General features: G+C 36.3%; 3 protein-coding genes and 1 long non-coding RNA gene across 4 annotated transcripts; all 4 read right to left on the reverse strand.

The window, feature by feature from the left end:
• Positions 1–7,289: 7,289 nt before the first annotated feature.
• LOC127788103 (protein trichome birefringence-like 34) lies at positions 7,290–9,102 on the reverse strand. The gene is made up of 5 exons (XM_052316215.1): positions 8,690–9,102; positions 8,421–8,592; positions 8,073–8,272; positions 7,809–7,967; positions 7,290–7,650 (listed from the first exon to the last, which is right to left on the reverse strand). The coding sequence occupies exons 1-5, from the start codon at positions 9,100–9,102 to the stop codon at positions 7,290–7,292; spliced, it is 1,305 nt and encodes a 434-aa protein (XP_052172175.1).
• Positions 9,103–10,303: 1,201 nt separating this feature from the next.
• LOC127788104 (protein trichome birefringence-like 34) lies at positions 10,304–11,979 on the reverse strand. The gene is made up of 5 exons (XM_052316216.1): positions 11,699–11,979; positions 11,419–11,590; positions 11,074–11,273; positions 10,814–10,972; positions 10,304–10,661 (listed from the first exon to the last, which is right to left on the reverse strand). Exons 1-5 carry the CDS (start codon positions 11,977–11,979, stop codon positions 10,304–10,306), a joined length of 1,170 nt encoding a protein of 389 aa, XP_052172176.1.
• A 561-nt stretch (positions 11,980–12,540) lies between these two features.
• On the reverse strand, positions 12,541–17,843 carry LOC127789052 (protein trichome birefringence-like 34). The gene is made up of 5 exons (XM_052317805.1): positions 17,294–17,843; positions 16,851–17,022; positions 15,451–15,647; positions 13,189–13,347; positions 12,541–13,088 (listed from the first exon to the last, which is right to left on the reverse strand). The coding sequence occupies exons 1-5, from the start codon at positions 17,683–17,685 to the stop codon at positions 12,737–12,739; spliced, it is 1,272 nt and encodes a 423-aa protein (XP_052173765.1). The 5' UTR covers positions 17,686–17,843; the 3' UTR covers positions 12,541–12,736.
• A 6,946-nt stretch (positions 17,844–24,789) lies between these two features.
• Positions 24,790–26,311, reverse strand: LOC127789210 (uncharacterized). The gene is made up of 3 exons (XR_008020512.1): positions 26,247–26,311; positions 25,806–25,924; positions 24,790–25,076 (listed from the first exon to the last, which is right to left on the reverse strand). It is a non-coding gene; the product is annotated as an uncharacterized LOC127789210 (long non-coding RNA).
• Positions 26,312–72,089: the final 45,778 nt, after the last annotated feature.

Consider the following 72,089-nt stretch of genomic DNA (forward strand, 5'->3'; position numbering starts at 1 on the left):
GGCCCAAATCTAATTCAAGCCCAAATATATTTTATTTAATATTTGGCCCAAATCTAATTTGGTCCAAATATAATATTTAATATTTGGCCCAAATCTAATTTAGTCCAAATATAATATTTATTTTAATATTTGGCCCAAATCCAATTTAGTCCAAATATAATATTTAATTTAATATTTGGCCCAAATCTAATTTAGTCCAAATATTAACTTAAGCCCAAAAATATTTTATTTCCTATTTGCCACTCCAACAAATAGAAAATCATTAAATTAGAAACTCCTTCCTAATTTAATCAAATGCCATTTTTAGGAAACTCTTTCCATTACGACGACTCCTCGTCATATCGACATCATTACGTCTATCTGTTCTTTTTTCGTGAGAACCTACGACGGCACAACTTCTTGCCGAAGTGTCCCACTTAAACATACGTCCACTCTCCTGGTTTAAGCCAGGGACCGTGCCTATTGCGTATGACTCATTAGGCTTCCGAATATGTTGGCAATGTGTCGGTACGAACACATAAGACAAGATTGGCCTCTAGCAAGGCGTCATGCCTACCCAATTATTCAGAAGGATTCATAATCCGCAAATAACCTTTCACGAGCATGGTTACCGTGTAATACGATCCTCTCGTCAATGCATCTTATGTGATCTCAAGTATGGCGATGTGTTGCTTGATAATGATCACATGAGTTTTCTTCGGTCTTTCGGATATCTTCACTTAATAGAAAGTGAATCAATAACTCCTTATTGATCTCTTTCACCATGGCCATGGATTTAAAGTGAATATCCACCGAATGCGCCTTAGATACATCATCCTCTATCAAGGGATAGACGAGTCCCATCTTGGCTATGCACCCATCTCCATAAGCCTCATGATATACCCAACGATCGCCCACGTGCAGCCTTTGTCTAGGCCCATCGAAACGATGTCAAAGCATACCGGTCTTCTTATGAGATGACCGTGACAACCTCTGGTCCAAGGATTAGTTACACCCATCTCGTATGAGAATTCCATCAACATTTAACCAAAATGGATTCTCATGGCGAGTCATGTCCAGTGACACGTTCTCCAACATTGGTCACCTATGTACTTGTCTAGGCATCCCCATGCCTATGGGTGTGAGACCCCCATTGCTATCACATAGCAAAAACATAGCACATACAAGTCTTACCGCAATTGTCAATGTCCATTCTTGACATTGCTACGACTTGGGACGTTTAATGATGTCTATAAACTGTGATGCATCATCTTACATCTTTATAGATTATTCACAGTATACATCATATGGACTTCTATCTAGTTTCATTCGGTTATTACAATAATAACAAGAAACTAATAGAATGACTTCTTGTGAATTTGAATAACTCCTTATTCAAATAATAACATGATTACAATTGTCAGTGTACAACATGCCCAATCTGATTGGGTCTAGAGCACCTACACTAACAGGTAGGGTAAGTCGTAACTATGAGTGGTATGTTTCCCCGATAAAGGCATGTGTTGTGATATGGGCTTGCTTAGGGAACAGTGATTCCCAGAATAGTAAGCATGGGGATGCGTGATCCCTAGATTTGGCCTTTGGGGGAGAAATTTATTCTGGTTACTGACTTGACCTTCAATTTTGTATGCAGGCAGTTGTACATCCCAATAGTTATGAGCAAATGGCTCTGGTTTGATTATCTTGAATCTTGCCCTGATGGAATATTGGATGATGCGGTAGTAGATACACTCTGGTACACTTGGGAGCATGGGTTCTCAGTAGAAGGGAAATTGTGAGTAGTGTTGTGTCACCTATGATTTGGAGATTTGGGCTAGTACTGAAAGAAGTATCAGAAGTGACAGGAGTCGGGTCAATTACAACTTTCGGAGACGGAGCATGAGGCTCTAGCCTAACAATACCACCATGGGTGTGTGACCTATAACAACGGATCTGAGCCTCAGGACCAAGGCAGAGGACTAGTGATGGGTTTGTGACTAATTACCAGAGCAGCTTGTAGGCTAGCTCGCGGTAAGGGTGTGAGACCCATGAATCAGAGCTACTTAGCGGACTGCGGAGACGATCAGATGTCAAAGTTTGGGCAGCACCGTGGCTGTTATGTTTGGACTAGAATTCAAGTCCCAAGGGACCGAAGTACTGTGATAGGATCCTTAACTGTTTGTAAATGGTTGAAAGCTTTTTCAGATTGGTAATCTATTGTTAGAGTTTCGAGAAGGGATTTTCCAAAATAGTTGTGTCCAGATAAGACTCGTAAAGGGAGTCAATTGGGAATGGGTTAAAAACCCTGACGTCATTTTTTGATGAAATACTTTGATTTCTAAGTCGAATTCAAGAGCCTAAAGCCCGAAGTTGGGGTAACTATGTCAGATAAGACACACCAAGCCAGGTACGTTATCCACCCTGATGTGAGTCTTGAGGAGTGAAATTCTTGGGGAAGATGTTCTAGGGACACCATAATCTTAAGGAATAAGGTGGAATTTCGAGGATGAAATTGATTTTTAAGGGGGGGAGAATGTAATACCCCAGATTTTCAAACTCAAATATGATATAATACCTGAAGTTATTAGGTTCTAATACTGAAGGAAATAAGTCCTTTCAAGGGATTATAAAAGCCTTGAGACAAAGGTTCAGTTTTTGAGCCAATGGTAAAATCGTAAATACTAAAGTTTGGGTAAAAGTGTAATTTACATAAAAATCTTGGGGTATTAGCGTAATTTATCCATTTTCTAGGGACTAAAAAGTGCAATTAAAAATTGCCCAGGGACCAAGTTGCAAGGGCCTAAGTGTAAATTACCCAAAAAAATTGGATCAAGGTGTAGTTCTTGAAACCTGTAGCTAAATCATTCGAATAATGAACTGGGCCAACTAAACAATTTGGGAGTACTGATTGCGGATTCCAAACTTATTCAATATAATTAAGTCATGATTGCGGATCTCAAATAACATTTAAGCCATCGTTGGATCATTTTGAAATTCAAGACTTAGGTTCCAAAAGTCTTCAAACCTTATCCTCAAGGACACATGGCAATCAACCATTGGCCACTTGAAAGATAAGATAAGGTCACATGATGGCTCATAATGACCCCCTGAGGTGGCATTGCGTGATTGGCCAAGGAAAAGCTTACTTAGTCTCCAAGTTTGCAAAAGTCTTCGAACCTTATCTCTAAGGACATGTGGCAAGCATTCATTGGCCACTTGGAGATAGGATTTGAAGTGTTATTATGGGAAATGTGAAAAATGCAATTAACCATGTGGGATGAAGTTGTTAATTAAAGGTGTAATGATGGAAAATGTAGAAAAAGTAATTTACCGTGTGGGATGTAATGATGGGGAATCTTGAAAACCCAATTAAACATGTGGAGGCACAAATCTCTAGGGACACGTGGCATATTTTAATTGGATGCTCATGGATGGAATGATGACACGACACGTGGCGAGATTTGATTCACCGAAGTTTCCTATAAATAAGGGCTTTGGGGTTATTTATTTTGGGCACCAAGCAAGGAGGAAAAGGAAGCGAGTTTGAGAGAGGAAACGTTGTTGAAAAGAAAGGAGAAAGTCGAGGGAGAATGAGCCTTGACAGAATTTTTGGGTCTTTCTAGAAGTTCGTGCCAAGTAGTAAGAAAAACTACAAGAAAACCCCTTCCGCTCGTTGTAAACCGTGCTTCCTAATGTAATCGGTCAAGGTGAGTGATTCCTACGTGTTTTGTGACACTTTGAGCATTTGTTGCTTCACTTATGTGTGGATGTTGGCTTGTATATCATGCCTTTGTGGCTTACATGTCATATTTTCCCTTGGTTATGCATATTTCTTCTGCTTTGTCATATATCATGTTCGTGTTGGAGACTGTGGCTAGTTATTGGGACATCATGGAAGATCTCGTGCTCTAGTGATAAGCTAGGAGTGACTATGATGACCGCGAGGGTGATTACGACACCTTGGCATTGTTACCACAGGGGTGGATTTCATAATGGCATTATTGCATTTGCATGCATGTACTCTCATTTTCTAAGTCACTCACTTAGATGTCATTATCTAACTTGGGTGTTTCATACCCCTGTAACATTCAACGTCCCAGGTATATTAGCATGCTAGGTACCCTGAAGACAAACAGGAGAAAAGGCTATGAGGAGGCCGATGTTTAGTTTAACTTCATGTACTATGGATCCTATGTAACCTTTGGTTTTGTTTGAGCATTATGTACTCCAATTGTATAAACAGGGGTTATGTAAGGCTTGGGTTCACCTTTTATGCTGTTGAGGGTGTGAGTCAGGGTTACTATGTACTATGAACATGGTAAGAGTTGTTTGTTGGAATTTTGGAAGTTTTCGAATGATGCATTGTAAATAGCAGTTAGGATACTCAAGATTGTACGAAGTGTGTGTGAGTGTCCTGGAATTGTCCCTACAGTCATGTGAATTTTTTTTTTTTTAGAGTATTAAAGGTCATATGCATGTCTTGTGCTTGTAAAAGAAATCTAGTGGAAACCCCTTATATTTAGCTTTGGTTAAGCTTTCAAGTTCGATCCAATGCTTCCATTTATAAGGGTTTTCATGACGCCCATAGGTGATGTCTACTTATATTCCATGTTGTTGTGTATTTAGAAAAGTGGGGCATTACACATACCCCCTTTCAAGAACTGACTTAGCTTTTTAAATAGCCTTGTTAGCCATAATGAACACTAAAATAGGAAAAATAGTTACAGAATCTACCTACCCAACCAAATAGGAGAAGAATAGTTTTTCCTGTAATACTAGCGCAACTGAAACAAGACTTATTCAACAGCTAGAAAATAATAAAGTAATAATAAGAAAGAAAAGAACATAACGTATTACTTGCTGAGCTTTGTGGTTCACCTAATATTCTTCACCATTCCAGGTCCTAGCAGGGGAAATTCAGACATTGGGCCTAGTAGTGTCGGTCAATAGAGTGTGTTTGTGGAGCTGCTCAAAATCAAAAGATTTTTGGGAGTTATTCTTATGTTTTGAGATTTTTAGAGTATTTTATATTTTCAATTGAGAGAATTTCCAGTAGTATCAGTTAGATGTATGTCCCTCGAGGACCAGTGATTATTAATTGTTTCAGTTATGTTCCTCATAGTACAAATTTGTGTTATGGTATAGTTTGAGGTGTTTTTTAGTTATGATGTGATCAGTTTAGTAAATTTTTTATGACTCAAGATTTTCAGATTTATGTAAGTATTTATTTTATACCTTTTCTAGTAACACCTCTTCCCCGGTTGCTTTAGGAGAGGGGGTGTTACATTGCATTTGTCATTTTATATGTTTTATGTTTTAAATCACTAAAACCTCATTTGGACTAAAAAGTTGTGAAGTTCTATCAAGTTTTAAAGTAACCCAATTCCCCCCCCCTCCCCCCTATTTTGGGTGTGTGCCATGGCATTTCAAACCTATCACCAACTTAAACAAGCATCTAAATGCATCAAGAGGCTAACATGAAGTACTAAAGAACCGAGTGCCCACTCGGTTGTGGCCAATTGGCCCCAAGAAATCGAATGCCCACTCGATTGTATCTCCCAAGCATCTCACAAGCCACAACCCATTAATTCAAAGACACCACCGAGTGGCCACTTGGTCAACACCAATTGAAGTCCATGTGCAAAGTTTTGATTATTTTATTATCACCTTTGCAATGTCAATCCAAGCTTTGAGACAATTGGAGTTGAAACCAATCAATTAATTAGTTTTATGGAGCTTGGAGATCAATTGAAGTCCAACAAGCCTTGCACATGAAGCCATAATTGAAGCAATGCATTGGATTATTTAATGCTTGTGGCAATTGGAGTGAAGATTGAATTAAAAAAGCAGGAGGTGCACAATAAGGAATCAAGAGGGCACCACTCGTTGCAAACTAAGAGACCTCTCTAATATGGCCAAAAGGCCTCTCAATTCTTATTATGTTCTTTAATCCTTAAATGTTCTTCAAACCTCAGAAGTCTCTCTTGAAGCCAACGGACCCTTTTGGGTCAAAATGAAAAGGCACATGATTAGAGAGAAGAAGTGAATCGAGTGGCCTCTTGGTTTTATGTGGCCTCACGGCCAAAAATGCCCTTCAATCCTGAAAGCCTCCCTCGAAGTCAACAAACCCTCTCTGGATGTTTTTCAATTCGAATATTCCAAGAAGATAAGCAACAAGTTGTTAAGAGACCTAATCCCACAAGGACTTTGGAATAATTGAGATAAAGAACCCTCCATGAGACATTTTACGATAAGCGTTATCCATTAGAGTTGGACATCATCCCCATCAATTCTAGTCTCAGCCAAACTAGGGATAATCATGGTAAGCGCTATCTATAAAGAATCCTAATTTAACTAGGAGGTCCACCTCCTCATTCAGGTACACTCACTCTCATACTGGAATTCTACTTTTATGCTCAAGCACTCAAAGACAGACTTAAGTAATGGAGGGTTTGCGAGGGAACAATCTCTTGTGCCTCTCACCGTTTGTTGGTTTTGGTAGATCGGTCGATTCTAGAAAAAGGGCAATAGATTCTCTAGGGGCAGTCAGTTCTAGAGGGGGCAATTGGTTCTCAAAGACCTTTCAGTTCTTTGGGGTCTCTTAGTTATTTTTGGCCTCCTGTTTATCAGCAAACAACTACTCACCAATATCAGCAAGTCATCATCTCGTAAGACCACTTGATCATTTTGGACCTCCTGATTATTTTGGATCTCCTGAACATCCTTCTCAAAGAACATCAAGAGTACTTTTTTTCCACCTTACAAATCTATTGTTGTATCTTGGCAACAACAGCCTTAATAACTCTAAAATACATAAACTTCATCCTACATTGCAAATTGTTTTGAGGCATAATTAGTTAACTCATTGTGTTGTGATAGATAGTGTGACTACTTCTACTTGCTTAGCGTGCTAACTGCTAAATGGTAGAATGCAATGTGGGGCAAATGTTGTGCTAAGTGTTTTACATTCACTGTTCATATCTTCATTAATTATTCAATGCAAAGATGCAAACCATAAATGTTGTGTTAATTACTATTCTTTTCCAGAATTTATATAATTAAAATGTGAAATGACTGTATTGAGGTTTGAATTGAGAACTGATCCAAACCAAGTTTTATTGGTTGGGTTAGTTCGATTCTACATGGGACATTATATTAAAATGTCGTTTCCCTCCTGTTGAGTTGAAGCATTTTGAATTACAAGATAAGAAACACACAACTGCATGTATGTTTCACTAAATAGAAATACTATAATCATCCCAAACCTTAACTAGGAAAACTGGGCAGGCTTAGGATCTTCGTACTTGTCTTCATTTAGGACTTGACTGCTGAAAAATATAAGCATAAAGCAGCTCATTCCAAACATCAGGGACTCCAGGAATACACCAATGAACACAGTCTGCATAGCTTATGGGATTCGCCAATTGTTCTCTCGATAAACGCCCCCACAGTCTTCGATAGATCGATGTGTGTGCATCTTTTCGATACTCTGAAAGCTGTGTTATGTTAAGTGTTTGAACCTTCAAGCCTCTTCTTGCCATCATGTTGATTGCAGCTTCCACCATTCGCATCATTTTGGGTTCTGTTTCACTTTCATGATGCCCCTCTTCTGTGAATGGCTCTGTTTCATTGTAGCAATTTTCTCCCTTACCCTTTCCCCACCTTTCACCCCTACATTAATTATATATTGCACAGAACAAATTTTACTACAACAGTAATGGATAGTTTGATCTTGTTCATACACACACACACACATCAATGTATACGTTTGTGACATGTTGAGTTTAGAAAGTGAATCCTGAATTTTGGTTGAACTTACTGCACATTACCTTTCGTGTGTAGGCGACATGCTAAGAAAATAAATCTGTGTCTTGGAACGATTTACATGGATCTCCAACCAATCTGACCATGTGGTTAGAACCATTTCAAAAGTGCGTAGCTTCTCGACTTCTTTGTAGATCCTGTTTGGGCTGTCGAATGATCCCCACCTGATCATTCTCCAAGAATTTAAATCAGCATGGATGAGAAAACATTCGCTTGTTTGATTGGAATGATGCAAGTAGAGAGACTCCAAATGGAAATGGTGCACTTACAAGACCTTAAATTTTGGCCTTCTCCACCACATATAAGAATTGAAGACAAGGATATCTGCATTTGTCCAATGCCTGGCATGGCTTTCGATTGCATTGGCTCTCAAGACCTGCTCGTCTGAGAAGTGATGGTGGACAGGATGATCGGAGATTGATTCCACAAGATATGGAGCCCAATAGTGGTCAACTGATGCATTGTATTCCTTCAACATTAATGGAGGACCCCTTTAAAATCAAATAGTGGTTCCTTTGTTATTGTGGAATGAAAGGTAAGGATGGTGCTGCTTAGGAGAATGTTGCTTTTTATTTATCAAAAAAAAAAACAGAAGGATTATGAATATCTTCACTCACATTGATCTTGAAGTTGGTTAACGATCCATTCGGGGTCACGGATTTCAGAGCGGGGGAGATGGATGACTCGAGCAGGCAGACCATTGAAGCCCACTGGTTTCGGATCAATGAGTCCCCCACGAACACTAGCCTCTTGCCCCTTAGCCTCTCCAGCATTGCTATGGCATTAAACCTTATTATGCCATACAAAATTATGCTAAGATGACCAAGAAAGAAAAAAAATCAAATTCATAAACAGAAATGCGTCTATGAGAGAGAGAGAGAGAGACCTGGGAAGTTCACAGCCATTGGGCTGCCACCTCCAATGCTGGTATTTTATATCCATCCGGCCGGATTTTTCACAAGCCACCCCATTGAACAATGAAACGAATGAGCAATGGTTCTCTTTGTACAGAGGATAAGACTTGTTGTCATATACCCATTTGCCCGAAAACAGATTGCAGTTTGATATTGACTTGGCTCGGCTTTTCTGAGTCTTCTGATCATCCACCCATCTTCTGCTTTCTATGGTGAAAGAAGCAACAAGGAGGAGCAAGATCGTGGTTAGAAGCGTGGCTAAAGAATTAAACTTGCCTCGAATTGTCAATGTTGAGCCAGAAATGAGGTTTGGCTTGTGCTTGTCATTTGACATTGCTCTTGCTTCAACTTTGATATTGTGATCAAAAAGCAGTTGCTCAACCATGTGGTTGCCTTACTACTACAACAGACACCCTTCTATTAGGCTACATCTTATCCATCTAAATTTTCATGTAAGAAATTGGAGTAATTTTTTTTACCTTTTTCTTTTGGTGCTCGAAACCGACCTAAATTTTCTTCTTTTATTGGATAACTGTATCCAGTCCAAGTTTCTCTGAAATTTCTTTTGTTGATCTCTATTAGGAGAGATTACTAATGCTACACTTGTAACGCTTGGGAAGGGTTAACAGTTTGTAGTTGAAAGCTTTAATTTAAATTATTTAAAGACTTAATTGAACTTTAATGAGGCTTTTAAACACTTTCAATTAAAAAGTCAAGAAGATGAAATTGAGAAGTAACAAATGAAAATTAAATAACTTATGCCAGAAAAGCAATAATAATAATAATAATAAATGAAGTATGCAAGATTTGCAGGATTTACATCTTTCCACGTCTTGTCTGCAATTGTGAATGACAGGAGCTAGAGATTACTCGTCACTTGATCCACTCTAATTAATTTGCCTTGAAGTGTCGGATTCCTACTCTCAATATTGCATTAAATCAAAATTCTGCTTCCTTAATGCAGCTGAATATTGTAAACCGTTGATCTCATTAAAGACCTGCTAATGAAAATCTTCCCAGGATAGGTCTGTGAACTGTCCTATAAGGACAAAGATGTACCCTGAAGGATCCGGGTAACTAATGAAAAACTGTCCTCAATTGCTGCTGTTAGAGGCAAAGGTCTCTGAGGTCTCTGTTCATAGTGCAATCGAGAACAAGAGATTAATTTGTGACCGAGAACGACAATTCTAATAACGTTGCAGTGATTGACTTCAATTTGAATGCTTGGTTACAATAGTTTAAGCCACTCTTAACTTATCAGCAGAGTTATTTTACAGTTGTGTCATAGCTCACTGGCCTAGAAGTTAAAACAAAAAGAAGAAAAAAGAAAAGTCTCATTACTTCTTGAAGAGGGATTTGATGAACTTGATGCAATTTGTTTGAATGCTTGTTGCAATAGAGTCATTAGTTTTGTTGAAATTTCCTCGCCATTTTAGTATTCTTGGGCACTCAAAGTTCGGTTCTAAAAGGAAATTACCCATATTTTATTAGGTCTTGCAGTTTACAAGCTTTTAAATTCTTCTTTCTTCAAGCAAATCCTGTAGCAGCTCTCTCAATTCAAATTTGTTATTCTTTTATAAAATTGATCATTGTGAAAAATAAAAGATGTAAGCATAGAGGAGCTCGTTCCAAATATCAGGCACTCCCGGAATGCACCAGTTTACACAATCAGCATAGCTACTAGGATTTGCTAACTCTTCGCTTGTCACGCGCTTCCATTGCTTCTTGTAAATTGATGTGTGAGCATCTTTCCGGTACCCTGAAAGCTCGGTTATGTTGAGCAGTTGCACCTTCAGCCCTCTTCTTCCCAATTCATCGATCGCTGCCCCCAATGCCCGAGCCATTTCAAGATCTGATTCACTACTTCCTCGATATCCCTCTCCTGAAATTGGCTCTTTCTCATTGTAACAATTTTTGCCACTAGTCCTGCCCCATTTTTCACCCCTGCAATTCATAACTCACTTAACAAATCCTCCTTCTAATATGGTTTCTAGTAAACTAGTTAATGTGCAACACATGGTTGTTAAAACTATTCGATGAACCATCCAAGTATGTTCTCTTTACAGTTTGTAATCTGATTTTGGAGAGAGACATACCTTTCGTGCGTTTGCGACATGCTCACAAAATATAATTTGGTCCGGGTGCGATTTGCATGAACATCTAACCAATCTAGCCAGGTCTTCAAAGCCATCTCATATGCTCGTACCATATCGACTTCTTGGTAGATTCCAGCAGTGCCATCAGATGATCCCCACCTAATGAATTCAAGAACTGTATAATGACATATTCCATGAAGAGTTTCTGACCTCTAGATCAAAGTTTTGAATGCATTCTTATTGTTCAAATATGTACTTACAAAACCTTAAGTTTCGGCATTCTCCACCAAGCGTACGAGTTGAAGATGAGTATATCTGCATCAGTCCAATACCTGGCATGCTTTTCGATTTCCCGGACCCTCACCTTTTGTTCCGTTGACAAGTGATGGAAAACAGGGTGATCAGAGCTTGATTCCACTAGAAATGGTGCCCAGTATTGCTCAATTGAAGCATTGTATTCCTTCATTGATTAACCAACAGTTTCAGAGTCCACTTTCAAATTACAAGGTTTTGTTATTTTGGACAAATGGAAGGTTACAGTCAACTTCCTTCGAAAATTTTCTTGGTTTTGGATAGCATTTTTGGTGAACAAAATATTGTCTCACCTTGGCATGGAAGATGGCTAAGGAGCCATTGGTAGACACAGACCTGAGGGCAGGAGGGATAGATGACTCGAGCAGGCAGATCATGGAAGCCCACTGGTTCCTGATCACTGAATCCCCGACGAACAGGAGCCTCTTATCCCTTAGGCTCTCCAGCATTGCTATGGCATTAAACCTTGTTACAAATAAACCAGAAAATTTCCTTCAACACATGAAATACAGAGCCAAATATAGACCTTATAATCATCTGCTTTTTGTGTGTGACAAAGAGATCAGAGGATACCTTGGAAGATCACAGCCACGAGGCTGCCATCTCCAGTTTTGGTAGTCCAAATCCTTTCGCCCTGCCTTCTCACAGGCGACGCCGTCAAACTGGAAGAAGCAATGCTGCTCTTTGTACAGAGGATAGGACTTATTATCATATACCCATTGCCCTGAAAACAAGTTGCAGTTTGACAACGAGCCGCCACGGTCTTCTTTTGAATTCTGATCATCTAGGAATCTTCCTCTTTCTCTACTTATGTAAACAATGTAAAGAACCAAGACTGCAACAAAAAGAGGCATTCCTACAGAATGAACTCTCCATTTTAATCTTCTTGTTTTGGTTACTTTCTGATTTGTGCTTGCCATTAATTCAAGGAATTTTGCTTTCGTTTGTTGTTTGGTAGTAAATAAAAGCAATGAAAACTATAAGATTGGACAATTGTAACCAACAGAAAGGGAATGTGTTGTGATTTAATTTGTTTGTTAATTAACGACGATGTCCTTTCAGTTTGAATAATAGAATCGTCATCTTTTCCTTCTAAACTTTCAGGTAAATTTTCATTCATTTTTGGAACTAAATACTCAAATCCAAGTAATATTTCTCAGTCTATTCACACACACATATATACAAGTATAATTGATGGTTCCATTATATTTTTCGTTGCTTTAAGGCTAACCCTTCTGTTTTCCTCCTAGACTAAATAGGTGGAACTAGCATTACAGACGTGTAACGAATAACAAAAATTAATTAAACTTTCAAAGGGGCCTGAAAATGTTGTTTAAATTCAATTAATATTATCTGTGTCATTAAAGTCTCCATTAAGAAGACTTGAATTTGAAATTAATGGTTGAAGTTCCGTTCAATATATAATCAAGACAATGGTGAAACTTCCATTGAACCACCAAAAAATAAATCCATAATCTGCTAAATTGAACACAACAGCCTGATGAGGCTACTACAACTAATAATTACGAATGACTTAAAAAACACTTGACCTAATTCCAAACCTTCTGCATACACACAATATAATCTTATATATACTAAAAACAAATGAATTCAGTTCTGAAGAATGTATGATTGGAGAAGCTCATTCCATACATCTGGGACCCCGGGAAGGCACCAATGGGTACAATCTGCATAGTTTCTAGGGTCCGATAACTGCTTCTTAGTTAAAGGGCGCCATTGCTTCCTGTAAATTGATGGATGGCCGTCTTTCCGGTACTCTGAAAGTTGTGTTATATTCAGCATTTGCATCTTCAAACCCTTTTCTTGCAATTTGGAAACCATGGCCTCTACTGCACGCATCATTCTAGGGTCTGATCCATGGTTCCCTCGAAACCCCTGGATCGATATTGGATTGGTTTCATTTAAGCAAGTCTGATGTCTCTGCATGCCCCATTCTTCGGCCCTTCATGCAGTTAATGTTGAGAATCATCAGTGGCATGCACTAAACAAAATTGTTTTCAAAGATATATTGTAGTAGAAGTTAGGCTACGAGTATAACTTACTGGACGTGAGTGGCTGACATGCTAACGTAGAACAGTTGCATTTTGGTACGGTTGACGTTGATGTCCAACCAGTTTGACAAAGTCTTCAGAGCCATCTTGTAGCACCTCAAGGCCTTGACTTCCTTGTAGGCTTTATTAGGGCTTTCAAATGACCCTTCCCTGATCATATATAGTCCAACAAAATTTTTATTTCAGAGCATATCTTTATATTGACAGGAGAACAATAATATATTCTCATATTATAAAAAAAAAAAAAACACTATAATTTATCCAGGTCTTCAATTTTAGACCCAATTTTTATTTTTTTAGAAAAGTATCATACTTTTATTTAGGATAAATAATATTTGTTGTTGCTCAAACACAACAATAAAATTGTAACGATGGATTGATTTTCAAGTTTCAAGAATTCTGCAAAACAAAAAATAATGAGAGGGCACAAGACATTCTCTGTGCAAACACAAAAGAGATTAGAGAGCTATTTTGCATGATAGAAGTGTGTTACTTAAGAGAAGTGTGCAAACACAAAAGGATTTCTAACTTTTCAAAATTGGCACAGATCCTGTTTATCTCTATCCACCACACAATTTTCAGAAAAGCTATGGGAACTATTTACTGGACAAGCTTGGAGGCTCTGGGAGCCTCAATCGACAAAGTCTCCTGGGCTTTTGGGAGATTCACGGGACTATTGATGTCAAGTCCCTCCTCACTGTTATCTGTTCCCAGCTGCTTAAGATCTCATGTCAATCATTATAAAATTTTTAGATACTTGATTTTTCTATTAATTTTCCACAGACAATACCAATTATTATCACTCAAACACAATGATATAATTTATAATGAGGGATTTGTCTTTAAAGTTCCAAGAATTCTGCAAAACAAAAACAATCAGAAGGTACGTAACATTTCTTATGTAAATATTTTGATACTTAAATTAGATCTTTAGAAGAAAATATAGAGCTACCTAAGAGAACGGATTCTCCTTTATTTATAATTAAAATATGTGAAAACTGATAAGGACTCTTGATTTTTCAGAATTGGCATAGATCTGTTTATCTCTATTCATTACACAATTTTTGAAAAAAATCTTGGAGGTATGTTTGCCCATCTCTATCATAGGAATATCCTACTGTATACTCTCTAAGAGACCTTGCAAACTCTCCCAGAGCGTCTTAGACCTCTATCATGAGAGTCACCTAGGAACCTTTTTATCTAAGAGAGTCTATCGAACCCTTATTTTGTGTCTTTCTTCTCACTTATATTTTGTTCTTAGCTTTTGGGCTTGAATTTTGTGACCTTCATAAATGGGCCTAAGCCCTTATATACATCAATATTGCTAGTCTTTGAACTTTGCGTTCTATAAAAAATTAGTCATTATATTTTAATTTTTGTTACTAATTAGTAAACTTTATTTTTTATTAAAATTTAATTTCTCTTTTGATTTTTCATCAAATTCTGTTAATGAAAACTAGTGTAATATAAATTAATTAATATAACCTCCAAAATCCATTGATTATGTAATTTAGATTAATTTTAACATCAAGAGATATTAGGGTTTATATCAATGTATATCACATCAGTTTTAATTTGTTAACAAAAATTGATCGAAAATCAAGAAAAGAACTACATTTTAACAAAAAGAAAAATCCAATATCTGTAGTGATAAAATCAAAGTAAAATAACTAGTTTATTATAGAATGCAAATTTTAGGGACAATAATGTAATTTACCCTTTTTATTTAATTTTAGTTATGACCTTCCATTTGTCCCTATTAAATATTATTATTGATATGAAATATTATTATTGATATGACCTGCCATATATCCCCTAAAAATTGAACAATGATGTGAAAAATATATCTCCTATTATACTCTTTATTTTATTTTTATTTTTTTTTTGGGGGGGGGGGGTTGTTATTTAGTTTTTTTTTGTGTATTGTTATTCATTTTTTTATCAATTTTTTGGCATTTTATACAATGGCGGAAATAATTTTTGCTACCTATATATCATTCAACTCATCACATATTAACTTGCAATGTCATACTTTAATAGCAATATCTAACAAGAAAAATGATGGTCTATAATTAGAAAACTAAATAAGAATAAGATACTACTATTGAGAAAAAGTAAAATTTTAATATATAAAATTAAAAACAAACTTAAAAACCAATCTATTTTAGTAATTAAGCCAACTAAATAGTGGAAAGAAGAGTTTGGTGGACATAATATTGATTTGTGGTGAGATTATGATGAGAATGCACTTACAAGAGCTTCAATTTTGGGGTTCTCCACCAGAGATAGGAGTTGAATACAAGTATATCAGCATCACCCCAATGCCTAGCATGCTTTTCAATGGATTTAATTCTGACAATTGGGTCCCAGAAAGAATGATTTGATGGATCATCACAGTTTGATTCCACTAACAATGGAGACCAGTAGAAGTCGATCGACACATTGTATTCCTGCATTGCATTAGCCAACAGTCAGCCATTAATTCCATCAGAAGGTGACAATATTGAAGAATATTATGTAATTGGAAATTAATATTATTTCTACACTAATTTTGATATTTTAATATGACATTAATTTAGAAAATTATCAAAAATGTCAAATTTTAGTGTCTAAGTAACATTTTTGATAGTGTTAATTCTTTTTTTTTTCTTTTTTCATGGACTTATAAATAGCTGTTATATTTTGAAAAGAAAAGTATTAACATGCTTGTGTAAACAAAGAGAACACATCTCCACAAGGGATCAAATGTAGGACACAACATGCTCTAATAAAACGCATAGCCAAACTAGCCCTAATTGACATGCTTGCTGGGACTTTTGTCACGAAGAAAGCCCCAAAATACAACATAAGAATCCCAACAGTAATTAAACTAACAAAGCTAAAATAAAACCACTAAATATTTTGGTGCTAAATTTGGTAACTCAAGCAACTTTAGTAACCTATAAATGTTGTAAAGGGCGGAAAACAATAATAATTCTTATTTCATATATAATGAAAGGAAACGTTCACTGGGCATTAATTTTCATTAACTTGTATTTATTTTGGTTCATTGGTAAAGCATTAATATCATATTCAAAAGTATATATAATGAAATTAATTGCTAGCAAAAAGAATATATAGAAATTAATTTGCTCAAGATAAATGCGTTTTTTGTAAATGCATTTTATGACAATTATTATTATTATTATTATTATTATTATTATTATTATTATTATTATTATTATTATTATTTGCAGCCGATTTTCTAAACTCATGCAACGTTTGGAACCCATGTTACAAAAATAAATAACTAATTATATTCTTTATTCATTTCTTGTGAATAAATTAGAAAACTATAGAATTCTAGTCGTCTAAAATGTTCCAAAGGGGCATAATGTAACGCTTTAAGCAAAGAGTGGTACATAGAAATTCTATTCTATATCAATTAATATAGCATTACCCACCTTGCAAAATGTAGTATAAGTTTATATAAGTTATATAAGAACTGTTATTAAAGGATATCACTTATTATTACAATATTTTAATAATATATATATATAATTTTAAAAAAATACTTTACTAAGGTCATTAAAGTATGCAAGTAATTTATTTTTCCATAGAAGGTTGGTTGGTTGGTTAGAAGGAAGGAAGGAAGGAAGAAGTTTTTTACTCACAGTGGCCTTGAAAGTGTACAAAGAGGAATTCAATTTCATGTATTTGAATGGTTGAGGAATTGACGACTCGAGGAGACATATCATTGAGACCCATTGGTTTCTGTTTATGGAATCCCCAACGAACACCAGCCTCTTCCCCCTCAGCCTCTCCAGCAGCGCTTTGGCATTGAACCTATACATATAGACATGCATATATATATATATATATATAATCAAACATGAAACCAATTATATATCCAAATCCCAAAAACACAGTAAACTATTCATCATAGCCTCATGCTTAACCTAAAGTTCATGCACAATAAAATAACATTGCATTTGCTTTGCCTAACCCCAAGAGTTAGCTCTTTAATAAAAACTTGTAATTATCTCCTCACTGTCAGAGTTTAAATTTGCTTAGTGCATATGTATCGGACAGAGAGAGAGAGAGAGAGAGAGAGGACCTTGGGAGATCACAGCCATGGGGCTGCCACCTCCAATGCTGATAACTCAAGTCCTTCCGGCCATACTTCTCGCAAGCCAAATCATCAAACATGAAGCGGCACTCTCGGTCTTTATACAGAGGATAGGAAAGATTATCAAAAACCCAGTGGCCGGAAAACAAATCGCAGGTTGGCGACGGAGGCGGAGGTGGCGGCATTGCCGGCAATGAAACAGGAGCCACATGGTGGCTCTTGTTCGTCGTCCGATGGTTCACAACCGTTGCGGGGCCACCTGTGGGGTGGTGATAAACGGCGAGGGTTACGAGGACGGCGCCGAGAACTATGAGGAGGCTCTGAAACGTCCATCTGATCAGGCGAGAACCTGCGCGAACCATTTGGCTTCTCTTTGCCATTGATTCCCTCTCTCTCTCTCTCTCTCTCTCTCTCTGTTCTCTGCCCTTTGGTTTTATGTGTTGCGCCCTCCCGGCTTCTCTTCTCTTCCCTTCTTATGAACTCTCTCTCTCTCTCTCTCTCTCTCACACACACACACACACACACACAATGAATTCATTCAAATTGGTTGACCATTCTTACTCTCTCACACAAACACAATGAATTCATTCATATATGTAATTGGTTAACCTGTCTTCCATCACCGAGTAGTTTTTGGTTTGTTGGGAGAAAATTTGTAGTAAAAATCAGAACAATAGAACAATAATTATAAAAAAAGTTTTATTAATTAATAGTCATCAATTGGATTATTAAAGAAGGGCGAGAAAATGGGATTTTTCTTCAATCTTCCTCTTGTTTCGGTTCATTAAATTAAATCCCACCTATGTAATATTAGAGAAATAAAAAGTCAAAAGACAACCAGCAGTAGTTAGCCACTATAAGCTATGATAGAACTTTGTTGGATTTCTCTGTTCAAATTAATAACCAACTGCTTCGATAGATTTATTGAATTTGGAAAGGAGAACCCATTAGGTTCCTTCATCAAAGTCTAAAGAGAATTACAAATCTTCATTGGCTTGAAAATTGAAGGGTTCGTCATTGAACTCCATTCTTAGGTTCAATTTGTAAAGACGTTCTCTACAAATCGAACACTATCTAGCTAGGTTGGACTAATCATGAAAATAATATAATCTTTTTCACAAGTTTATAATTTTATTAAATTCTTTTAATTTTGTCAATTATGTCTAAATTGATTTAATTGGGTATAATTTTATCTAACATATGTGAAATCGATCTAGAGATACTATGTTCATGCTATGTGTCATATAATAATTATTTTTTGTGAGATGCACATTGTTGTTATTATAATACAACAAGTGAAACTTTTTTGTTTTGGGGTAAGTAGCTCAACAGAAAATTGACAAAACCAGGCAAAAGAGCAAGGTCAACTCGAAAGAGATTATTTGAAGAAGGTCCTACAGAAGGGTGGCTCCAGAAGGGTCATTAGGTTTCTAAGATCGTAGAACAGTTTTCCGAATGAGCTATTGAATGTGTAACATCCCGAAATTTGGGAGATAAATAATGATTATTAATTTTGGTATTTGAAGTCATTATGGAATATTTGAGAAATTAAGAGAAGATGTTTATTTATATTATTTTGAGAAATTGGGTAATTAAGGTAATTAATTATTTTATTTGAGAATATTTATGAAAATAATGAAAGAATAAAATAAATTAAATAATTAATTTTTGAAAATTTCATGGTGTAAGTGAAATAAGGGTGAAATGAGTTGTTGGAGTGTGTGTGAATTTCTGGAAGTATTGGGGCGCTTTTGTAATTTCCAAGAAGTGGGCCAAGAGCATGTTAAATATAATTTGGTGCATTATATGTATGAGGGAGTAGCTGGCGCAAGCGGTCACGTGTGCATGTGCGAGGCTGGGGGTTTTGTCGATTTTATTTGGCCAGGAAAGGCTTGAAATGACGTCATTTCGGCCCAAAGAGGTGGCAGTGTGCGCGGCTGCTGGCCGTGCCACGTGGCGCGCTCTCAGCCGCCCATTTTTCTTGCCCGAGAAGCCTCCGTTTTGCTTCATTTTTAAGGCTAATTTTAGCCATTCTATGAGCTAAAAATAAGGAAGAAATGGGAGGAATGAGTAGGAGCCGCGAGCAGTGAAGAATGAAGGGGGAAAATAGAAGAAAATATAGGGAAATGGGAATAAATCACGGGATTAATGAGCTATTCGGTGTTTAAAAATATCCCAATGAGTAGGTAAAATTAGTATAAATATTATATGTTTAAGTTATAGAATTTATACGGTGAGATTATGTATTATATGCGGTTGGATTATGCGGATTATGTGGTTAGATTTAATTAATTAATTGGAGTCGCAGCCTTGTTATTTTATGTAGAACGCTTTACTTCGCGTTGAGAACGCAGAAAATGCAAGAATTGGCCAAGTAAAGGTAAGTTCCTAACCCTCTCCTCACGCTCTTAATTTCTTAACCCTCTTCGTGGTTTCTTATATTTTATTCCCTCCCTCACTATGACTCGGTTCCACGCATTAATAATGATAATCTGCGTGGCAATCATTTCATAATTTGTATGTTAATAATGAGTCTATTAGTGATTAAATAAGTTAAGTAAATAATGTTTTGGTGTCGTTCATTTCGTTTGTCACGGGGCTTCATATCTCTTCGTTTTCCAGGAATAGTGTCTGTATGTGAACAATACACCAGATAACTTCCCAGGAAAAAAAGGTAGGTCACAAACCGACACACTTAAATACCAAGTTTTTCCTTAGCCAGAACTTTCTTAGACATGCACTTCCACTACACCACACTTAAATCCAATAACCTTTAAGACTTCAACCGACAATCCCCAATCTCTAAGTGGGGATTTCATCTTATGAACCATTAGTCTCTTTTTCCCTAAACCTCCACTTGGGGTTTCTATTAATTGGCTCTAACTATATCGGATCATCTTAAGTCTCCAAGTTGCTTTTCCCTAAATCTTTAAATAGGGTTAAGCTCTGATACCAATTGTAATGCCCCACTTTTTCAAGTGTTAAATAACTTAAGAATTTTGGAAATATTTGTTTTTCAATATAAATCATTTCCCGACAATCTCATTCTACCTTCCCAGCATACTAAACAATAATCAATAAGTTAAGACAGATAATCATCATAAATGGGGAAGCTTAAAATCAAAACCTGATATGGTACATGTTGACACACATTTTTGTAACATTCTGCATCGAACAATAGAAAGGTCCATGACAACTTATCCTGATGGGCCTACGCGAACTTCCTAGGGGGGTCACCCATCCTTGGGCTTCCCCAGGTCAAGCACGCTTAACCCTGGAGTTCTTTGCTTGTATTCAGCCCAATAGGTATCCAGCTGGTGTTGTTTCATTCCTTACTTATCCACGATGTATACTGCTCTTCTCTGGGCTCTTGGGGTATTACACACATCGTGTCATCATCATAGCCCCATAGTCGCAGATCAGCTCTTAGCTCTCATCTTTCAACAGCCAGAAGCCCCACCGCACTTATGAGCCCTTTAATGGTTGCCCTTCTAGGCAACCTGATGTGGGATCAAGAACCAGTGCTTACAGCACCACCTCCAGCCCTCCCCCCCTAAGTGTAGTGGCGTTCATGGGCACGAACCATCTTAGGGGTGATAGAGGGTGGTTAGGGCCAGGGCCCAAGGTTTCCCACAGACGGCGCCAAATGTTGACACACATTTTTGTAACACCTCGCATTGAGCGATAGGAAGGTCCAGGGCAAGTTACTCTGATGAGTCTACGCGAACTTTCCAGGGGGGTCACATATTCTTGGGCTTCCCTAGGTCAAGCACGCTTAACCGTAGAGTTATTTACCTGTATTCAGTCCAAAAGGTATCCAGCTGGTGTTGTTTCCTTCCTTACTTATTCTCGATGTATACTACCCTTCTTTGGGCTCTTGGGGTATTACACACATCATGTCATCATCATAGGCCCACAGTCGCGGATTAGCTCTTAGTGGTTACCCTTCTAGGCAACCTAATGTGGGATCGAGAACCGGTGCTTACAACACCACCTCCAGCCCTCATTCAGAAATGGTCCACCTTAGATTGCCCCAAAACACACCGAAAGCAACTCCATCTTTGCTATCTCAATGGCCAAACTTTCGGTCAAAATTAAGTTGGCCCAATTTCGATAAGATTTTGGCCACTTCTTAGCCAAGAGGGTTGTCTTGACCTTGCCCCGAGGCCCCCCCCCCAGCCACTTCTTTGGGTCTCTCATGGCCGATTTTGGGGATTGGATAGTCTGGTCGGCCATGGCTGTTTGGAGGTTTTCCTGAAATTGCACTTTGGTCCCTCAAACTTTAGTTTTCTCACTTTGGCCCATTTTCACAAAGCTTCTCAACTTTTCATAATTGCATTTAAGACCCTCAAGTCCTGAAACATCTATTTCATTCCCAAAGATTTCCTAAAAATATCATTTCGACCTCCCTCTAGTAATTTCATAAAACTGTACTTAGGCCCAAATCTTCAGTTTGGTTGTAAATCTTTTCGTCTCTTCCTAAAACCGCTGAAGGGTTGTCCTACATACCGAATATGAACCCCCTCAAGGTTCCATTGACTTCCCGGAAGCCCCCTACAATAATTCAGTTTTGTAGCCCAAATCATAATTGTATTTTAGCTATACCGAAAATTGTTTCTAATCCAATTTCTTCCGATGTCATAAATCATGTCTTGAAATACTCATCATTGCTATATCATTTTCCTTTGGCACTTCAGCTCCAGGGCACTCCCTGCAGTTGATTCGGTCATTCATAGCGGTAAGAAATTAGCCTTATACCCTCAATTTATCTATAGTTCCACTTTTGTCCCAAGAAAATTTACTCTTGAGCCTTTTTGAAATTCTCGGGTATCACAGTTGGGATATTAATCCTAACAATAACTCCAAGTGCTGCACCTTTGAATCAAATCGCCAACCTTCAAGCACCAAGAACTTTTATACAAGCGCGCAAATCAGCCGATTTGGATACCTTTTTGATTATTAAAGTACATAAATTATACTCATAACATTTTCTCCCAAACTTTCAAGAATTATATTTACACTTCAAAATTTACAAAACTTATTTAATGAATATTAATTTTAATATTAATGTTAGCAGAGGAAAATAAATATTATTTTTATTTTTAATATTTATTAATTTTATTTCATTACTAATTTAAATAGAAATTTATAAATTATAATATTAGTAGCGAAAAATTTTGTTCTTATTTTAATTTTAATTTGCAATGTCATATTTTATTAATTTTTGTGAATGATGAATATTAATTTTAATTATACATTAAATTTTTAATTTCATTTTTTTGTTGGGCATATCCCGCTGCTAAATTTTAAATTTTTAATTTAATTTTTTTGAATTTTAAATATAATATAACTTTCCTTTTTAGCAACAAGTATATACCCGTTGCTAAAATTATAATTATAATTTTTTTTTTGTGACGGTATTACCCCGTCGCTAAATTTTTAATTCTTAAATTATATTTTTTCCGTGTTTTAGCGACGAGTGAGCCCCCATCGCTAAAACTTGTTATTTTTATTCTTTTATTTCTTTTTTTTTAGCTACTTTTGTATTTTACGTTTATTTTTTTTCTTTTTTTGTGACGGAGAAACCCGTCGCTAAATTTTTAATTTTAAAATTATTATTTTTTCTTGTTTTAGCGACTGACGAGCACCCACAGCTAAAACTTGTTATTTTTATTTTTTTAATAAATTTTGTATTTTAAATTTTTTGTTCTTGTTTTAGCAACGGGATATCCTCATCGCTAAATTTTGTCTTTAAAATATATTTTTCCCTTTTGAGTGACAGGAGGGCACCCGTCGCTAAATTTTTTAATTTAGATTTATTTATTTATTTATTTTTGCTACTGGGGAGCCCTCGTCACTAAATTTTTAATTTTAAAATTATTTTTTTCTATTTTTTAGCGACAGGTAGTCCCGTCGCTAAATTTTTAATTTCTAAATTATTCTTTTCATATTTTAGTGACGGGTTCACACTCGTCGCTGAATTTTGTATTTTAAATTTATTTTTTCTTTCTTATTTTGCGACGGATGCATCCTTGTCGCTAAAGTTTTTTATTTTTTATTTATTTTTTTCCTTTTTTAGTGATAGATTTTTCGTCGCTAAATTTTAAAATTTATTAAAAAATAAAAAATTATTTAGTGACAAGTATATCCGTTGCTAAATTAAAAAAATATTTTCAAAAATTAGCGATGAAATTCTGTCACTAGTGTGTCACTAATTAGTGACGGATTTTGTCCCATCGCTAATTCAATTGGTAAATAGCATATTTCTTGTAGTGGTGGACGTGAAAAAGACACACTAAAATAAACCCTTCAAAAAACAAACTTCAATGATTGAAGGTTGGCTTTCAAGAAGATGCAAAAACAAGATTTGTTTTACTAAGAAAATCCAAATAACTTGCTGAAATTTGTATTGAAAAAACTTGATTACAACCCCTAATTTCTAGGTATATTTATAGTGTTTGGCTAATCAAAATTCATCTAATATTTGTAAATAAAATTTAACTAAATTCCAAATAGAAATAAATCCTAGATAAAATTTAATTAGAATTCTAATAAAAATAAAAGCCTAATCAAATATGAAGTAGAATCTTAAATCAAGTAGAATTATAAAATTTAAGAAATATTAAAATATTATCTCGGCATGGTCGGGTCGGCCTTAGGCTGAGTCTTGATCAGTGACCACATCATTCACCTCCACTTGAAGAGAATTATTCCTCGAATTATGATTCTGGTATGACAACTTAACATCCGACAAATACAAAAAAAGATCAGCTATAACACCCCGTTCTCCCAGGGCATTAGATAACGTAAGATTCAGGGATATATTTTTTTTCTAAACAAAACTCAACACAAAAACCGTTCCTCGAAGATCCCGTTACATCTTCTCAATCTATCAACTTAGAATCATCAATAAACTAAGACAGGTAAATCACTTCAAATGCAGAATCTAGATCGAAATCTCAATAGAACATAACTAAAATCATTTTATTTATAACATAAAATCGAACCAACGTTTTACATGACACCATCAAAATAAACAACATAATTGAAAACGACATACTATAAACTATCCACTAATTGCCGTCACTGCTTGGAAATCCCTTTTCTTTTTGCACCGCTGCCTTCACTTGGAACGTTTGAATATTCCGAAGACAAAGTCCATATTAGATGACGAATCATCTAAGTGAGAGTTCAAAAACATGTTTTTATGAGTGTATGCAAGACATGAAATTAACCAACATAACTCGGAAAGCCCTAGCCCAAGAGAATCCCACATAACACTTTACCCTGCTGTAACGCCCCATTTTTTTTAGCGTTAAATAACTCAGGAATTTCGAGAATATATTTATTTTATTTTTCAATATAAACCAGTTCCCAACAATCCCGTTTTACCTTCCCAGCATACTAAACAAAAATCAATAAGCTAAGATAAGTAATCATCATAAGTGCGGAAGCTTAAAATCGAAACCTGATATGGTATAGAATCGAAATCCACTTTAATCATAAAATAAGAATCCGTACCATTACATCTTCAAATACTTAATTACATTGAGACTTATCATCAAGAGATAACAACTAAGTACCTCAAAAATACATTAAACCATACATGATCATCAATATGATAATATATCATGAATCCTCATGAGGAAGCAAATACCGGGACAACTCACCAAACCCATCAGCCACATCATCACGTGTCGTTACGTCTCAATCATCTTCTTGCCACATCTGCAAGTCCTAACTGGAACGTGGAATGTTCTAGAGGCATAACCTATTAGAAGTTGAAACTTCTAGTGAGGGTTTAAAAACATGATACGTGAATGCATGATGCAAATACATGAACAAACATTTGCCCTAGTGTAACTTCCCAGACCCAGCCCGGCACGGAACCCTAGGTATCATGAAACCCTAGATAGAATCCTGAACCTCTACAAGATAAGCCTAACGTTGTTTCATCAATTGTCCTTGGGGAATTACGACTACATTGCAACATTCTTAGGCTGACATCCCAATCCCATGCACAAATATCAATATACCAATAATATTGCGTCATGCAAACATCACGACTTTTCATGCAATATGACAAAATGATCATAACATTCATAAATATCATGCATATATAAAAAATTATATTTTTCATAAATATCATGCATAATAAACAATCATATCATATAGGATAGGACAACTCACATTTTCACGAGATTCAAAATATCTCGAAAGACGTGCATTGCCTCGATATGCGTGTTCGACCTCATTTTTTTGTGCCAACTTTCGAAACTTTCACCAATCACTTTTTCTCAAGCACATAAATCATAAAAAATATATTTAATCATTAAATATCTCAATATTCCATTTTCTCCTATTTTTCTTTATTTTTCTCTCTATTCCTTCCTATTTTTCATTAATAAAACCAAACTAAATATTTCTCAAATATTTCACTATGACAATTCATAAAATAATATTTCTGAATTTCTAAAATTTTCTAGAAAATTTTACTCACCTTAATTTAGCCTCTCAGGCTTTCTCGATATGCGTGCTCTGACCTCAGAACGTATCTCATAACATCTCGATTTCTTGTACCAGACTTTTGACGTATTCAATTCGGATGCTCAACATACCCTGACCATCATATTTATTCATGGATATCAATATTTTATTTTTCCTAAATTTCTCATAATTTTTCTATCCTAATAAAATTATATATATAGCGTAAGGTTAATTAATTAAATAATCACAGACTAAATCCACTAAACAAATCTACTGATTTAACTGAAGTTAACTAATTTAATTAACTCACTAAATTAACTAATTAAACTAAACTTCTAATTACCTTACTGCCGCAACTACTAAATTAATTCTTTAATTTAACTAATTTACTAATTTAGTTTAATCATTAAATTGACTAAACTAATTCATCATTTATTTAAATTATTTTACTAACCTCGCTGTCGCCCGCCTCCATGAGCAACGCCTTCTAATTTCTCTCTGCCTTCAATCACTTCTTGCTTCTCATTTGAATTTTTGCACAGCCGAGTGCCACTATTTATAGGAAATCTGCCATGGCCATTAAGCAAACAGCCCATCATGAGAAACCCACTTATTTAGACAACATAATTATTAACCCCACATGGCCCTCAATTTACATGGCTGAAAGTCACTTAAAATCAGTGAGAGAGACTGATGCTTGGTGGCAATTGATTTGGAACTTTCGGTGGAAATGGTTCTTTTGCAATTTCTTTTACAAAAATACTTAATTAAATATATATAATATATATTTTACATATTTAAATCCCATAATTTATCTTAATTATACTTGGATATTTCATTAATTACAAATACATCCTCAACCATAGAATTAATTTACATTTTGATGCTTCAAATCCATAATTAATAACTTTAAATTTACTCGATAAGGACGATTTTTGCCCCAGTGACCTCATCGGTGTAGGTACCCCTAACTAGGGACCCACAATAAGATGACATAAATATCAAAACCCATTAAAACATTACACATCCTCCTTGACAGCGGAAGCCACTCATACATTCTTACTCATAGACAGACACAACAGTGTTCACATGCTCGCATAAAACAAGAACAACTCAATATTACACACAACCTTAGGGTCCATAAACCCACCATATCCCCTCAGGGTACAATCTAAAATATAAACAAGCATAATTATTACACAATACAAAACACCTCTAGGGACCTTTGAATGAGACGGCTCTGTATACGCTGCTACTCCATGGATCCTGACTCACTTAACTCGCCCTCTACTTTAGCCTTACCCTTACTTGGAATGATGCAAGCAAACATGAGCCACAAGGCCTAGCAAGTATAACTGGAAGAAAGCGAGCATAAGAGTCATGCGTATCAAGAAGTAAAAGATACATGAATGCCATTTAAGGTACTTTCACATGATAAAATGATGATACATGCATCCATGCTCATATGCAATACTTTTTAAAACTATAAACATAGGACCGAAGTCCGAAACCTTGGGACCAAAATCCATAACATAAACTTAGGATCGAAGTCCAACTTTGAGCTCAACACTTTCTCTGAGGATATATCCTGTGGACTTGTCCACTGCTCGCATCATAGGGCCTTTACACATTTATTTAAAAACCATTTTCATACACATGCTTCATGCATCCTTATAACATGCATATTCGCAATAACTTCTCATATATAATTGACATGCAATTAACGAAACAATATGCACAATGGGGCAACATTCATGCAAGACAACATCAAACCCTTGCATGTCCACAATAAAGCATCATTCCCAAGGAAAGATAGGGTGATACAAACCCTATTTGAGATTTAATAGGTATAAATGTAAGTCATGGAATAATTTACTGGCAAAGGGAAATAACTTGTAAAATAGGAAAATAACATGGAATTTAGAAAATTAACTGATAGGATCTTGAACTGACAAGAGTTATAAAATAGAACTTGTAATTTAAAACATAACTTGAGAAAAAAGGAACTGAATTTGTAAAATAGGAGAAGAACTTGCAATTTAAAAGATCAGGAACTAAGAGCTTGCATATTAATAAGAAAACTGAGATCTTGCCTCTTAAATTGGAATAAAGAAGAAGAAAAACTTGCAAAAACTAGGAAGAGAACTTGCCTTAGATATTCTTCTTTAACCTCTACTACGAATCAAGGTTGCTTACGCCACAGCCCAAATTTACACGGACAGAATTTCCTTTAATTTCTCCCAAACTTTCCTCAGATCTTCCCCCCCGCCCCAAAAAAAATCCCCTCACTCACTCAAAGTCATGGCCTATTTATAGGCCAAGGGGTAGGGCAGGTCGTGGGAGAAAAATCCCCCTTTTTTTGGGGAGGAAATTGGTTGCTGGACCCGTGGCTGTAGGAGGCAGCCACGTGGGCGAGCTCGCCATGCCCATGCGGCCCGCGTGGCACTCGCGCACGCGCCTGGGCTGCTCCGAATTTCACTCTCTCTCTTCTTTTTTTTTTTTTTTCTTTTTAACACCTTAAAATAATTATAACCTCAAATAATTATTTTTAATCCCAAAAACATACCAAATTTAATATTTTCCATTAATCTCCATAAAACCTCAATAATTTCGAATAATTACTAAAACCTTCTTGATAAGTTTAAATTTTTCTCCAATTAATTCTCACACCCAAATTCACATTAATTCATAAATAAACAGGTCGTTACAACCGGGCTATTGATTCATCTCGAAATAGTCTCAGGGTTATTCTTTACGTAAAATTGGAACCCCCCCAGGGTTCCATTTATTTTTCAAAAGTCTCCTATGATGATTCGATTTTTCAGCTTATTCGATAGTTGTATTTTTGTTGTACCGAAAACTATTCTCGATCCAAATTCTTTCGATGCCATAAATCATACCTCAAGATGCTCATTAATGTCACATTATTTTCCTTTGGCATCTCGACTTCAAGGTACTCCCCATAGTTGTTTTGGTCATTCATACGATAATAAATTATCTTTATACCCTCAATTTATCTAAAAATTACATTTTTGCCCCAAGATAAATTACTCTTGAATCTTTTAGAATTTCTCGAGTATTACACCTGCCACGGGGAAAGAGCAATCTCTCTAAAGGCTACGCCACCACACCGACACACTGATATGACGCGGTTCTAGCTTAAAAGAGGCAAGGTCAACACATCTCCCCAACATCTCGAGAATAATCGTTACCACTCTCGGCCTATGAGGGTCACATAAACGTAGGAACTCGTCTCACCACAATTACGTTAGGGATTATGTTCTCACTCAAAAGCATCTAGGAACCACTACACAATCCCAACTCAAATCCCATATGAACCACCTAGTCATCGTAGTGCAATTTCCCTAACCATATGGCCTGGCACTAAAACCAAGGCGGCTATCCTGGCATGCACACCAGCACAGAATACCCCTATATATTATTCCAGCAACACCATTGGGGAATTACGGTTACACTATCCAGACAACATTCCAGGTTGATATTCCACATGAACAACACAAAACGCATGATAATGCCACATATCACAACCCAATGCATCATATAAACAACATTTTATAAAATGCAATGCACAAGTACAAAACATTTAGGGATGAACCTCCCTTATGAAACCAACCGTCATCGGTTACCATTCACATGCAACAAAACCATTTTGCATGAAATCACAACACATTTAAGTAACACAAACATCAAGTTTTTAGGGTAGAAACACCCTTAATAAGTCAAGTTTTTGGGGTGAACACTCACCTCAAATGTATTTGGAATGCCTCAATCCTTGTGCACAACCTCAATTTGCGTGCCACACCTCAAACACCTGTACTTATACTCAACCTCGAGCCACAATACTCCCTAAACATCATGTTTATTTAAAGGAGCATCAAAATCCATTTTGTTTTCTCAATTTTCCATAATTTTCTCTATTTTTCTCCTAATTTTCACCTTGATAATTCCAAAATAATTATCTTCTCAAACAGTTTTCCAAATTTTTTCACATGATAATTCCTAAAATAATTTAAGAAAAATACTGAAGGAAAGTTCCAAAAATACCCCTATCCCACACACCTTCACGCATCCTGCGCGTGAAAGAAGGCACGTGCAGCCACGCGCAGATCTTCGTCCTCGCTTCCAGCCACCGGCGACCCTTCGATGGCCGGTCTGATCCCACCCACTTGAAGCCCTTACTAATTCAATCCTAAGCGTACCACTTGCCAGCCGAAAAGCCATCGAAAAATGCCCCAAACGGGCAGTTGCAGGCATAGCTTAGCGGTCTGCCTTGCGTTTTCCAACCAGGCTTCAAATAGCCTCAAAACACTCCCAAATGCTCCAGATTTGATCCTTGACCAATCATCGGCCAAGCCTTGGCCCCCAAGCTTCCTAGCACCGGATACAACCTTCCCCAGCCCTCTCTCGGTCATCCTGTCATCGAAAAAAATGGCCACGTGGGGTGGCAGTGCGGGGGCCGATTTCTTGTTGCGTTCATACTACATTTTCCATTTATTACACTTTACCCCCCTTGTTTCTTCCAGTCTCAGTTTGCCCCTTTTCTTGAGGCCCATGATCTTTCTAATTATACCACTAAGGCCCACAAGTTTTGTATTCATCATTTCATCCTCGAAATTCCCAAAAAGTTATCCTTTTGACCCCCATCGGGCAAAATAAAAAATTACACTTTGCCCTGGTTAATCGTTTTGACCTTAAATCCCTTCGTTTCAACCCTAAATTGCTCAAGGGTTGTTCTACATATAATTTATTGGTCATCGACACATTCCATTGACTTTTCAAAAGTTTCCTACATCGATTCAATTTTCTTAGCTTGATCCATAGTTGTACCGAAAATTATTCCCGATCCAACTTCTTTGACACCTAAAATCATGGCTTGCATCACTCGTCATTACTATTCCATTTTCCTTAATCATCTAAGGTCTGGAGTGCTCCATTTGGTCGATTCGGTTACTTAAAACTATGTTAGTGTACCCTACAACCTTATTTTTTTGAAAATTCCATTTATACCCTTCATAAAATGCCATTTATAATCTCAAGAATTTCCTAAGTATTACATCAGCAACATTGAATGTTTTGGAAATACCCATTTGATTAGGCAAATCCACAACATAAGCATTATCATTGATCTTGTTTGTAATCTTGTAAGGACCATACTTCTTTGTCTTGAGTTTGTTCTGTTGTCCTGCTGGAATTCGTTCCTTATTCAAGAATATCATGACTTCATCTCCAATCTCAAATACCTTGTGCTTCCTATACTTGTCAGCTGATGCCTTCTACGTCTTATTCTCCTTGTGCAACTTTTGCTTGACATCTTCCTGAACTGTTTGAACGTGCTTAGCTAAGTCACTAGCTGCAACACTAAAACCTGGTCCCTTTGGGAATTTTACCAAATCCAATGCATGATTAGGAACTTTCATGTATACAATGAAAAATGGTGATCTTTTTTTTGAGCTATGCACAGCGTTTGTAATACTCAAGAAATTCTTAAGGGTATAAATGAAATTTTATGAAGGGTATAAGTGGAATTTTCAAAAGAATGGGACCATAGGATACATTATCACAGTTTTAAGTGATCGAATAGACCGAAGAGAGTACCCCGAACCCTACATAGTTAAAGAAAATGGAATAGTATTGACGAGTGATTCGAGGCATGATTTTAGGTGTCAAAAGAAATTAAATCGAGAACGATTTTCGATATAGTTGTGGATCAGGCTAAGAAAATTGAATCGACCTAGAAAACTTTCAAAAAGTTAACGGAGTGTCTTGAGGACTTAGATTTTATATATGAAACAACCCTAAAGCGATTTCAAGTTGAAATGAAAGGATTTAGGGTCAGAATGATCAACCAGACCAAAGTGTAATTTACTAATTTTGCCCAAGAGAGGTCAAAATGATAGTTTTTCAGAAATTTCAACGGTGAAAAGAAGAGTAAAAAACTTGTGAGCCTTAGTGGTATTGTTAGAAAGATCAAGGGCTTCAAGGAAAGGGGTAAACCGAGATTGGAAATTAGCTAGGGGGCCAAAGTGTAATAAATTGAAAATTAGGTGTGAACACAGCAAAGAAAAATGGTCACCACATTGCCACCACACGTGGAGCCTATTTTCGGCGATGAGATAGTCGAGGGAGGGATGGGGAAGGTTGTATACGATGCTTGGAGGCTTGGAGGCCAAGCTTTGGCTGGTGAATGACAAAGAGATGGTCCCTTTTTTGCTATAAAAGGAGGCCTAGGGTTTCAAATTTTTGGCACAAAAATTGGCTATGTTTTTGGGTGTTTTTGAGAGATTTGGTAAGGGGATTTTGTTCCTTGCATCAAGGGTAAGAATTCTAGAGAAATTGGTGCGTTTTGGAGCACATTTCGAAGTGGTTCAAAGCTTCGCCGAAAATCGCAAGGCGGTTACCAAGGGCCAACCTACAACTGCTCGTTTGGGGCATTTTCAAGTGACCTTTCGAGCAACCTAAGGTTCCACTGTGATTGACTAAGTGGGGGCTTCAAGAGGGTGTGCTTAGATCGGCCATCAGAGTAGTCACCAGCGATTGAAAGTGAGGAAGAAGAACGGTGCGTGGGCTACACGCGTTATCTTTCACTTGCTGGGCGCATAGGCCAAGGCTAATTTCTGGAATTTGTTGCATTATTTTTCTAAAATTATTTTAGAAATTATCATGTTGAAAAATTTGGGAAAATGTTCGAGGAGAAAATTATTTTGGAATTATCGAGATGAAAAGTAGGAGAAAAATAGAGGAAATTATGGAAAATTAAGGAAAAATGGATTTTGATGCTCCTTTAAATAAATACGATGTTTAGGGAGTATTGGCTTGAAGTTGAGTATAAGTACGGGTGTTTGAGGTGTGGCATGCAAATCGAGGTTGTGCACAAGGATCAAGGCATTTTAAATACGTTCAAGGTGAGTGTTCGCCCCTAAAACTTGATTTATTGTGCGTTGTTCTATTCTAAAAACTTGGTTTGTACTACTAAGTGTGTTTTGATTTCATGAAAAATGGTTTTGTTGCATGTGAACTGTAACCAGTGACGGTTGTTTTCATGAGGGAGGTTCGTCCCTAAATGTTTTGTACTTGTGCATTGTATTTTATAAAATATTGTTTATATGATGCATTGAGTTGTGATATGTGGCATTGCCATGCGTTTTGTGTTGTTCATATGGAATGTTATCCTGGAATGTTGTTCAGATAGTGTAGCCATAATTCCCCAAGAGTGTTGTCGAAATAATATATAAGGGTATCTTGTGCTGGTGCGTATGCTGGGATAGCCACCTAGGTTTTCATGCCGGGCCATATGGCCAAGGAAGTTGCACAAGGATGACTGGTGGTCGATATGGTATATGAGTTGGGATTGGGTAATGGTTCCTAGATGCTTTTGAGTAGGAACATAATCCATGATGTAATTGTGGTGAGCCCGGTTCCTACGTTGATGTGACTCTCCTAGGCTGGGAGTGGTAACGATTGTTCCCGAGATGTTGGGGAGATGCATTGACCTTAGCCGTCTTAAGTTAGGACCTTGTTATGTCAATGTGTCGGTGTGGTGAAGTGGCATTTAGAGAGATTGCTCTTTCCTCGTGGTAGGGTTAAGCGCTGTGTGGGATTCTCTTGGGCTAGGGTTTGTCAGGTTGTGTTGATTTATTTCATGTCTTGCGTTCATTCATGAAAACGTGTTTTGAACTCTCACTTAGATGATTCATCATCTAATATGGACCTTTTCCTTGGAATATTGAAACGTTCCAGGTGAAGGTAGTGGTGCGAAAGGGAAAAGGATTGCTGAGAAGTGACGGCGATTAGTGGATAGTTTATAGTATGTCATTTTCAATTATGTTGTTTATTTTGATGACGTCATGTAAGCGTTGGTTTAACTTTAAAGTTATGAATAAGATGGTTTCGGTTGTATACCATTTGAGGTTTCGATCTAACTTTTGCATTTGAGGTGGTTTACGTGTCTTAGTTTATTAATGATTATAAGTTGATATACTAAAAAGGTGTAACGGCATCTTCGGGAATCGGTTTATGTGTTGAGTTTCTATTGAAGAAAAGATATATCCCCAAAATCTTACGTTATCTAACGCCTTGGGAGAGCAGGGTGTTATAGCGTTGTTGTAAGCAAATTCCACTTAGGCGATAACTAGGTCCCATTGTCTTGGCTTGTCTTTGCAAACACTGCGAATTAGATTTCCCAAGGTACGATTCACCACCTCTGTTTGTCCACCAGTCCGGGGATGTGCTGTGCTGTTGAAATTCAAAGATGAATCAAACATTCTTCACAAGGTAATCCAGAAGTGACTCAGGAACGTTGTATCATGATCTGAAGTAATAGTTTTATAGACTCTATGTAGTCAAACAATCTCCTTGAAAAATAGTTTGGTTGTAGCTATTGCATTTGTCGTCTTCTTACATGGAAGAAAGTGCACCATCTTGGAAAACCTGTCAACCACTACAAAAACAAAATCCATATTTCGTTGGATTCGTGGTAGACCCAACACGAAGTCCATAGACAAATTTTTCCAGATAGCATTGGGAACAGGCAATGGCATGTAGAGACCGGCATTAGAGGATTTCCCCTTAGCTATTTGACATATATAACACCTCGCCACAATAATAGAAACATCTCTCCTTGGTCTTGGCTAATAGTACCTTCCCATAACAGCTTCAATAGTCTTGTCTCTACTAAGATGCCCTGCTAAGCCACCACCATGCAAATCCCGAATAATTTACTCACGAAGGGATGTGCAAGAGATGCACAACTAATTTCCCTTTATGAGAAACCCATCATGCACATAGAAATCTCCTGACGGTTGCTGAGACATGCATTATTCCCACATGTGTTTGAAATCCTCGTCTGTCGCATATAATTCTTTTAAGCATTTAAACCCAACAATCTCAACAATAAGGATCTTGATCAAATCCACACGCCTACTTAAAGCATCTGCCACTCGATTATGTTGTCCTAACTTATGCACAATTTTATATGAAAATTTATCAATAAAAGCAGACCATCTAGCATGCATATCACTCATCAATTGCTTTTTGCTACTCAAGTACTTAAGAGCTTGCTGATCCGTGTAAAGAACAAATTCTTTAGCAATCAAGTAATGTTCCTATGTCTTAAGAGCCATCACCACTGCAGAAAACTTCTTATCATAAGTAGACCATTTTTGTCTAACTTCACACAACTTCTCACTGAAAAATGCAATTAGTCTTCTCTCTTGGGACAGCACAGCACCTATGCACACTCCAATTGCATCACACTCAACCTGTAATACCCTAGGACACCATAAATAATAATCATAATTTTAGGCCCTAGAGAAATTATTAAAATTTTAGTATGTATAAATTTAGTAGTGAAATTTATTTATGTTGTAATTAAATGATATAAGGTATATTTATATTAAATTTATTTATTTTGTAAAAGTATATGATTTAACCATAGTTAAATTACATACTTTAATCATAGTCAAAATATCAGAAATTTTGTTATGTATTTTTAATCAGAGTTAAAGTGTATGGTTTAATCATAGGTATTAATTGGGTTTTCTTGCAAGTGTTATAGCTGAGTAGGTATGTATATAGGTATATGTATAAGTATGTATATAGGTATATATATGTATGTATATATGTATATATATATAAAAAAAATAAAAAAAATCAGAGAAAATCAGAGCAGGCGCGTGGCCACGTTTTGGCCGCACCTGCAACAAGGCATCAGGGAGAGGGGATGAGCATTTAATGAAGAATGGCCGTCGGGAATGGCCTCTAAGACGTGTGGCCCCCTTGATAAGACAGTTCGCGGTGGATTTTTGGCTAAAAATAGCCGCGTTCGAAGCAACTCTTGGCATAAAAAATATTACTTCTTAGATCGAGCATTTTGGGCAGCGTTGGGAAGATTTGAGAGTGGGGTTTTGGTCCTTGCATCTTGGGCAACGTTTCTAGAGCATTTGGTGGCCAACGAAGTAGCGGAGAAGAAGAAATCAAGCTTGCTGGAAAATCACGCAAGTCGCCGGAGCCGCCCCTTTAAACGCAAATCGAGGTATTTTTGCTATGTTTTTCTCAAATCTAAGGCTATTTTTGGGTTTGGGAAGTCAAAAATAGGGGGGAGAGGGAGTTTTTTCGAAGATCGGGGAAGCTGAAGCGTCGCCGGCGGCGAGGCAGCCACCAAAGAAGATGCAACAGATGGGCGCGTGTAGCCACACGCCCGCGAGTAGGAAGAAGGAGCATAGCTTGCACGCGCCCACTAGAAAAGAAAAAAAAAAAAAGAAAATAGATAAAAATTTTCAAACATTTCCATTAAATATAAAATTTTGTTTATGTCTTATTTTGTGAAAATTTTTCTGGAAAATGCTAAATTAATTATTTATTTAGGTTGTTTTGCTATTATGGAAATAAGGAAAAAATAGGAATTTAATTTGAAAAATTTCAAGAAAAATCCAAAAGGCTAGAAATATTATTTAAGGAATATTAGTAAAGAGAAATTGGGTTATATGAAAGTCTAGATATTTATTATGAAATTTTGAGAAAATAAGACCTCGAAAATAAAGAAAATTTTTAGAAATTATGAGAAAATAGTGGATTAATATTCTGGAAATAAATTTAATATTTTAGGAATCCTTGGGGGACGAGGATTGAGAAATAGCTCGTCTTTCGAGAACGACATGCTTTTTGAGGCAACTTAAATAGTAAGTGTACTGTTACGAATTAGTACGGTTATAAATGTTTATGTCTAAAACTCGATTTTCGGGAATGCTTACATCATATTGACATGTTCTGATGTGCACCCATCATTTAGACTGCACACATGACATGCTATGAAATGCATATGTACACGATGATATCATTGATCACACGTATTAAGGCCGTAGGGAGTATGAACTAGCACCGCTACTTTACCAAGGGTGCCCCCAGACACCCCGGCTTCGAAAGAGGTGGCCGTAAGAATGGTAGGTATCTTGAGGGGTGCAGTTGACACCTACGATGAGTAAGACATTGCATACACACATGATAAAGTATTATGTACCCTTATTTAGATGGTTCATCATCTAATTTGGGCTTTGCCCCTAAAATATTCAACGTTCCAGTTGGGATTTGCAGTGATGGTACGGATATTGAAGATGTGTAGCGACACGATGTTGTTGAGGAATGAGCCAGTTGTACCACGTTTTGTTGTAACATGAATATTTCCAATATTATGTATGTTTGTAGGCTTATGTACTGTACCAAGAATTTGAATATTATGAATTATGTTCAATTATCAATATATGAGATGTTATGATCAGGTTCGATTTCAGCTTCCGCTTTATAAGATTGTATTTATCTCTAGTGTATAAAATATCTCGTCAAGCACTAGATAGGTCTAAGGGAATTTCGGGAATAATGTAATTTAGAATGAAAAAAATAAATAAATAATAAGACCCAAATTTCCTAAGACATAACACGCCCTGAGTAGGTGGGGTGTTACAGTTGGTATTAGAGCTCAACTAAATAAAGTACCTAGAAAGGAAAACTTAGACTGAATGTTAGCACTTATATCGAGAATCTAAGAAGGTTAGAAGTACCAACTTGAGGATAATTGGGGGTACTAACGGGAGTTGTGATGACAAGATGGCGGGAAATTTCTCAGAGCAAGTATTAGTTGACCATTGGGCACATCGACTTGAGACCCGGAACCCAGAACCGAACGAAGGTATCATGGAGCATCTAGTTCAAATGGAGGAAATCATTGACGATGTACCCCTGAGTTACTGACTCTGGCCTGACCTAGTCCAATTCTAGATAAATATGCTGGTTGGTGTTTTGGAGGGTGATCTACAGGACTTCGTTGATTGGGTTCGAAAGGGCGAGCAATTCCCTGAATTCCATCTTTATTGCGAGCGGATTCGCGAGCTACTAGTGGAACTATATGAGATGGTTCTAGTGGAGGAACCTGACGAAGAAATGGGAGACCCAATCGAGGTGGAAGAGGAAGAAGAAATGGGAGACCCGATCAAGGCAGGAGAGGAAGAAGAGATGGGAGACCCGATCGAGGCAAAAGAGGAAGACGATGTACCCGTATTTTGGATCGAGAATAACCCTTTTGAGTTTGAGGACACAGACTCCGAGGACGAGGAAGAGAACGAAGAGGTTAGGGATGATCTTGAGGGACCACCGTATGAGTCCGAAGACAAGGAGAACGTCTGGATATGGGGGTCGTCCGGACCAAAGTAGACCTAGCTAGAAATGCCTTAACTATCTCCATGACTTATGTAGTGTGTTACCTATGACATTTTGCAATCGGATGTATAATATCTGTAAAAATTAATGAAGTATTAACTTTATCAAATGGTAAGACCCCGTGACCTAATTGAGGATATTATTCTCTTTTCAGATGGTGAACACTCAAAGGGAGATAATGATAGGACCTAGGGCACCCAATCAACGAGGTAGCAATGCAGAAGGAAACGCAAGTGGCAATCCGGAAGGCGACTCTAGCCAGGAGACGGGGAGCAGTCGACTTGACCAAATGGAGCGAATAATAGGAAGCATGATGGGATTTATGCAAGGAACCCACTCCCGAGACGACCATGCAGCCAACATGCTCGACCTCTACCGCCGACAGAACCCTCCTGTCTTTCAAGGGAAACTTGGCATGGACCCCAGCAAAGGGGAATTCTGGATTGAACAAACGGAGAAGCTGTTAGACCACTTACACTGTGGAGAAGAGGAGAAAGTCAATTGTGCCACCTTTATGCTTCAAGGCGAGGCAGACAGATGATGGAAAGGAGTTAAACGAGCAATGACCCCTCGAGCTAGGGCACCATACGTCACCTGGGAGCGATTCAAAGAACTCTTCGATGAGAAGTAATTTCCTCTAAATCTAAGAATGAAGAAGGAGAGAGAATTTATGGAGTTAAGGCAAACCGGGGACATGACCGTAGCCCAGTACGTGTAACACCCCCTCTCCTAGAACTGCTTGAGAAGAGGTGCTACGGGGAAAATAAAATAAAACTAACTGATAAACTGAAATCTGATACCATGACTGAACATCTCAATTAACTGGAATAAAAACTCTAAGTCAATACAGACTGAAAAACACAAACTCTGTTTAAGGGACAATCCCTCAACTAAAATATAAAATAGATCTAATCTGAGAAAACTTTATAGAACTCAACAGACTCCCAGACATCTTTTATCTTGAGCGGCTCCACATACACACACTATAAACCACTGCTGCCAGGCCCCACATTTGATACTCCCCTGTTAGAACCTGGAGGGGTGAAGAGTACAAGGTGAGCTACAAAAGCTCAGCAAGTAATAAACTGGAAAGAATACTGAAGTTGAATCGAATAATATCAATACTGATAAATAACTCACTGAACTTGTACTGTATAATCACTGTCTGATTGCATTCATAAAAAAGTAATGCACATAAACTGAAACCTACATACATAAAAACTGTAAGCACATACTGTAGGCAATAGGCCCTTAGCCCTCTAGTTGCCACCAAGCGAGCAACTCATAAACTGAGCTGAAATTGAAACTGATGGGATCCCCACGGACAAGCCGCCTAGTGCGCATAATGCAATGTAATGCTCACATAAATGCTAGCACACAATATGTAGTGCTCCATATAAAGTCATGCTCAATGCTCATACCAAAATGTATGCACATAATCTCATAAAATAATGCTGATCATGTCAAAATAAAATAATGCTGAACATGATATGATCTTCATCTATATATTGGAAAACAAAGATTCTATGAATTATGATTTATGGTATGGGCATGATTAACTTGATAGATTCTAGCCTTTAAATTCAATATTTGGAGGTATTGAATACATTACTTTAATTAAAGCTTGGATTAAACTATTCTGGAAGTTCAATTAGGTTTCTGGAAAAGCCATCCGGATATCAGGAAAGATATCCGGATATGATGAAAGACATTTGGATATGAATGAGGTTCATTCGGATACACTGACACTCAAATAAGAAGCTGACTAGAAGATATTCAGATAGATACTAGGACATCCGGATATGATTTTGGTCATTCGGATACACTGGAAGCACAAAGAACGAGCTATTCAGATATGCTGGATAGTATTCGGATAAGGACTAGGACATCCGGATATGATTCTGGCCATCCGGATATCTCACTGAGGCATTCGAATGCCACAAGAGACTATTCGAATACGAATTTCAACTTTTGAGGGAGGCATCCGGATATCAGGCGAGATATCCGGATATTATCTTGACCTATCCAGATGTATAAACAAACCATCTGGATATCATACTCAAAGAACTTTAGATACATCCGAATACGATACAAGGTATCCAGATATTACTCATAGAAAGTCTTAAACTCATCTGGATACAACACGAAGCATCCGGATATCACTCAGAACAACTAGGCACATCCGGATACGACTCAAGGCATCCGAATACTACTCACAATCACTGCCGAACACATCCGGATACGAAAATGAAGCATCTGGATATTACTGGGCTATTCGGATATGAACAAGAGCTATACAGATATTACTCACAATAGGCACTAGACTCATCCGGATGTGATACAATTTATCCAGATACATTGCTAAGACCATCCGGATATGCCTAAGGGCCATCCGGATGTCACTCACAGAAAACTTTTTGACTCATCCGGATAGGCTCTAGCTTATCCGGATATCACTCACAAACTTGGAAAAACTTATCCGGATATGAAGGCTAACATCCGGATATCTGCAACTCTTAAACTCAGAACGAACGCTCACAGAGACTCTGATCTTGAACGAAATCTTAACAACTATACCATTCTGAATTAAAAACTTGGGAAAACAAGTCCCAACTAATATCAAGCAACTTTAGGGATGATTCAAAGATGATATTAACTTGAATCGCTATATTAAACATGCATGAATTGCTTGTAAACTCACTGTAAGTGCATATATATATATATACACGTATCTAAAAACTGGAACTCAATAAGAGATCTTTGATACAACTAGAAACACTGATATTAACCTGTAAAGAAAGGATTTACAGAGAGAATACTTGCCTTATGCTCTCCTTGATCGACTCTAATGACTCCAACGAGAGCCTTCTATGCAACACTTTGAAACTGAGGCTCATTCTTGACTTCTCTGTTCTTCATCCATGCGGCATGAGAAGCTTCTTGCTATGACTATATATATATAGAAAAGAAGAAGCCCTAAAGCCCACTTCTCCTTCTCCTAATGCAAATATGAGACTTCTCAATCCCAATCCTATTCACGTATGGATATCACAATCCTCCTTTCATATGGATTCTTAATCCCTTAATCACAATAACTTTAATTAATAATTAAAGTCTAATAACAAATTGCTAAATGACCCTCATGTCCTTGCATTTAATTTCCACAATAAATAGATGCCATTAAATGCTATTTAAATACTATTCTCTCAATTAAAAATCTAAATTGCCACATTGGCAAATTCCTTTAACTCCAACATTAAAAGAAATAAATGCTATTCTTTTCCTTCAAAATCTCTAAATTGCCACATTAAATAATTAATTGGCAAAATCGCTTAATCAAATACTTCAACAATTAATTAAATAATTCTAATTAAATATTGGGCCCTTTAACGGGTCGTTACAGTACGAAGATGCTTTCAACCGATTGATCAGGTACATGCCCATTTATGAAGGAGATGAGAGGATCAAAGCCCAAAAGTTCTTAGGGGGGGCTAAATCTAAGGCTTCAGTGGGCCTTGAGCAGTATAAGTACTCAGTCTTATGTAAAAGTGGTGCTGCAAGCCGTCACAATTGAGGCTAATCTGAGCCGGATCGAAGCCATTTAGGGAGAAAGTCAGCAAGCAAGTAATCAGAGAATAGGCAAGACATTGGACCTCAAGAGGCCTAAGTTCAAGCCTAGTAATCCGTGCACCAGATGCCAGAAGCAACACCCCGGGACGCCGTGCCAGCTAGGAACAAAAGGTTGCTACAACTGTGGAGAAGAGGGACATGTCAACCAGAACTGCTCTAGGAAAGGAATCACTTGTTTTAACTACCAGCAGACCGAACATTTTGCAAGAGATTGCCCCAAGCCGCGGCAGATGAGTCAACCTCAGGGATCATCAAGAAATGTTAGGGTGCAGCAGAGAAGAGTGTTTCATCTAACTCGGCAAGATACGACAGAAGACCCAGCTGTAATCGAAGGTACCATGTCTACATCTGGTATTCCTATGCATGTTTTGATAGATTCAGGAGCAAGTCATTCATTCATTTCGCATGCATTTGCTGAAGTACTAGGAGAAAAACTGGAAAACCTGAAATGTCATAAGATCGTGGCAACCCCGATGGTGAAGTCTCTAGAAACCTCCTCAGGTTATAAAAATAGAAAAATTCAGATAGGAGAAGTTGAATTCCTGGTGGATTTAATCCTTCTGGAATTTCAAGATTTTGACGTAATTCTAAGAATGGACTTCCTAACCAAATCCAACGCTACATTGGACTGTAAAGCTAAGACAGTTAGTTTCAAGAGCAGAGACTCGAATATAAAGTTTTCAGGGCAAAAGAGGGCAAGTAAAAGGAGGTGGATCTCGGCTCTAAAGGCTGAGAAACTATTACGTCAAGGGGCACAGGGCTACTTGGTTTGTGTTCAAGGGAAAAGCGAGGAACCCTTAAAAATCGAAGAAGTGCGAATCATCAGAGAATTCGGGGATGTGTTTCCTGAAAAATTACCTAGATTACCACCCTAAAGAGAAATTGAGTTTTCAATAGAAATTGTGCCGGAGGCAGGTTTAGTTTCTATACCCCCGTATAAAATGGCCCCTGTAGAATTAAGAGAATTAAAGGCCCAACTTCAAGAGCTGTTGGACAAAGGGTTCATCAGACCAAGCATGTTGCCATGGGGTGCACCAGTGCTCTTTGTTAAGAAAAATGATGGAAGCTTAAGGATGTGTATAGACTATCGGCAGCTGAACAAGATAACTATCAAGAATAAGTACCCACTCCCCAGAATAGAGGAGCTATCTGACCAGTTACAAGGAGCCAAGGTTTTCTCAAAAATTGACTTGAGATTAGGGTACCACCAATTGAGGATCAAGGCAGAGAATGTGCCTAAGATAGCTTTTCGTTCTCGATATGGGCGCTACGAATTTATGGTGATGCCGTTCAGGCTAACTAATGCCCCAATAACTTTTATGGATACTATGAATCCAGTCTTCAGACCATTTTTGGACAAGTTCGTGATCGTGTTTATAGACGACATACTGATATACTCTTTCTCGGAAGAAGAGCATGAGTCGCATTTAAGGGTGATATTGCAAACGTTGCAAAAACATAAGCTGTATGCCAAATTCTCAAAATGTGAATTTTGGTTGTACCAAGTGGCATTTTTAGGGCATGTTATATCGGCCGAAGGAATATCAGTTGACCCGGCCAAGATAGCAGCTGTGAAGAATTGGAAGCAACCTCATTCTATTACCGAAGTTAAGAGTTTCTTGGGATTAGCGGGGTATTATAGAAAATTCATGGAAGGATTTTCTAGGATCACCACACCCCTCACCAAGTTAACTCAGAAGGGAGTAAAGTTTGATTGGAATGAGCGGTGTGAAGAAAGTTTTCAGACGCTTAAAGATAAACTCACGACTGTTCCAGTACTGGCTATGCCAAACGGATCAAGAGGATTTATGGTGTATACCGACGCCTCAAGAAACGGTTTGGGATGTGTGCTGATGCAGCATGGTAGGGTCATTGCATATGGGTCCCGACAGATCAAGAACCACGAGCAGAATTACCCGACCCATGATTTGGAGTTGGCAGCAGTAGTGTTTTCCTTAAAGATTTGGAGACATTATTTATATGGCAAGAAGTTTGAAATTTTTACTGATCACAAGAGTCTACAATACGTGTTCTCGCAAAAAGAGTTAAACATGAGGCAACGGATATGGATGGAGCTGTTAAAAGATTACAACTGCACTATCCAATACCATTCAGATAAAGCTAACGTTGTGGCTGATGCCCTAAGCAGAAAAGAAACCACTTGTGTAACACCCCGTCTTCCCAGAACAAGCATTACCTCGAGATTTCGGGAATATTTTTTTTTTCAATATTATATACAACATAAGTCTCTCAATATACATACCCTCATCATAATCATTTCCCGACAATCCCAATAATACCTTCTTAGCATATCAAAATTTAAAAATTAATAAACTAAGACAGGCATTATCAATCACATCAGCGGAAGCAAGATCGAAACCTCAATGATATATAACCTACAAATTCCTTTTACAATTAAATAGCCAAATTGATGTTTCACATGAAAATATCAAAATATTACATAACCTCTGAACATCGCTACGATAACTAAACATAGCAGCTACATCTCGATGACATTCTTTTCCTTGGCGCCACTGCTTTCACCTAGAACGTTTGAATATTCTAGGGACATAGTCCAAATTAGATGTTGAATCATCTAAGTGAGAGTTCAAAAACATTTATATGCAAAATCATATATAAAATCGACAAATTCCGACATGACCCAGCCTAAGAGAATCCCACATAGCACTTAGCCCTAATCGGGGAAAATGCAATCTCTCTAAGGCAACACGACCAGATCGACCCATTGGTAAACACAATCCTGCTTAAGAGGGATAACCTCGACATATGAACCCGGGAACCACCCCATTGTCATTGTTAGGCATTACACTCCTACTCAAAAGCATTCCAAACCCAACGCAACCCTAGCCGCAAGAGTATCACATCAGCACTATCCCCGAAATCAACGACACCTTGGTATTAATGCTATTGCTCAAAGGAACCTAGGGTGGTGTCCACTCTCAGCCACGCCACTTGAGCCAACAACCGGGGTGGTGTCCACTCTCAGCGTCGCTACTTGAGTACCGTAGGGTGAAGTCCGTCTCAACCCCGTCCCAAGTGGGTCACATAGCATTAATCCTCGGCACGTATCTCGAGTGCTGTCACTCAAGGGCCACGTCATTGATTAACAACCCACATCCCACATGGACAACACATAACATGCTAATGGCGAAAATCATAACATGCATGACATAAAATCAACATCTCAATGTATGCAATTTATCGAATGAAATTTAATACATGTATAATTAATCGTTTGGACAACCATCACAATAAACCTAGTCATGGGGATGAACACTCACAGTAAACCATTCACATTCCACAAACAAGTTTTTCCGATAGAACCACTTACCTTTAGATGAAATTTAATTTTTTTCTTGAAAAGTGCGGTATGCCTCGATTTGCGTGCCCACCTCGAACTTTGCACGAGTCACTTCACCTCAAGCCGCAAGGTACCCTAATCATCCAATAACTATCAAAATATAATTTTCTCCTTAATTTTCTCACATTTTCTCATTTTTCACCTATTTTTTATCACTAATAATCCAAAATAATTATCTACACAACTATTTTCTCAAATATTTTTACATAACTATACATAAAATAATTTTCCAAGAATTTTGGAAAAAAAAAATCAAAAAATACCTATGTGGCACGCGCCCCTACGCGAAGGCGAGTGGTGCTGCGAGTGGAAGCTAGTGCGTGGCTGCACGCGCCACAGTCTTCTTCGTTGAACTGGCTGCCGACAGTTGCTCCGATGGCCACAAAAGTGGTACCCCTTGAAGCCCACGAAGAGTCGATCACGATGCCACCAGTTTCAGGCTGAAAAGCCACCGAAAACCCCACCGAAAGTCGAGTTACAGTTCACAGTAGGCGGACCGTCTCGACTTTTCGGCTACCTTCGAAACACCCTCGAAACACCTCGAAAACCCACGAAAATCTCCAGAAATGCTCCTTTTTCCTCAAGGATCAAAAGCCCCTTATTGGCTTCCCTCGATTTGCCCTCAAAACTGAGCAATTTGATGCTTCAAAATCGGCCAAAATTGACCCCCACGTGGTAAATTTTCGGCCATAACTTCTCCTACATGCCACCAGGACCGTCCTTGGCCATGCCCTGACAATGCTTGGCTACCAATCCTCTGGATTTTCCAGCCAAAATCGCGGCTAGATCTGCCATGCGTGAGCAAATTTTCAAAAATTACAGTTTGGCCCCCCTTGAACTTTCTTTTACATTTTGGCCCTTATCCTCAAGCCCATGATCTTCCCAGCATCATCACTAAGACCCTCAAGATTAGTAATTCTCATTTCTCCCTTGAAACTTCTGAAAAATTACCGTTTTGACCTCCTTCGGGCAAATTTAGAAAATTACACTTAGGCCCGACTGATCATTTTGACCCTAAATCCACTCGATTCAACCCGAAATCACTTAAGGGTTGTTTTATATATAAAATATTAGTCCTTGACACACTCCGTTAACTTTTTGGAGGTCTCTTACGTTGATTTGATTTTCTCAGTCCGGTTGATAATTGTACCGAAAACTGTTCATGATCCAATTTCTTTTATCACCAAAAATCATAACTTATATTACTTGATGATGTTATACCATTTTTCTTAATCATCTAGGGTCCGAGGTACTCCCTTCGGTCGATTCAGCGATTTATTTTATTATCAAACCCACTTTTCGATATTTTAAACTCATCTAAATTACTTGACGACCTTATGCAGATATGGGGTATTACAACTTGCGTGGCTAGAATGATGGTGGCAAAGTGGAAGCTAGTTGAAGCTTTTAGTTTGATGATGGTGGGAGTAGTTTCCGAATGTAACTCTACCTAGACAGCTAGTCTCACTCTACAACCAAAATTAATGAATCAGATACGACAGGTTTACTCGGAAGACTCCCGAATTAAGATGTGGATTGACAAGCACGAGCGAGCAAAGAGATCGAAATTTGAGGTAAGAGAAAACATCCTTCAGTTTCAAGGTATGATATATGTGCCACGTGTGAGGGAATTGTGAAAGGTAATTTTGGGAGAAGCCCACCGATCCAAATACTCGATACGCCCTGGTGCCACTAAGATGTACCAAGACTTGAAGGCTATGTATTGGTGGCCGAGAATGAAGAAAAGCATGGCAAGATACGTTAGTCAATGTGACACGTGTAAGAGAATCAAGATTAAGCATAACAAATTGGGTGGAAGTTTGCAGCCATTAGAAATCCCGGAATAGAAATGGGAACATATTACGATGGATTTCATGACAGGATTGCCAAGAAGTCCTAAAGGGAATGATGCTATTTGGGTGATAGTTGACAGATTGTCTAAGTCTACTCATTTTTTGGCTATGAAAGTAGGCCAACTAATCAGCAAGTTAGCCCAGCAATATCTTAATGAGATTGTCAGATTGCATGGAGTGCCTGTAAGTATTGTATCAGACCGCGACCCAAGGTTCACTTCTAGGTTTTAGGGAAGTTTGCAAAAGTGTTTAGGTACTCAGCTTAAGCTAAGTACAGCCTATCATCCCTAGACTGATGGTCAATCAGAAAGGACCATTCAAACCCTAGAAGATATGTTGCGAGCCTGTGCTATTGACTTTCCAAGTAGTTGGGAGGAACATTTACCATTGGTAGAGTTCGCTTACAATAACAGTTATCACAATAGTATTGGAATGGATCCATATGAAGCCTTATATGGACGAAAATGTAGATCCCCGGTATGTTGGACTGAGGTAGCCTAACGTCAAATCTTGGGACCCGAGATAGTTCAGGAGACGACAAAAAAAAAAAAAAATAAATAAATAAAGATCATTCAAGAGAGAATCAAGGAAGCTCAGGATCGTCAGAAATCCTACGCGAATACTAGAAGAAGGAATTTAGAGTTCCAAGTTGGTGATAAAGTGTACCTAAAGATATCTCCACTAAGAATGGTGACTCAAAGCAACAAGAAAAAGGGCAAATTAAGTCCTAGGTATATAGGTCCGTATGATATAATAGAAAGAATTGGACCAGTCGCTTATCGACTTGTTTTACCCTTGGCCCTATCAAACCTCCACGATGTATTTCATGTATTGCAACTCTGTAAGCATGAGCCAGATCCCTCTCAAGTAATGCTAAGCGAAGCTGTCGAGGTTCAAGAAAATCTTTCATACGTGGAGAAACCGGTTAAAATTTTGGATCGTAGAAATCAAGTTCTGAGAAACAAGTCAATTCCCCTTGTGCAAGTCCTGTGGAGAAATCCGGTGAGTAAGGAGATAACTTGGGAGCGAGAAGAAGACATGAAACTCAATTTTCCATACCTATTTGAAGACCCTATAATTAGAATAATCAAATTTCGAGGAAGAAATTTTTGTAAGGAGGGGATAATGTAATACCCTAGGACATTGTAAATAATAATCATAATTTTAGGCCCTAGAGAAATTATTAAAATTTTAGTAAGTATGTACAAATTTAGTAGTGAAATTTATTTATGTTGTAATTAAATGATATAAGGTATATTTATATTAAATTTATTTATTTTGTAAAAGTATATGATTTAACCATAGTTAAATTACATAGTTTAATCATAGTCAAAATATTAGAAATTTTGTTATGTATTTTTAATCATATTAAAGTGTATGGTTTAATCATAGGTATTAATTGGGTTTTCTTGCAAGTGTTACTGCCAAGTAGGTACATATATAGGTATATGTATAAGTATGTATATAGGTATATATATGTATGTATATAAGAAAAAAAAATCAAAAAAATATGAGAAAATCATAGCAAGCGCGCGGCCATGCTTTTGCTGCGCCTGCAACAAGACATTAGGGATAGGGGATGAGCATTTAATGAAGAGTGGCCGTCGGGAATTGCCTCTAGGATGCGTGGTGCCCTAGATAAGACAGTTCGCGGAGGATTTTTGGCTATAAATAGCCGCGTTCGAAGCAGCTCTTGGCATAAAAAATCTTACTTCTTAGATCGACCATTTGGGGCAGCGTTGGGAAGATTAGAGAGTGGTGTTTTGGTCCTTGCATCGTGGGCAACGTTTTTGGAGCATTTGGTGGCCAACGGAGTAACAGAGAAGGAGAAATCAAGCTTGCTGGAAAATCGCGCAAGTCGTCGGAGTCGCACCTTCAAACGCAAATCGAGGTATTTTTGCTATGTTTTTCTCAAATCTAAGGCTATTTTTGGGTTCGAGAAGTCGAAATTAGGGGGGAGAGGGAGTTTTTTCGAAGCTCAAGGAAGCCAAAGTGTCACCGGAGGCGAGGCAACTGCTGGAGAAGATGCAGCTGTTGCGCAAACAGAAAGCAACCCAACCATACACACACTTTGAATCACTGAAATAAAACCTTTTCTAACATACAACAGAGTCGAAAATCGGAAACCAACATACACCACAAACAAATACGAATAAAAAATGGAAAGCAGAATCAACATGAGAGATTTGTCGTGGTTCACCCAAAAGGGCTACGTCCACATTGAGCTCTAGTAACGGAGAGCTCACTGCACTATCGGAGTTAAAAATAGGGTTTACAAACACACTGAATACAAGCCTCATAATCACTCGTATTTACAGAGACAAGTTCTCTATCAGAAACGTCTCAAAATCATAACAAGAAATAGATCAGAGGCTTACCCTATTCGAACTAGAGAGAAGACCAGAAGGAGCCGAAGAGAGTCTGAATCAAGAATGAGAAAGACCCCCTCAAGCCCTAGCGACTACACTCTCTCTCTCTCCCTCTCTCTCTCGTATCTGTCCACTTACACATCCCGATGCACAGTAAATAAATAGGGGTTGCACGATGCATTTGGATGCTAAAAAATTTACATTTCGCAATATATATAAATAATAGCCATTAATATATTTTAAATTTTTAAGCTAAAGTTTTTATATATTTAAATTATAAATAAACATTCTTTTTTTTATATATGCATTATTTTTCATATCAATTCACAAGAAAATTTATAAGGCATATAGAATTTTGAAATATAAAATGATGAAATAATATTTAAAACTTAAGATAAAAAATTGTTTAAAAAGGAAAAAAAGTGGTTTTTATATATGCATTATTTTGATATTTATATATGTATATATTATATGCATTATTTAAAAAAATTATTTAAAAAAAAAGAAAAAAGGGGTCTGGCCCGGCCCACTAAGCCATGTGGACTAAGGGCCCGGCCCCCCAGCCCACGGGCTGGCCCGGCCTGGCCTTCTTGTAGGGGGCCGTGGGTCAAGCCGGGCCCTATCCACGGCAAAAGGGGTTGGGCCCAGCATGGCCCATTTGAAAAGCCCGTGGGTCGACCCGAGCTGACCTTTTTGACATCTCTAGCTTGGCTTTCAAGAACACGCAAAAAAAAAAAAAAAAAAAAAGAGACTTATTTTGGTAAGAAAACCCAAATAGGTTGCTAAAATTTGTATTGAAAAAACTTGATTACAATCCCTAACTTTTAGGTATATTTATAGTGTTTGGCTAATCTAAATCCATATAATATTTGTAAATAAAATTCAACTAAAATCCTAATAGAAATAAATCATAAGTAAAAGTCAACTAGCTAGAATCCTAATAGAAATAAATTCTAAATAAAATTTAACTAGAATCTTAATAAAAGTAAAACCCTAATAAAACATAAAATAAAGTCATAAATCAAGTAAAATTCTAAAACTTAAGAAGTATTAAAATATTATTCCACGAGTCGACTTTGGGCCGGGTCTTGATCAGTGATCACATCACTAAAATTTATTAAAATAAACTCAAAAAATAAATAACCTTCATTAAAAATCAAAGTCTAAAAGGGTTTGGGAGAAAGGCAAAGAGAGACGAAGAACAACAAGACACAATCCGATGACTAATAATAAAAAAATAACAAGGGAAGATGAAGAAGATGGCGATCAAGCTAAAAAATATATATGAATTCTCTTATGGATTGTGAGAAGAATTGATTACTTTTTTTTCTCTCTTCTCATCTGTGACAGTTTATAAACCTATGGGTTTTTAAAACCCATATCAACGATTAGCTAGCTAGAAGTCATTGCCCATGATCATTATTTTATTTTTAATATTTTTTTATTAAATTTAATTTTCCTTAACTTAATTAGTGTAATACCTAAGAGTTCAGAAAATGGTAGTATATATCGAGAATATGTAAGGAAGGAAAGAACACCACTTGGATACCATTTAGGCTGAATGTAAGTAAAGAATTTTGGAGTTAAGCGTGCTTGAACTGGGGTAGCTCAAGAATAGATGACCCCTTGGGAAGTTCGCGTAAACTTATCAGGGCAAGTTGTTCCGATCTTTCATATCGTTCAATGCGAGATGTTATAAGTGGTATCAGAGTCGGCCTTTGGTGAAGGCGGTCCGATGAGGGTGGGGAGTGGCACTGGGGCTCGAGAGTAAGAATAAGGAGCGGCTCCTGACAAGTTTCTAGGATTGCAGCCCCCAAATTGTAGAAAATCTAGCACCAATTGTAAAATCGCATGACGAGAACGTCATGTACTCAATGGGGGGAGAATGTAATAGTCCAAGAGTTTGAAGAAGGATAGTGTATATCGAGGATAAGTAAGGAAAAAAACAACACACTAGTTAGATACCTTTTGGTCTGAATATATATAAAAAAAACTCTCAGATTAAACGTGATTGAGCTGAGATAGCTCAAGAATGAATGACCCTCTAAAAAGTTCGCATAAATCCATCAAGGTAAACTATTCTATTCTTTTCTGTCGCTCGATGCGAGATATTATAATTAGAATTAAATTAATTTTATTTAAACTAATTAAGGCTTTTATATATCAACAAAGTTTGTAACGGAGACAATATGTTTACAAAAAGATTAGACTACATGAAATTCTAAGAGTAATTTTTAAATCATATGAAAGAATTATTGCAAATGCCAGAGACTACGTACAAGAGGTGTTGATTCAACAACACATGCATGCCCATAGCATGCATACAGAAAAAATAATAATATATAGTTTATCGATGAGATGATGTGAGTCAGCCTATATATGGAGGAGATGACGAAAATATATGCCCCCATTGATCCTTTGATATATATATACGAATAATAATTAATGGTGTTGTGTTTAATTAGTTGTATATATTATAAAGTAGTTGGAATTTATCCATCAGCATTTGATGGGGCTTTGATTTCCCTTTTGACAATACAAGAAAGTAGTTGGAATTTATCCATCAGCATTTGATGGGGCTTTGATTTCCCTTTTGACAATACAAAAATAGGCAAGTCCGCACGAGCGGTGGGAGACGGGGCGATTATTCCAAGAACGGGCAAGTCTTAACGCCAACTAATCATTCTAATTTTGCCCATTTATTTATTTATACTTATAGAAGAGATCAATAAGAATATATATATATATATATATGAAGAAAATTTCGTATTTTTGTTGGATTTTCTTTAACTGATTTGTAAATGATTTTTTTTTATTATTTATTATATATTTTTATAAGAAGAACGAGATATCTGAACCACTTGGTCGCAGTTTCATAAGTTATTCTTTATTTTAAAAATAAGTAAACCAAAAGTCTTCTTTTTAACACTTGAATGAGAGTTTTTTTTTTTTTTTTTATCTTTTTATAGTTGAGAATATATAAAACAAGGAAATAGAACTATCCACACAAGTAAAGCTAGGGCAGACTTTGAGCAAAACTGAAGTGATAGAGAAAAACTAACACTGTACACACAAAGCTAGTTCTGCCAACCACATGGACCACCTTAGCTTTATGCACTTTCAAATCAGTACCACGCGAGAAAAAGGCATGAATAGTTTGTTCCTGCTTCTTGATAATTTGCTTAGTCAAAATGAACAAAGAAGCCCAATAAATATGAATAATGGAGAGAACGGACCTAACTACCTGAAGATCCTCAATGGATATGACCCTACTCCTCAAGGGTAGATCCAAAAATTTTAAGTAGAGCGACCAAAAATTAAATAATATAAAAAAATTAAAATAATATAACATTAAAAAAATATATTAATGAATTATATAATTGATGTATTTTTATATTTTAATAAGGTCACATAATAACATTATTATTAATTTTATTAAATATTTATTTTTTAATATACGTAATTAAATTGTCGTTCAATCATTAATTTTCAATTCGATTACGTAGTTGAGTCTTGATAAGTTTCATGATAGACTATCATTCAATCATTGATCTCCAATTTAATTGTGTAACCGAATCTTAATAAATTTCATGACAAAAAATATATTTTCTGTCATAATTTTAAATTTGTAATAGAAAATAAAAAAAATTAATCAATTTAATTAAAACATAGTTAAAGAAACTATCAAAGAAGATTAACATATATAGAAGAAAAATGAGCCAAATTTTTTATATTTTATTTTTAATTTTCTGCCAACACTGAAAAATGCACTGCCAGTCGCCACCAACCGCCGTGATTGGTAATTTTTGGTGATCAAAGGCAATTGCTTGACACTCTTATTTTCATTGATCAATATATCTAAAAACTAACAAAATCTAACAGTTAACTTTTATAAATTTAAGGTTAAACTTTCAATCAAACCCAACATATTTAAATGCACTCTCAATCACTACTGATTCCCATGGTCGGTGATTTTCGACAATTAGACGCAATCACTTGACATATTTATTTTGATCGATTAAAATATTTAAAATTTAAATTTTTTTTTAAAATTTAGGGTGAGTATTAAGAAAAAAAAATTAAAAAAATTATTATATATAATGATTTTTTTAAAAAGAATCTAGGGGGGTAGGGGACTCTTGACTGTACGTGGCTCCGTCCCCCTGTACACGTTAATTTGTTCCAAGGTAGACAGACGCTTTCCTTGGTGGCAACCTAAAGAATGAAGGCATACGTTGGAATCCCCGAGCTGTGCCAAACCAATGAACACCAAGGGACCCTATCACATGGAGACAATAAGACATGAAACACTGATTTGATTGAGAAGACCGCGTTCACTAGAGAAGATTAGTCCCTACCAATCAAATGAGTGGAAGTCACAGACTTCCATATAGCTGCTAGAGGAATTGAATTGCCCGAGGCCAACACCAATCTCTATGAACAATGATCTCAGAAACCTAGGAATCAATAGATAATGGTTCATGCTATTTGTATAGACGTCATGTTAGAGAAATACTTATAGGGTAATAGAAGTACCCATTTTGTCCCTGTAATAAATTATCTAAATGTCTAATATCATCTTTCTTTTCCCATTTTCTCTCTCATTTTTCGTCTCACACTGTCGGCCCCAGCGACAAGGCGACAGCAACGACAAGGTTGCAACAACAGCAAGGCGATAAGGCGATCGAGGCGACGCGATGAGGCGGTAGAGGCGACCGAGGTTGTGGCGACGAGAGCAGGCGGAGGCGAAGAACATCGGCAGGTGAGGCTGCAGCGACGAGTTAAGGGGGGAGAGAAGGAGAAGGGGATGAAAAATATATATCGCGATATTTTGATGTTAAAATATCGCGATATATCATCCTTGTAAGCATTCTGTAAGGATGCTTTTGTACAAATAGTATTTTCCATAGATAATTCTATTTGATGTGGTAATTGACAAGAGAACCTCTCTACCACAATTTGGTCAAAAATTTAAGTTTAGTTGGGTAAAATTTGATCGTTAAATTTTACTAATTTTTGAATATGTTGGTTAATGAAAATAAAGATATCAAGTGATTGCTTTTGATCGTTAAAAATTATTGGTCACAGTAGCTAGTGGTGATTGTTAGTGCATTTTTTAGTATTGGTCAAAAATTAAAAATAAGATATATAAAAATTTGACCTATTTTTTTGTGTGTATGTTAATCTTCTTTTACCATTTCTTTAATTGTATTTTAATTAAATAAATTATTTTTTTTTCATTTTCTGTAACAAATTTGTTAATTACATATTTGAAAGTATGATAGAAAATATTTTTTTGTCATGAAAGTTGTTAAGACTCGATTACGCAATTGGATTGGAAATCAATGATTGAACGACAGTCTATCATAAAGCTTATCAAGACTCGATTGTGTAATCGAATTGGAGATTAATTGAAAGAGAATTTAATCGTGTATATTAAAAAATAGATATTTAATAAAATTGATAATAATATTATTATGCAACATTATTAAAATATGAAAAAAAGTCAATTGTATAATTTATTAATATATTTTTTAATATTATATTATTTTAAATTTTTTTATGCTATTTAATTTTTGCAAACTTATAATAAATTCTCTACATATTTGTATATCACACATAATGAAATATTGAAATAGACCTAGAGTTAGACCTAAAAACTTTATTGAATCACTTTGATGGAATTTATCGGTCTTATCAACTCATTTTTCCTAATCCAAAGTTTCAATCAATGGTAACTCATTTATAGAAAAAAAAAAAAAAATTCTAACATTTGGTTCCACTCAAAGACATGAAAAAAGGAGAAATCAAACATGCTTAACATCGCGGATTGATTAATATTGCAAACTGTTTTATCCATAGAGGGTAGGTGATTTGCTCATCCAATCTGAAGGCATGGTATTGGATGGTAGCTAAATTCAATCATCAAATTCAAAACCTACAACAATGGGTTAAATAATTTACTCACTAAACTCGAGATATATAGTGGAGAATGGAAAACCCTCAAATTCTTACCTCCATAAAAAACCTAGCTAGAGAGTCGAATGATGCCTACTGGCTTGGCTTTACATAAAAGACCCAAAAACTGAGAGGCTAGACTCTGAAAATGGTTTGATGCTGCCAATTGTAAGTTTTCATATTGCAGGTGATTCGTTCACTAAATCTGAAGGTAGGTTGGTTCTAGAGGATATATAATTAATTTACTCGTGTGATTTGGAACCTACAACCAAGGGGGTAGATTTACTCATAAAACTTAGGGTACTGGGGATTGGAAAAGTCTCTTAAGATTTTATGATCACTCTATGAAAAAGTTGATGAATGGAAAACACTCGAGGACTTAGCTTTGAGGATAGATTGGTGTTGTAAATTGAAGCCTTTAAGAGGGTAGACAATTTGCTTACCAAATCTAGAGGTGGGTTTATTTGTTCCCAAAGGGTAGTTAATTCTCTCTATAAATTCAAAAGCTAGAATTTTTGGGTACCGAAGAGTAGACAACCCCAAGAGTCTTACCTCAGCCCAAAACTTCAAGGTGTAGAAAGGTCCCACAGGCTCCTGGCTTTATTATGAACATATATAGAGACTTGAGGGGTAGAGAGCTAGCCACCAAGGGTTTGACTTTTGAGAATGGATTGAATCATAAGTCCTTGGTGTACGTAGATGATTAATTTAATTTTACTCACTGAATCTAGTGGTAGCTTGGTTATATATAGTTAGTTGATACCCTCATCGAATTTGGAACTGAAAACCTCGGGGCAGGTAATTCATTCATAGAATTCAAGAGAATTTGCTTGGCTTCCAATAGGGACCTATAGAGTAGAAAACCCCTAAGGTCTTTGAAAAATTTCTTATGTGTTGAGGTTGAACCGTGCATGCAACATTGTTTTACATTAAACAACCAGTCATGTTGGTTTTTCCTTAATTGGTGTGACACTTAGGTTCCCACAAAGATGCTATTTTAATAAATAATTTTAAAGGATTGTATTTCTCTTCTTTTTCTTCTTTTTTTTTTTTTGAAAAATGGTAATTTTATTGTAATGGTGATTTCATGCTGATTGAAAAATCCCAGACCTTTTCATGCTAATTAACAGAACCATGTATATCAACATAAATTTTAGTCTTAATGAATATCACGCTGAGACGATTAGATCTCTTCTATCGTTCATAAAGTGCGATGTCCGTTGCAATATTGGTATTAATGATTGTTGGTGGCTCATATTTTCTAATAGTATAATCAATTTCCATCCACCCTAGATGGAGAATAATTCTCTCTTTTCATGTCTTAAAGTTATCACCCGTTAATTCAAGAATATTGTAATGAATATCAAAGAAGTTAACAGGTTGTGAAGCTGATAAATATTATAAATGCTTATGTCAAAATTTTGAGGTCTAATTAAATAAATTGTATGTTTTACCAATATAAATCATGAATGAATCTAATGACATAAAAATTATCTGTGGGCTAAATTTTTAATTCAAGCAGATTCATGTGTTCTTTATGATAGAATTATCAAATTATGTACTCAATTCATGATTTATGGATACATTATAAGAATAATTCTATCAAAAATAAATTTTATGATAAAACTATCAAATTATGTACTAACTCATAATTCCTGTGGAAATATTATGAAATAATTTGATATTTTATCCTAATTAATTATATAAATATAATAAAAGTTCATGTGAGAAAAAAATTATTATATTAAGTATAATTAATTACAATTAATGTCTATAATTTTTTATTTGATCCTAAACATAATATATAATTTTATTTAATTAAGGATGTTGTGACTAATTCTTAATTAATTAAAATTATATGGATCATTAGATATTTAAATATTATGCATAAAATTAAGTTTTATGCGAATAATTTATATTGCATAATTTAGTTATGCACAATATATATTATATTATACACAAAAAATATTCTCATATATCAAGTAATAAACATAAACACAATATTACATAATTAAATCATAATATTATGCACATATTATTAATTTTATACAAATGAACTCATTTAACATATTGCATAAATTAATATGGACGGAATAAATTAATTCATTCAAATAAGTTGAAGCAAATAATCACAATTTTTTTTAACATAAAAGGGCCATCAACTATCCTTAATTTTGCAAGCCCAATAAAAAGCTAACCATGGCAGGTTCAATAATAGGTTAAAAACCATGAATAGCCCATGATAAAACATGCCCAATAATAATGAATTAAAAACACAACATGGCCCATGAAAAATCAGTCCATTGAATGGCTAAATTAAACCATTAGCCCATGAAAAACCAGCCCATTGAATGGCCAAATTGAAATACAAGAAGAATAGTGTCGTCTTCAACCTCTAGTTGGGTCGTTTTGACTCAATTTCAACCCATCAAATAGACCCGATTAAATCTCATGATTTCAACTATTAAATTAAATGATTTAAATTATAGAATATTCAAAAAATATTTTTCTAAAGATTCCTAAACTCAAATCATCAAAATATTCCATAAAATTACAAATCAAATCTAAACTTCAACGAAATCTGTTTTCGAATTTTTTTTCAGAATTCTAAAAACGTCAAGACAAAGGCAAATAATGACTCTGATACCAACTATTAGACAAATAAACCTATCTAACATGATACAAACTTCCAATAGTATATATTTAGATCAATGCAAAAAATGGATCATGGATTACCTCCAACCATTGTCGTTCTTTCACATTTTTTGTTGGCTTTGGCACTTTCAAGCTATAGAGCACCTCGAATGATGGTGTATGATGAAGAGAAAATGATGATAGAGCCTAAGAACCAAACCATGTATATATATGTACGTTTTTCCATCAAGAATGTGCATCCATTACCATTTTATGAATCAATCAATGTGCTAACATAGTTGGAAATGCTCTATCAACATAGTTAACACATAATGGAAACGTTGGATCATCATTAATCAAAGAACTTTATAAGGAAACCTTTTGTGGTGGTGAGAAAAGGGGCAAAGCTTCACACTGATCCTTGGATGTTGATGGAGAATCCAACCATATTGGAGCTACAAGGGTAGTGCAAGGGTTGCTAGTCAATGATGTTGGGGACTGTTGATCGATAGTTGATGGCTAAAACGTATGGTTGACACATTTACCAAAAACCCTAGGTTAAAAAGAAAGGCTTTCCTAACCAAAGCAACGAGCTTATTACCTTTTTAATTTACAACTACACAGTAATGCTACGGGGTGTTATGTTAGAACATATTCATGCTTTACCTAACAAAAAAAAAAAAAAAAAAAAAGAAGAAGAATATATTTATGGTTTTCTTTGTTTTGTATCCTTACGAATAATAAGAAACAAATTTAGCATCAAGAAGTCCAAAGAATTATGAGTTCAATGGTTTGTCACATGCAAGGGAAAGTGTAAAATTTTGAAGATCCTTACCAACATTTTGCTAACTTCTTGCACTCACCAAGTGCTACGTACATTGACGAACATAATTAATGCCTCACAAAGCATTTCTTAAGGCTGACTCCAACCATTCTCTTTTCTACTCACCAAGGCAAAAAATAGAGAGCCAAACGTAGATTTCTTTCTCCAACGTTGCTCAATATCGCCAATTCCCCTCGTAAAAAAATTAGCAAAATTGAAAACTCTCGCCACATGTGGAAATCAAAATCGTTGGATCTATTCTTTCCATCTCTATAACACCCAATAATTTTATAGAAGTGATCTATTTTAAAGAAGATAAGATGGATTAAGGATTCAATAAGGAACGGGTGGATTTTAGGCAAAATATAGTATGTTTTGGGCAAAAGTGTGATTTCTTAAAATATTATAAAGTTGTTTAGAGGTCGATAAAGGATGCAAGAAACCTTTTCTTTAGAACATTTGGGGTCAAAATAAAAACCACATGAATAGCCAAAGTCCTAAATAATTCAGGGGTCAAAGTACAAATATATGAAACTTTGGGCCAAAGTGTATTCTTGAAAACCCACAATGGGGTCATTAGAGAAATGAACTAGTGGTTGGAGGTAATCATATCATAAAGATAAGAATGATACATGGTGACACGAGATTGGGTCGGGATTTTTATAAATAAGCTTGGGTTGTTCACACAGCATGCCATTGGGATTTGGGCCAAAACTAGGCCCAATTGAGAGGGTTTGAGGATAGAAATCTATTCTTGAGAAAGAGGGGGAAATTCTTCACAAAGAAGAAGCGAAATAGATAAAGAAACGAAGGAGAAACGAGCCTTGCCAGAGTTTCGAAGCTCACTAGAGTTCTAGCTAAAACAGTTAGATAAACTACAAGGTAACTTTGGTTTCTTATTATATTCCCATAGAGAGGGAAGAGAAGGACCTGTAGGTTCAAAAAGGAGTCGAATAGAAGCTAAAATGAGGGAGATATGACTGAAAAACCAGAAGAATCATTCGTTGTCACTAAAGAATAAGACGGCGTGTGCAGTGCGTGAATGGTCCTTTTCCCTTGAAAATTTTCAGATCAACTCCTCTTTTAATACCCTTCCACCCCATGTAAAAATATTTGGTGTTTGGTTTATAAAAATTCGTGTTTTCTACAAAAAAAAAAAAAAAAAAAACTTAAACCGACAAGCATGAACGATACACCCGAAAGATAAACAGTCAAGGTGAGTGGTTCTTGCATGTGTTTTGCTTCATCTTGGTCACTTTTGGGTTCATTTTTGTGTGGTTGGTGGTTTGCATATCATATTTCCCTTGGTTTATGCATATTCCTTCTGCTCTGGGATACATGATATTTTACTCTTGTGTTTGGTTTTGATAATGAAAAATAAAATCAATTTATTCCCTAAGTCATTTGTCAAGAATATGATTTGTTGGAGATTATGATTTATCAAGAATATGAAAAACAAAATGATCTAGGATTTTCTATATTAGTTGGAGATTAGCAAAAACAAGCATTAACATTTAAAAGAATCTCCTAAATGATTTTTACAATTTGGTTTTAAATCATTGGATAAACATATGTGTATTATAGTATTTTGTGTCTCATATTAGTTGGAAAACATATTTTAAGTATTATATTATTTTGTGTATCAAAATAAACCAAGAAATGTTATTTCTCTAAGTATAGAATATTAACATATTACAAAGAAATGTAAATATGTAGTAATGAGGACATTTATGTATCAAATACATCTGTTGACTAAATGCTCTTCATCTGTCTACTAAGTGCTTCATCTGTCGACTGTATGCCCAGCATCTGTTGATTATTTTTTTGATCTGTTGACTATCCTCATGGTTTTGTCGACAACATAATTTAATCTGTTGACTATCAGTGTGTATTTTAGAAGAAGTTTTCTTCATATTTTTGATCTGTTGACTATGGTTCTAGTTTTGTTGACTATGACTAATTTTTGTTCATGTAATTAGTTGACTAACCTCTTTAGTCTGTTGACAGTTTGTCTCTAACAGTTTCCAATAGCTAGTTTCTCAGCCTCCAACGGCTCAAAAAAGGCTAGTTTTTGGCAAAGCTTTTGGGAAGCCTATAAATACAAATCAAGGAGATCAAGAAGAGGCTAATGGATGAGAATGAATTGATTTGAGTTTACATTTATACTCGTTTGTATTTATAGTGACTGTGCTTCATTTTTCTCTTTTCAAGACTTTGATTTTAATTTGTATTAATTCATTCAAGTCTTGTTATGTATTTTGAGAGATCTTGTAACTAAGAGATTCATCTCTTAGATTCTCTCTTATTGTTGAAATCTTGTATTTCCTAGCTTGTTGTGCTAGAGGACTTGCTCTTTAAAGTAAGGGGTTGTAATTACCTAGCTAGGTGCTAAAGGGCTTGCTTGTATAAGTAAGAGATTTGTAATTTCCTAATCTTGGACTAGAGGGCCTACTTGGTTAAGTAAGAGGTTTTATTGGATTGATTGAAAAATCCTTAGTGAGGATATAAGTTAATGGACTAAGCTTAGTTAAGTTGAACTACTATAAATTTTTGTGTTCTCTTGTGCTTGTGTTCTTTGATCTTTATCTTTCCAAGCATTCGTTTATTCCTCACTTGATTCACATATTTATCTTTCTTGATTTACACTTGTCATTTTGTATGTTTTATGTTTTAAATCACTAAAACCTCAATTTGTTTTAGAAAAGTTTTTCAAATTCTATGAAGTTTTTAAATTACCCAATTCACCCCCTTCTTGGGTGTGTGCCATAGCGTTTCAAACCTATCAATACATCGTCATTTTGATGACTATAACTAGTTGTTGGGACATCATGGGTGATCTCGTTCTCCTGGGGTGAGCCAAGATCTCATGCTCTTGCGATGAGCCAATGTGTTACCATGATGATTGCGGGGGTGATTACAACACCCTGACATTACTATCACAAGGAGGAGATTTTATACTGCATATTGAATTTACACACATGTATTCTCTTTTTTGAACCATCTCACTTAGAAGTAACTATCTAACTTGGGTGTTTCATACCCGTGGTATATTCAAAGTCCTAGGTATATCAAACGTGCCAGGTTCCCCGAAGACAAGTAAGAGGAAAGCAAAGCGGTAGCCGAAGTTTAGTTGATTTTTTGTTGTTTTTGTACTATGGATCTTTGTATAAAGAAAATCTATTGTAACATTTAGGTTTCCTATCTATTTCTAATTAGACGTATAAAGAGGCTACTACTACGAGTTTGTTTTAAGGCTTGTGTATCACAGTTGTATAAACAAGGGTTGCAATAAGGCTCGGGTTTATTTTTATGCTGTTAAGGGTGTATGCCATGATTATTATGTTCTATGGACGTTGTAAGGGTTTATTTATTAGATTTTGGAAGTTACGTATCGCAATTGTACTTGTATTAAAGATTTTATAGAGGAAATCCTTATTATCTAGCTTTACCTAACTATCAGATTCAATCTTTTGCTTCCGTTGGTTAGGATTTCCATAACGTCCGTGTGAGATATTAGCTTCTATTTAACATCATTGTATATTTGAAAGGTGGGGCGTTACAATCTCTGCCCCTATAATGACCATCACTGCCAGAAGAAGCCTGACTAGATGCAGTGAAGACGAAATCGATTATAAAAGAGACATTGTAGACACGATGTTACGGGCATTTCTTGAACCACCTTGGGCTATTGATAGGACTGCTCCGGGCTGGGAGTGGTCCAATGATAAAGCTCAACCTCTCGGAGTACAACGGGCCCAAGAACAAAGATGATTCTGCGAGGTCGCATAATTGCTAAAGCTTGAGCTCCGATAATGATAGCAAGCGAGCTCTCGGCGATGGTTCTAGCTCCCTAGTTAACCTGATTAGCTCGCAAAGAAGACCATGAAGCAGAATAACCGGATTTGATGTCTACTTGTCCTTATCCGTGGAAAGCCAGACCCCAAATGGTGCGAAACTTTTACTCCCTATTTTACGGAGATAAGAAGGGCACTTTGTCTCTCACAAGGTGGACCCACCACATTTAACTTTGTGTTAATTGTCTATATCCCACACTATAAATAAGGGATCAAGAGCTATTGTACATGCATGATAAAAAAATACATACTGTTACTCAACCAAAAGAATCAGAGGACAGTCATGGACTAGGCAGCATTTTGGACGAACCACGTAAAAAATTCTTACGTATTGTTTGTTGATGAGGTTATTATTTTCTTCCCTTCGCATTTGTGGTTCCTAGATCATTACGGGTCGACGAATCTCGGTCGATAATTTTTGAACGTCGACATTTTGGCCCTAAAAGGAGGGTCATTCTGATCAACGTCAATGGTGAAGGGGAGACATACAAGAAGTTCAGAAGTGGCGACCAATTGACCTGAGGATCATGCTAATCGGCCGCCGAAAATTTCACTTGTAGAGGTGCGGTCGTGACTGCTACAACCATTTATGTTCCCCCATTGACTGGAATAATCTTAGGGATTCCCTCGTGGGTTCCTTGTTAGTTGGTGAGCCCTATTCCAGGGACAGAGGTAGTTCAGGCTTGACAGCAATGTCAAGAGGCGTTGGAGAATACAGTCAGGCAGCTCGTGGATGCGATCAGGATGTTGGCCTAAACACAAATCCATGTCGTACAAAATCAGGTAGAGGTCGCACCACCAGGAGGCATCTCACAACCTCGAGATGAGAGACTCGCTCTAGATGAAAGAGAAGGTAGAGGAATATCACGGCGGGCTGGATCTGTGCATTCCTTGAAATCACGGTCTGGGAGATCGGAGGAACAGCGATCTCGGGGAAAGGGATTGGAGGCTCACCCCACGAACCCGAGAATAAGAGAAAATCATTATGAAGACCGCCGTGACGAGGTTCACGAAGGGATTCGACGATGTGGGAATCCATGCCCAGGAGAGAACTCGGCTAGGATTAGCCCACGACGCGCCACTCATTGTAACTCACCAGGGAATAGGAGACGACATCAGCCCAGAGCTCGCTATTCACCAGATCGAGGTAGCAAATGGGAAAGGCGGTCTCCTCCTAGGTAATCTTTAGACCAAAATTCGATTGTGGAGGAGTTATTGCAAAGGGTCCGACAATTCGAGGCGCGACATGGAGCTCATGATAGGAAGGGAGAACGCGATGAAAAGACCTCATTCTCAAGAGAAGTGGAATAGGAGCCTCTGCCTCGCAGATTTAAGGTGTAATACCCCGAGAGCCTAGAGAAGTTAGTATATATCGAGGATAGTGTAAGAAAGGAAACAACACCAGCTGGATACCTTTTGGGCTGAATGTTGGCAAAGAACTCCCAAGTTAAGCGTGCTTAACCTGGGGTAATCCAGGGATGGGTGACCCCCCTGGGAAGTTCGCATAGGTCCATCAGGGTAAGTTGTTCCGGTCTTTCCTATCGCTCGATCGGGTCGTTATAGGTGGTATCAGAGCCGACCCCCGAGCCTTTGAGCGCAGTGGTGGGGCAAACCTCAGCGAGGAGGCTGAGTCCCGAGGGGGGGTGTGTAGGCCCCTATGGGGGGTGCGTGTAGGCACCTTAGGCGAATCCCACATCGGCCATGCAAGGGGGGAGAGATCTGGGACTGGTTGTAAGGTCGCATGACGAGGACGTCATGTGTTTAAGGGGGGGGGGAATGTAATACCCCGAGAGCCCAGAGAAATTAGTATATATCGAGGATAGTGTAAGGAAGGAAACAACACCAGTTGGATACTTTTTGGACTGAATGTTGGCAAAGAACTCTCAAGTTAAGCGTGCTTAACTTGGGGTAATCCAGGGATGGGTGACCCCTCTGGGAAGTTCGCGTAGGTCCATCAGGGTAAATTGTTCCGGTCTTTCCTATCGCTCGATCGGGTCGTTATATAAGGTCCCAAACATCCCTCAGTACAACAAAGATGGTGACCACCCCTATGATCATCTGGATGCCTTTAATGTCCAAATGGACTTGCAGACTTCAAGCTTGCTAGCCAAATGTCGAACATTCCCCGCGACCTTAGCGGATATACCTCGGACATGGTTAAGAAGCCTTCCTCCTTATTGTATCTGTAGTTGGGAAGAGTGCCAGAGAAGGTTCATCAACCAATATAGGTCGTTACAAAAGCAGCTCGCTCCAACATGTCATCTCACTACAATTTTCCAACGATCTAGTGAATCTTTAAAGGAATACATAGAGAGATTCAAGCGCGAGGTCAACAATGTCGAGAGCCCCTCAGACGAGAGTATTTTGACAGCGATATCCACAGGGATTTAAAAAGACGGGAAGCTCTGTGAGAGCATTTATAAGTCCCTTGTAAGGGACTTGGGTGAATTCTATGAGCGAGCTGCAAAAGAGATCAAGTGGGAGGAAACTTTCGGCATGAAGAAGCCCAGCAACCAAAAGGATACGAATGGGAGCAATAACCAAGGTAAGAAGCAGGGCAATGGTGACCACGATAAAGCAGGCCAAGGCCGAAATCCTAATGACTAGGTCGTTAAAAAGTAAGGAATGAGTAGAGAAGTGAGCGACCTCCACATCAAGGTCGCTATGAGCACTATAGTGTCCTTTCAGACACGCGAGATAGGATCTTCGTTGCTAAGAAGGGAAAGGAAAATTTTGGGAGGCCTAGTCCTATAAGGACCCCCGATAGGTACAGGAACAAGGATAAATTTTGCGCTTACCACAACGAGGCAGAACACAACACCTCTGAGTGTTGGGCATTAAAGGATGCGATTGAAGAACTGATCAGGAAAGGTTACTTGCGTGATTATGTGGTGCGGCTGAGGGATCAACAGCCCCAGCATCCAGCCCAACCGAAACCTCGCTAAGCCCCCGAGCAGGATCGGGTACCTACGATAAGAACTATTTTCACTATTCATGGTGGGCCTTATATTGCAGAAACTTCTAATAGGTCGCACGAGCGTTATGTGCGAGAGGCCGATGGATGCACTCTCACCCTGCAATTAAAACACAATAAAAACACACTAAAACTTTTATATTTTTTTCTTTATTTTGGTGAGAGGTTTATACTCGTCAGTGTACGTGTGCAGTTGTAGTTCAAATTTAAATTTATATTTTCTGGATGAGTCTAGGTTGTCCACTGAGAGATTTATTTATGGTAAAAGAAAAAAAGAATGTCACGCACATGCACACGCATTTAGATGAATTGGCAACAAGGTTTTTTTTAATGGATTTTTAGATAATAGATACTAGGAAATAAAGCAAGGAAAAAGTTGTAATAAATACTGAATGTGAGAATATGAAATTGGATAGTACTTGAGTTAAGACAATTTCAGCGCCAACCCGTTGATTCCCAAATTTTAACAGACAATGTTAGTAACATTAATTTAATTTCAGATATGAGGGCTTGTTATTAAATGCAATTAGAGATGATGATAGTTCTAGTTTAAGCAATCCCCACACATGATATGCGGGATTCTAATTTAAGCAACTACCATAAATCCAATTGCAATTAATACACAAAACAACTAAATTAATCATCCGAGTTTGAGTATGATAGCGTTTCCAGTTCTAGTAACTTCCATACATGGCATGGAAGCTCTAAGTTAGGTTTACGCTCCAATCCAACCCTAGTGATTTTTCAATAATTAATACACACTCATATTGAAATTTAAATTAATATCACTCATTTAAAGCACAACTTTCTTTGAAAATCATTGGTGTTGGACACTGTCCTTGCCTTAACCCAAAGTTGGATTTAGCTACTTATCTCCATTTAAAAGTTAATTGATAGGAATTTAAATGACGTAATTTAAATAACAGAATTTAAATGACAGGAATTAAAATAGCAGAAACTAACCGGCCATTTAGGCGGTGGATAATTAAAATGACAGGAATTAAAATTGCAGAAATTTAAAATAACAGAAATTAACCGGCCATTTAGGCGGTGGATAATAAAGTAACAATAAATGACATAAGAATTTAAAAGAAAAAAGAAAGAAAGTAAGATCACAAGAGAAAATAATAGAGAAAATAAGAGAGAACAAAAGCAATTCTCAAAGAGAGAATTCTAAGAAAACAACTAAGTTTTGATTCAAGAATAATAATCACCCTTACAAATGCAATCAAGTGAGTTATTTATAGCCCACAAGATGCAATACAAACCACACAATTTCAATTATTCAAGTAAACATAATTATATCTAATGGGCACTCACACACTTAAAGTTAAATGAATTTTAACTATAATACACACCTAATATTAAATGGATTTTAGCTAAAATACACACCTAATAAAGCACTCACAAAACAAATATTTAAAAATAAAAAAAATAAATTTCTACAATTGGGTTTTTGATCTTCATTAGGATTAAAAATAATGCTTGGGCTTTCTTCAAATGACATCTTCCATGGGTTGCTCAAGTTGGGCCTTAATTCTTCATGGGCCTTAATTCTTCATGGGTTTTAATTCTTCATTCTTCAATCCAATTTGAGTCTCCAAGCCCACATTCTTCATGCATACAAACAAGCAATTGAGTGTTATTAAATTATATATTATGTATATATTTATATGATATATTATATAGTATATTATATACTTATACATTATATAGATACTCCATGCATGCACTCCATTGAGTATATGTATTATGTTGTAATAGATATATTATATTTACATGTTTATTATAATATATTATATATATATATATTACACATAACTATTTAATTAAACCAATTTAAAATCAAAACTGGGGTTATAATTATAACATAATTTTATAAAATTAACCACTAATCAGCTGGTTGACTGCACTCTCACCCTGCAATTAAAACACAAAACAAAACACAATAAAAATTTTATATTTTATTTATTTATTTAGGCGAGAGGTTTATACTCGTCAGTGTACGAGTGCAGTTGTAGTTCAAATTTAAATTTATACTTTCTGGATAAGTCCAGGTCGTCCACTGAGAGATTTATTTATGGCAAAAGAAAAAAAAAGAATGTCACACACACGCACACGCATTTAGATGGATTGATAACATGATTTTTTTAGATAACAAATACTAGAAAATAAAGTAAGACAGAAGTTGAAAAAAATACTAAACGTGAGAATATGAAATTGGAAAGTACTTGAGTTAAGACAATTTCAGTGACAACCCGTTGATTCCCAAATATTAGCATAAAAGATTAGCAACATTAATTTAATTTCAGATATGAGGATTTGTTATTAAATGCAATTAAAGATAATGATAGCTCTAGTTTAAGCAATCCCCATACATGATATGCGGGATTCTAATTTAAGAAACTACCATAAATTCAATTACAATTAATACACAAAACAACTAAATTAATCATCCGGGTTTGGGTATGATAGCGTTTCCAGTTCTAGTAACTCTCATGCGTGACATGAAAGCTCTAAGTTAGGCTTACGCTCCAATCCAAACCTAGTGATTTTTCAATAATCAAAACACACTCATATTGAAGTTTAAACCAATGTTACTCATTTAAAGCGTAGCTTTCTTTGGGAATCATTGGCGTTAGACACTGTCCTTGCCTTAACCCAAGATTAGATTTAGCTACTCATCTCTATTAAATTAATTGACAACAATTTAAATGACATAATTTAAATAACAGAATTTAAATGACAGGAATTAAAATAGAAGAAACTAACCGGCCATTTAGGCGGTAGATAATTAAAATACAAGAATTAAAATTGCAAGAATTTAAAGGCAAGAAACTAACCGTCCATTTAGGCGGTGAACATTTAAATGACAAGAATTAAAATTGCAGAAATTTAAAGGCACAAATTAACCGGCCATTTAGGCGGTGAATAATAAAGTAATAATAAATGACATAAGAATTTAAAAGAAGAAAGGAAGGAAGTAAGATCACAAGAGAGAATACTAAAGAAAAGGGGAAAGAACAAGAACAATTCTCAAAGAGAGAATTATAAGGAAACAACTAAACTTTGATTCAAGAATAATAATCACACTTACAAATGCAATCAAGTGATCTATTTATAGGCCACAAGATGCAATACAAACCACACAATTTCAATTATTCAACTAGACATAATTATATCTAATGGACACTCACACACTTAAAGTTAAATGGATTTTAGCTATAATACACACCTAATATTAAATGGATTTTAGCTAAAATACATACCTAATAAAGCATTCATAAAGTTAAATGGATTTTAGCTATAATATCCACCTAATAGTTAAGTGGATTTTAGCTAAAAAACACACCTAATAAAGCTCTCACATAAAAAATAAAAATAGATTTCTATAAATTGATTTTTAATCTTCATTAGGATTAAAAATAATCCTTGGGCCTTCTCCAAATAATATCTTCCATGGGTTGCTCAAATTGGGCCTTAATTCTTCATGGGCTTAAATTCTTCATGGACTTTAATTTTTCATGTGCTTGATTTCTTCATGGACTTGAATTCTTCATGGGCTTGATTTCTCCATGGGTTTGATTTCTTCATGGACTTGAATTCTTCATGGACTTTAAGTCTTCATGGGCTTTAATTCTTCATGCCTAAAAAAATAAAAATAATTTAATATTATTAATAAATTATATATTATATATATGTATTACACATGGCACATATATATATATTATATTATATTATATATATTACATGAATGCATATAATGATGTATATGTATTATATATAATTTTATATATTATTATTATTATTATTAAATTTTACTTTAAAATTTCATTTCATTCATTTTTCAATTTAAACTTGCATATAACCATAAAATATATATTAATATCTAATTTAAACTATTTTTAAGATCAAAAGAAGGATATAATTATAACAAAATTTTTATAAAATTAACCACTAATCATACCCCCCAACTTAAACATTGCTAGTCCCTTAGCAATCAGATTATACACCTGCCAAACTTTATTCACAATAACTGTATGAATGTAAAAATTTCAAATTCGAAACCGAAATGCATAAAATTAAATAAATAATTTAGCATTCTAAATCAGATTTTTGGTTAAAGGTCATACAATCTCAGGAATGGAAATTAGGATAACCAACACACAGACTTACTCCCTCGAAGTTTTGACTTCAAATCTTACTATGGATTTTCTCTCCAATAAAAAGGATTCCTCAGGTGTACACACAAGGGGGTGCACCGTTATAAGAGTAAATGCAGAACAAGTTCAAAACTCGGTGCCATCCCAAATACAAGGAACGTATTTTCATGAAAGAATAAGGAAATTGACATAGCTTCATGATTGGAATAATGCTCTAGATGAGTAACTTCTGAATTTAAACATGATTCCCTACTCCAAACTCGAATTCTGAGATCACATGATTTATAGCATCAAAAGGGACCAGACTGGATTGTAATGGGGCTATAAGGTTAATACGGGTTGTCAAAGAAAAGGTAGAGTGTGCAAAGGGTGTGTCGGGAATTTTTTTTTTTTTTTTAGCATTCATTTTGAAACAGTTATGCTGAATAACTAAGAGAATTTGCCCCCTTTTTTTTCACTTTTTTTTTCTTTTTTTTTTCTTTTTTTTTTCTTTTTTTTTTCTTTTTCTTTTTAAATATGAAAATAGATAAACAGACTAATTCCCAAAATCACACCAGATTGGATAAAATTCATATGGTTATGGGTTAAACAAGGGTAACGAAAGAAGTTGTACTACAAATGGCTCAAATGGGCTAACAAGAGGTTGATTTAAAAAAAAAAAAAAAAATAAGCTCAAAATGAAAGAAATTGATCCCCCTATCATGCTTCTCAGTCATCTAATTCATAGTTTGAAACCAGTCAAATTCATCCGCTATCATACTAGACATTCAAAGTTTATTGATATTTTGAAGCCATTGAAAAGATAAGATAAACAAGAGAGCATATTTAGAGTAAGTGTTATTTCACTCAGAATTAACGGTTATTAGGCTCAAACACTTGCTTGGGTAATAGTCTCCACTTCTGTTGAGGGATCATACAGTGTACTAATCAGCTAATTATTGTTACCTTTGACTTTATGACCGATAACCAATTTCTAAATTTTGAATCCCTGATGAATGTAAATTACTTATTCTCATGCATAAACGTTTTCAAATGAGAAATCAATGCATTCATGTTTCGTATTGCAAACTTAACCGGCTATCAGTGCATAACTTTAAAGCTTTAGGAATAGCATTATTTAAAACACATAATAATTTTTTTTTTTTTATAAGAGTAGATAAAGACAATCAATTCCCACAAGACTACAAACTAGTAATTACAAACTCACAGTTAAATATAAACCAGATGATTCATGACTAGACCTTACACCCCCCAACTTGAATTGCAGTAATAAATCAGGGTTGTTAGGAATACCTGTAACTCCACAAGTCCATAGATTTGCTGTGAACTGCTAAAACTTAAACAACAAATGAGCACAACATATAGATATATATTTATATTTTCACACCAAAATAAAAATTTCATGCAAGTCATAAGATAAGCAAAATGCGTCTCAAGAGTACAAAAAGTACTCCTTACTCAGCCATCTTATCAAAGACTTTGCTAACAACATTCCACAGTTTTGTTTTTTTGTTTTTTTGTTTTTTTTTTTTTTTTCAAGAACACAACCAAAAAAATCCTGCAAGTTGTACAATAACTAGATGCGTCTCAAGAGTACAAAAAGTACTCCTTACTCAGCCATCTTAATAAAGAGCATTTCTCACAGTGATAAATCTAAATTAATCGGACCCCTTGGGCGCTTGTTACTAATTGCCTTAGACCAGTCTATCCGAGGCTCATGAGGATCGTACTGTGGAACATAAGCATGTAATTTCTCTAACAGCTTATCAATGGTGGATGCAGAAATGAGAATCTTTCTTGCTGAACGAGAAATGAACTGTTGGTCCACAGCCTGATCAAGAAAAGAGAGTAACCCATCGAAAAAATGGTTAACATTTAAAAGTCCAATGGGTTTGGTATGGAGATTACTCTTGGCCCAGGAGATTATACAAAAGATTTCTTCAAGTGTTCCAAAACCTCCTGGTAAAGCAATGAAGGCATCTGACTGATAAATCTTACAAGCCATGCGCTCAGACATAGAAGTCGTTTCTATAAGTTGACCACGTGTAATCCCGGAAATATGTGGTTCACCTAAAGGGATTGGCATTATACCTACCACAGATGAATTTCCAAGATGTACAGCTTGTGAAACATAACCATTCAATCCACGACTTCCCCCTCCATATACCAAATTAATTTTTTTCTCTCCTAATTTTTTACCAAGTTCGTTCGCTGCAAGTGCGTAACAAATATCACTCCCAAGTTGAGAGCCACAAAGTACACATATGGTTTTAATTTGACGAACGAACTGCCCTTCCATGTTTGTTTCTTTTGTATGTCCTGAAAAGAAGTTTGGAGATCAAAAGTAGCTATACAACAATTCAACAAGAAATAAATACAAACAAAAATCTTGCGTATATATAAGTAGTTGTGATTGTGGCTCACATCTT

Source organism: Diospyros lotus, chromosome 13, assembly GCF_014633365.1.
Source record: "Diospyros lotus cultivar Yz01 chromosome 13, ASM1463336v1, whole genome shotgun sequence".
Classification (NCBI taxonomy): domain Eukaryota; kingdom Viridiplantae; phylum Streptophyta; class Magnoliopsida; order Ericales; family Ebenaceae; genus Diospyros; species Diospyros lotus.

Coding starts and splice junctions, on each gene's coding strand:
- LOC127788103 (XM_052316215.1), bottom strand. CDS start 9,102: ATGGTTGAGCAACTGCTTTTTGATCACAATATCAAAGTTGAAGCAAGA. Junction 8,593..8,689: donor AATGGCTGTGAACTTCCCAG/GTCTCTCTCTCT, acceptor TGGCATAATAAG/GTTTAATGCCATAGCAATGC. Junction 7,968..8,072: donor AGGCCAAAATTTAAGGTCTT/GTAAGTGCACCA, acceptor GAGAATGATCAG/GTGGGGATCATTCGACAGCC.
- LOC127788104 (XM_052316216.1), bottom strand. CDS start 11,979: ATGCCTCTTTTTGTTGCAGTCTTGGTTCTTTACATTGTTTACATAAGT. Junction 11,274..11,418: donor TAGCCATCTTCCATGCCAAG/GTGAGACAATAT, acceptor TAATCAATGAAG/GAATACAATGCTTCAATTGA. Junction 10,662..10,813: donor ATGTCGCAAACGCACGAAAG/GTATGTCTCTCT, acceptor TATGAATTGCAG/GGGTGAAAAATGGGGCAGGA.
- LOC127789052 (XM_052317805.1), bottom strand. CDS start 17,685: ATGGCAAAGAGAAGCCAAATGGTTCGCGCAGGTTCTCGCCTGATCAGA. Junction 17,023..17,293: donor CATGGCTGTGATCTCCCAAG/GTCCTCTCTCTC, acceptor CTATATGTATAG/GTTCAATGCCAAAGCGCTGC. Junction 13,089..13,188: donor ATGTCAGCCACTCACGTCCA/GTAAGTTATACT, acceptor AACTGCATGAAG/GGCCGAAGAATGGGGCATGC.